Source organism: Haliotis asinina, chromosome 11, assembly GCF_037392515.1.
Source record: "Haliotis asinina isolate JCU_RB_2024 chromosome 11, JCU_Hal_asi_v2, whole genome shotgun sequence".
Classification (NCBI taxonomy): domain Eukaryota; kingdom Metazoa; phylum Mollusca; class Gastropoda; order Lepetellida; family Haliotidae; genus Haliotis; species Haliotis asinina.
Genome location: NC_090290.1, coordinates 51,024,387 through 51,076,069, shown reverse-complemented (window position 1 = coordinate 51,076,069; position 51,683 = coordinate 51,024,387). Strand labels below are relative to the sequence as shown.

The 51,683-nt window shown below is 37.5% G+C and overlaps 1 protein-coding gene across 9 annotated transcripts; it reads left to right on the top strand.

Annotated features, from left to right (window-relative positions):
• The first annotated feature begins 23,714 nt into the window (after positions 1-23,714).
• Positions 23,715-51,466, top strand: LOC137255222 (cAMP-responsive element modulator-like). Of its 9 annotated transcripts, none has more exons than XM_067792642.1 (7): positions 23,715-23,867; positions 29,764-29,942; positions 30,640-30,725; positions 34,491-34,636; positions 40,206-40,376; positions 42,532-42,691; positions 50,335-51,466. In XM_067792642.1, exons 2-7 carry the CDS (start codon positions 29,766-29,768, stop codon positions 50,477-50,479), a joined length of 885 nt encoding a protein of 294 aa, XP_067648743.1. In that variant the 5' UTR covers positions 23,715-23,867; positions 29,764-29,765; the 3' UTR covers positions 50,480-51,466. The 9 variants fall into 9 exon arrangements, with proteins under 9 accessions (XP_067648743.1, XP_067648750.1, XP_067648748.1 ...); XM_067792649.1 differs by having other exon boundaries at positions 23,745-23,867; positions 40,206-40,370; XM_067792647.1 differs by having other exon boundaries at positions 23,745-23,867; positions 50,586-51,466.
• The last annotated feature ends 217 nt before the right edge of the window (positions 51,467-51,683 follow it).

Below are 51,683 nucleotides of genomic sequence, written 5' to 3'. Positions count from 1 at the left end.
AACCAGTTTATTGTCGGAAACTATCGGCATCTCCCGGAGTAATACTCGGTAAATTGGAGTAGGCTCCCCTGAATGTTGTCACAACAAGCTGGTTACGCATCCTGTCGCCGAATGATGCATGTGTGGATTAATGAGAGGACTTGAGAATGTGTTTACACATTGCCTTGTTCAAAGACTCTCTGTTTATGTGACAATTTTGATACAGCGTTCGAAACGATCGCCAGCCCATAGGCCCAGCGTCGGCTGTTAATGTATCAGGCCAACAGTTTCAGTTATCTGCAGGCCCTTGTGGTCTTCTGTCAATTAGATCTCATTTCTTTTCAACTAGCATCTTGCCCATAATTTGTATTAATGTTCAGGAATTATCCCTGATCCTTCATGTTAGGATAACTTCCAGTTTCACTTCACAGTATTATATATTCAGTGTCGCATAGGAATGTCAGCAGTCTATAACTAATGTAAACTTCTCTGTGCTCCATACACGTCACTAATGGATTTTGTAGGGACTGTGAAACTCTCTAGAATGAAGACTATTTTGTTTTTATTGGTTTCATTTCAACAAAATGGGTATGCAGACTTTAAGGACTGCAAGTGGCAGCAAGCCCTGATGGCCAAATGGCAAACTAAAGAACTGCAAACACTGTTATTATATGTATTTGAAATGATCTGTTACACAATTAAAATGTATCATTATGTTTCAGTGGTTTTCTGTTTGTGTGGAATGCTTAGGCTGCATAAAAATATGTTTCTCAGGCACATTCTTTTCAAAAGTGACGAGTAAGACTTTGATTTTTAATTTTTGATAGAAAAAATGTGACGAGGGAGGAACACATTTTTATTTCTTTTTCCTTCAGGAATACAGTTTGGAAAGTTAAGCACATGTTAACGAGTTGTAGATTCAGTCACTCTCATTCTTACAGACACTCAGTCTATAATGGACAAATGGACGGTCGTGGCAAAGTCGAAATTATTTTTTTTAAGAGGGCAGTTAATGAAGATGACCAGATGTCTTCCTGCATGTGCGCAATTGCATTGATACTGACAGAATGTCAGCTGACACAGTCACTCCCACCTAAAAAAAACAACAGAAAGTTTAAAACCATCACAAAGCGTTAAAAAGTCCTTTGCAGTTTTGTCAAATATCAACAATAGTTTCAGAACTAAAACATTCAAGCATCAAAGGCATCCATGGCAGATTAGAACAGATCAGATATGTCATACCTCACACTTTCACCAGATAGAATATTCCCCTCAATACTTAGAGGTGTATTTGAAAGAAATGAATTTTAGGACGACTAAACACATTCAAACATTGGCTTGTAGTAATGAGTGATCAGATCAGATCAACGATATGTCATATTTTTCACACACATGAAATACTTGTGAATGTATACACCCTACCAATTATTTTTTTAATTCATAAAATCATCACTATTACTTCCAAACACCTCTCACCAGATGGAACGTTTCCCTAACAGAAATTAAAGGTGTGGGTGAAAGAAGTTTTTTGAGCAATAACTAGAAACACTCAAAATATGCTGTGTAGTATTTCAATGGCGGACCAGAACAGATCAGCGAGATGACACGTTTTTCACACACCTCAAATACATCCTAACGATATGTTTAGGTTATCAAATTATAAATATTACCTGCAAACACCTTTCGGGTCATAGTATATTCCCCTCATAAATATTTAAGGTGCATGTGAAAGAGGTTTTGGAGCAATAACTAGAAACACTTAAAGTTATACTATTTCAATGGCGGATCAGAACAGAACTGCGAGATGGCACATTTTTCAACACCTCAAAAACACCCTACCGATTTTTTTTAAATTATAAAATTAGATTATCCCCTCCCCTCTCAATTTTCCTTGATATTGAGATCATTGAACATTATCGGATTTGGGAGATTATGGGCTTGGTAAATTTCGTAATATCCGTCTAAGCAGGGAGCCTATATAGAGAGGGGAGGTGAGGTTAATACGTAAAGTGAATATAGCCAGTATGCTTATGCTAGAACCACGACGAAAGCAACTTCCAAATTTAATTTTGACCAAGTTGGCCGATAAACTAAAAGGGGTCGAGAGTATTCCAATGCATCACTTAATTCAGCAGCTAAGGGATATAGATACAACTGTTGATAACGGGGAGATGTTTTATTGGAAATACTTTCTGTTAATGGGGTCCATAATTGCCTTGATAACCATAATATCCATTGGATATGGAGAAAAATTGTAAAACCCTGGCTAGCCAAAAAAATAAAGAGGGTAACACACACCCAGGTTACTCCCGTATGTGAAATGGTGCCGATGGAGTCGGGAGGTGCGAGTAACGCCAACAGAGAGCGAGTAGCCTCTGCGCCACTCCTGCAGGGAGGAGAGACTGACGCCAGCGGTGCAGACACAGCACCGGTCATCATTCAACTCTACCCAGGACTGGATATGTTGCGACGAGATCCCTAAAGACCTTTTAACTGGATCCGACGCAGAATTGGGAGGAGAGTTGAGAACTCAAAGATGCAATTAGCAAAGACTGTGAATTGTACTGACTGCAGTATATATGAGTACTAACTTTCCATGTGCTTGGTGTCAAGAAGAGGCTATAATGTGCAGCCGACACCCTATGCTGTGGACAATTGTAATAAGACTTTTATATCAATCAGTGATCATATATAAACACAACGCAAGGACTGTACTATAAAACCTGGACGATCCTATGATGATCCTATAAATGAAACCCCGCCATCAAAAATGCTCATTTCGATCTTTAATTACCTTAATTCGACCTTTTTGTCAACAGTGCAAAATTCGCAGCCGCAAACGAAATTTCAACCAATCAGAGTGGCGCGTCTCCGTGACGTAATAGTGGGTATAGAAATGAGGGTCTGTGCAGTATTCATCTACATTTCAGGGGTTGAACTATTTCGTTTACAGGTTTGTACAAACCCTAAATCGCGAAAGCTGTTGAGAAAAATGAAAGCTATATGTTCTCACAATCTACTATCATTTAGTTTTGTCTTCTGCTTTGCCTAGTTTTCGAGTTACAAACCTTGTTTTCATAGACGATTCTGTCAAAATCACTTGGTGTCGCTAGGTTGATGTCCGTGTTAGGTGGTATAAACCTACACGTTATTTGTCATAATTCACTTGATGCTCAGTTAATGAATTTGTAACAGGTATAATTAGTGGCAACGTCACTTAGATTACCCGACAAAGGCCCCCATTTGGCATTTCTTTTGTCTGGATCGATCAAAGGATTAACCGATAACACGCTGATTGATTAATTAGTTTTATGGGGGTTTAACTAGGGGATTTGCCAAAAGGTAGTGTTTGTGTATGTACATTTACTGATTTATACTGAATACACTCTGTCGTGTCTGAGTCTATGTAAAACAACACCAATCTTTCAAAGGATTAACCACCGATACATTGATTGATTGATCATTATTGGCTAACTAAATAACTTTTCAGAAAGAATGACGCACATTATGCAATTAGTTGCCAGGTGTACTATCTTTGGTAACCATTGAAACTATAGAGCAATGTGAAAAACCTGAAACGATACATCACGTTTTCGTATATTAGACTGTTAAAAGACACATCACTTGGGAAATCTGCAGATGAATTATATATCACTTGTTTTTGTGGATATTGATGGATACATTCCTCGAAGAAGGAAATAGCCTGACATTGCTCCTATAACTTTAATTTTAATATTTGCATTTTTGTTTTTAATACGTTGTCGTAGCTTTCAACAGTATCATTGTTTTCGTCGTTAAGTGTAATGATGCAGATGACATACACTAGGGCGTGAAGAAATTAATCGCGCAGTATTTTCACTTCGACCCCGACCTCGCTTAGGTTATGTTGCAGGTTGTGTCATGCAGACTCCTTTTGGTAATGATTCAAATACATATTTATGCAGTTTTGATTTTCTAACAAACCATTGACCAAACCATACATAATCTCATTAATTCAAATGGATTTGACTTCACGATTTTCAAAAATGGCGGCGCCCGATCTTGAGATGAATGCGATTTCAGTTTGTTTTCACTGACTTACAAAAGGACAATTACTTTCTACTGGTAGTAAAATATGTATTTTATTTATGGACAATAGGATTTTGCATGACATTGCTTATAAGATAACAATTTCACTCTTGGAAGTGAGGTTGAGGTTAATATAACATTGCTTGCACTATAAATGACACTTCGACCCCCACCTTGCTTCCTTGGAAGAAGTCCTGATGTTAAAAGTTGTGTCATGCAAAATCCTTTTGGCCATGATTCAAATGCATATTTAACTACTAGTGAAAATTAGTTTTGATTTTCTAACTTGATGAAAACAGATCATAATCTCAATAACTCTAACGGACTTTAGCCCGTGACTTCACGTTTTTCAAAAATGGCGGCGCCCTGTCTGAGGATGAATGCTATTTACGTTTGTTTTCACCTACTTGCAAAATCAAAATTACTTTCTACTGGTAGTAAAATATGTATTTTCCTGATGGACATTAGGATTTTACATGACATTGCTTATAACATAACAATGTCAGTCTTGGAATCGGTCAATATAAAGGGTCAATATAATATTACGATAATATTGTAACTTCGACCACAACCTCGTTTCCAAGGAAGAAAGCGTTATATCCATGCAAAATCCTTTTGGTCAGCAATGTGTAGTAAGTAGTCTTGATTTTATAAACTCGATGAAACTTGAACTCCATTTTCTATCCCGGAAGCGTGGTAGGGGGCCAACCATCCGATTTAGTATATACTACAGGTTTCCACAAAGCTCACTTCGCACACACTAACAACCAATTTAAGCGCAAACTAGGGAGTCTGGTGGAAATCTGTGCATAGTGGCACCATCACCCGACCCCAAGGAACAATTGACGGCAACACAACAATTCGGCATGTCTTTGGTGACGTCGAGAAATCAGCAAAATGACGAGCTTCCTACACATTTTCTATACATTTAACTGGAAACCGTTCCATCTATGACGTCACTGTAGGGCTCTGGCGACTGAGTTACGCAACCTGTCTGTGGTTTCGTTTGCGGGCGAGAGAGAAGCAGACGGCTTTTTAGCAACTTTTAAGCGCTTGGTATTAATTAACCACAAGTTTTTTCAAAAAGAAAATGGTGTTTCGTTTATGACTAACCAAACGTCTTTCATATGCAGTGATAAAAAGAGTACCAAAACATTGAGTTTAGTGGTCCTTTAACAAATCCATTTTAACGAAACTGAGAGGGAAGAAGCTATGTCTAACCCGGAGAATCGGGGTTGATGTAGGGGCTATAGCCGGCGTGTAGGAACTCAGAACAATGACCAAATTGACAGTTTAGGGTAGCAGTAGGTAGAAAGTACCCACTCATACACAAACAATAGCATTCCATAGTCAAACACAATAACATTCCACAAATATGAATGATATTCCAGCATCAAACGAAGCAATTACTACAGGCACAGCCTGAAAAAATGTATGAATGGTTCAAGAATGACATTTTACATTCCTTCTATACAAAACTGAAGTCAAAAGACATTCCTACAGCTGCATACAGGTTCGCTAACTCACATTCATAGGTGTGACATTTAGTCAATACACGTTCCTTCTATACAGTATCAAATTCTTATAGTTTTTCTTTGTTTTATGTAAAATAAACTATTCAAGTTGTGTTACAATCCATTTTATCATGTTCACTTCAAAACAGTTTTACATGTAGATAAGAGACATGTAACTATGCCGTGAAAGGGTTAATCGCACTTATTCACCTCATGAGGCAAACTCTCCCGTGTACGCTCAAACACCATGTTTACATACCGATAAAACGTAGGTCGCCTCTTCTCGCTTCATTTCATACACAGTATAGTTATAATCTACCTCTCTAGTAGTGGGTAAAATTCAAATACGAACTATACTAGAACAGTGAGTCGAATTCAAGCCATGATGCAGGTAACACGTCACAATCTAATTCTGGACTCCAGAAACTCTCCGCACTCTGGCCACTCTCTCACAAGGGATTTGACCAAAATAAACATGCAGCTGTTATATATATGTGCTAAGGATAAAAAAATGAAAAATACATTTTTCGAAAACTCAAAATTTAAACTCGGCAGGCCCATGGGTGAGAATGTATCATTTCGTCCAGAATAAATGTTTTGGAGGTTGTACAATGAATGAAAAAATGCTAATAAGTATCATGACACAAATTTCAGCTCGTTGTGACTTGATTCCGTTAACTGACAGCGATTTTTTAAAAAATCTCGTCTATGGGTGAAAAACATATTGGCCCATGGACGAGAATATCTACTTTCACTGAAAATACATTTTTTTCCATGTTTCGCAGTTTTTAAATAATGAAAGTATATTTATTAGTGTCGTGACACGAAATTCGGCTTATTTTGACTTAATTCGGCTAATTTAGAGTGATTTTAAAACAATCTCGCCCATGGGCGAAAAACATTTGGCCCATGGGTGAGAATATTTACTTTTACTCAAGCTACATCTTTTTTCATGTTTTGGAGGTTGTAATAGGATAAAAAAATATGTTCATAAGTACTCATTTTGACTTAATTACGTTAATTTAGAGCGATTTAACAAAATCTCACACAGGGGCAAAAACATTTTGGCCCATGGGCGAGACTATTTCTTTTTACTTCATTTATCTCTTTTCACATGTTTGGTGAGGATGTAAATGAAAGCAAGTACATTCATGACAGAAATTTCAACTCATTTTGACTTAATTCCGCTATCTGGGAGCGATTTTAAAAAGTCTCGCCCAAAATATTTTGGCCCATGGGTGAGAAAATTTACTTTCACTCTAAATACTTTTTTTCGTGTTTTGCAGGTTGGAAATGAATGCAAGTATCTTTATGAGTGTCATGACACAAAATCCAACTCATTTTGAATTAATTCTGCTAATTTAGAGCGATTTTGAAACATTTGGTCCATCGGCGAGAATATTTCCTTTTACTTTACTTTCCTTTTACTGCCTTTATGAGTATCATGACACAAAAATCAACTCATTTTGACTTAATTTTGCGAATTCAGCGCGAATTTAAAAAAGATGCCAGAATAATTACTTTTACTTCAAAATACATCTTTTTGGGGGGTTGTAAATAAATGAAGATATATTTATAAGTATCATGGCACAAAATTCAACTCATTTTGACTTAATTCCGCTAATTTCTAACAAGTAAATGAATGAAAATGTGTTTATAAGTATCGTGACAAAAAAAATGAACTCATTCCGGTCTTAATTCGACTAATCTCGCTCGTGGACGAACATTTACATTTGCTTGTTTTCTTTCAAACATTTGCAAACATATGGTATACAAATAGATCAAATTATGATGACAAATAATTTCAGTTTAATTTAGTGAGTTTAGTTTTATGTCGCACTCAGCAATATTCCAGCAATATGGCGGTGGTTTATAGATAATCGAGTTTGGACCAGACAACAGCAGGAGCATCGATCTGCACAAAAGGGAACCGAGTCAACCAAGTGAGCGAGTCTGACGACCCGATCCCGTTAGTCGCCTCTTACGACAAGCATAGTCGCCATTTACTTCAAGCATGGGTTGCTGAAGCCCTGTTCTACTCCAGATCTTCACGGGTCCTGAACTCAGAGCTTTACTTCCAGCAACATATACAGAATTAGAATACTAAGCCTTGAGGTTTTTTTTTAATTTAGATATTCTATAAATATAACGAAATTCAAGCTACATCTATGAAGCTGAAGGTATTTGTGAAAGCCCTGGTCAAAAGTGACCAAACGTGAGTGACATAAAGACTATGCTAGGACACATTAATAAACAGTGTTGTGAGATCTTTCAGCTGTATCGTTTGGGTAATTAAGGAAAGAACTCAAAATATTTAAAATATTCACTATTCCTAAAATCATGCATGAGTCTGTTAAAGTTGATATAAAAATATTCATTATTCCTAAAATCATGTATGAGTCTGTTAAAGTTGATATAAAAATATTCACTATTCCTAAAATCATGCATGAGTCTGTTAAAGCTTGTGTGAAAGGTGAGGATGGTGTAACTTTTTCTTTCACATCTTCCTGTGACGTCAGACAGGGTTGTCTCTTGAGACCAGTATTATTCACTTCATTCATTAATGAACTTGTCGTGGAAATGTATGCAAATTGTAAGTGGCATTTTGTTTTCAGCACACTGAAGACATTCTCTCATTATTCTCTTGCGATGTTTCCATGCTAACCCGCTCTGAGCAGAAGGTGTCACAATGGCACAATGAGCTCATATGTTAAAACTGTAACCCATCACAGCTACTTTGGTGTTTTGTTTTCATCATCACTGATCAATGTATAGATTATTTCATCAGATTCATCAGTAGAATCTGATGAATATCAGATCAACGAACTTGTGAACCTATCTGCGAATAATGACACCAAAAAGTTTTGGACTAGGGTCAAAACGTTGACATATTCTCGTAGCCAGTCCCCTAATATAACCTGCGCACAGTGGACAAAATATTTTAAGGATGTATGTAATATTACTAATGTTATTGTGGACACTGAGATGATCAATGATGCTGAAACGTTGTTAGATAACATCGATGAATGTCTTGTCCATGATACTGATGTTGATAATGATGCGATGACATCAACCATGATGAGATTGAAGCTGCTGTAAAATGTCTAGAGCGTGGCAATGCTGCAGGACCAGACGGTATCAAGGCTGAGATGATTATTTGCTGCGATCGTCTTCTATGTCCGTATTTGTTACTTATCTTCAGTAGAGTACTTGCGTCTGGCACGTATCCACGGGAGTGGTGAAAGGGTATTATTGTACCTTTGCATAAGAAAAGTAGTGTTAATAATGTTCATAATTATCGGGGTATCTCGTTAATGGATGTTCTTGGTAAATTGTTTTGTATAGCAATAAATAACCGTCTTCAGCGATTCGCAGAAGTTTACGCTAAAGTTCCCGAGGCACAAGCTTTTCCGTAAAGGTTACTCCACCACAGATAATATATGTACATTGCAATGTCTCATTCAAAAGTATCTTTCTAAAGGTGGTGGTCGTTTTTATTGTTTGTTTGTAGACTTCCGAAAGGCTTTTGATTCCGTTAACAGGACACTACTTTGGTACTCACTTTTCAGGCAAGGGGTAAGAGGCAACTTAATCTAGTTCTAAGGGATATGTATTCCAAAATATTGGTGTCAGTTCGCCATTCCCATCTGTCAATTGGGAGATATAGTCTGGTTCATAATTATTGAGAATTTTTCTTCTTACTTTGAGCTATCCTAACACCTCAACTGATTCACTGATACTTAAAACTAAGTAATGGTATAAGGGAGGTAACTCATCTTCGCCTACTGAGTATAGTACAATTAGAGTTACCTCCCCTGAATTTGTAGCAGACGTCATTTTCCTCAGCACTGTCAACAATGTCTGCTGAAGATAAAAGAAGGTTGATTTTTGAGTTGTGTAATCAAGGAATTGATGATGTAAATACATTGGCACAGAGAACAGGAACTCCTCTTTCTACTGTGTATAGGATTAGGAAGAATTTTAAAGAGGGAAAGGATTTTGGGCACCAGAAAGGAGCAGGGAGACCCAGAAAATTGGACTTCTCAGATCGCGTCCGGCTGGGAATTTTAGCGTCTAAAAAGCAAAGGGCAAGCATCTCCAACATCAGGTATGAAATGATAGAAAGGGGATCAACAGTTGTATCAAAATCTACAGTTAGAAGAAATTTGATTGATCTTGGATGGGAGAAAAAGACTGGAATTCCTTCTCCTCTCATGAAACAAGAACATAAAGACAGGCGTGTTGAGTGGTGTTTGGCACATGAAAACTTTGACTTGGAAAATGTGATTTTTACTGATGAAAGCTCAATATGGGTATATCCCAATAATGTGAAAATATGGACAAAGTCTGCGTCAGCACCGTTGTATCGACGACCTAAATACAGCCCAAAGTTTCATGTATGGGGAGGGATATCCTTATTAGGAACGACCCCGCTGTGTGTGTTTGAGGGAAATCTGACAAGTCAACGCTACACTAACATATTAGATAATTTTCTCCTTCCAAGTGCACATGTGTTTTATGGAAATGATTGGATTTTGCAGCAAGATAATGATCCTAAACACACCGCAAAACATGCCAAGCAGTGGTTTCAGGAGAAAAATGTGACTGCATTACCATTTCCTGCATATAGTCCTGACTTAAATCCCATTGAGAACATTTGGGGGATGATGAAGGAATGTGTGAATCAAAAGGGGTTGACAAAAATTGAAGACATGAAGAGAGAAGTGGTCCGATACTGGGACAGCATAACTCACGAGACACTAACCTCTCTGATAGGAAGTATGCCTACCCGTCTTAGACTGTGCCGTGAAGCTCAAGGAGACTTGATAAAATATTAAATTGTTACCTACACAACATGAAAAGGTCAGTTCACTTTCGCAATACATTCAATTTCATCTGATTTGTTCTCGTTTAATAATATGAAACGCTTTAGCTATTCTCAATAATTTTGAACCATACTGTATTTCGAATCATTAAGTGGCGTACGTCAGGGTTGTATTTGAAGCCCGTTCCTCTTTGCGATGTTTGTAGCAGAATTTCAGGTCATGCTGCAGGATTCAGGTCTAAGGGGTATCTTTGTGGGATCCGATTATGTTGACTTACTTCTGCTGCTGTACGCCGACGATCTTAATTTATTTGATGATACTGTCATGGGATTGCAGAGAAAGGTAAATATTTTACATAGCTACTGTAGTTCTTGGGGTCTGGAGGTTAATATGGATAAGACAGAGGTTTTGGTATTTCGCAACTGTGGGTTCCTTCGTTCCTATGAAAAATGGTTTTACAATGATATTCCAATCAAAACATTAACATATTATAATTACCTTGGTGTTCTATTTTCTACTCGGTTGTCCTGGACAAAGTGCACACAAACTCTAGTAGGTAAGGCCAGTAAGGCACCTTTCTCTCTGAAGGTGTTTTTGAATAAATACCCTAACATGCCTGTAAAGTTAATGTTCAAATTGTTTGATAGCAAAGTTAAACCAGTGTTATTATACGGCTCCGAAATCTGGGGATTTGAGGAAAGGAAATCGATCGAAATGTTTCATACTAATTTCTGTTAATATGTTGTTGGCGTTGGAAAACATGTCTCCAGTAATGGTATTTTAACAGAATGTGGTAGATCAAATATCTATGTGGATTACTACCAAAGGTGTATCATGTATTGGTGTAAATTGTTAAGGATGTCTGAGGATCGTTACCCCAAACAGTGTTATTTACTTATGAAGACATTAGATTCACTGGTCGAGTGACTTGGGCGACATCTGTTAAATATCTTTTAAATGCTTATGGCTTCGGGTATGTATGGTATAGTCAGGATGTTGGTGATATTCCCCATTTCATTTCCCTTTTTAGGAAATGACTTCTTGACTGCGATATGCAACGTATTCTCGGCAATACCAGAGAATCTGTCCATTTAAGATATCTTAAAGAAGTTAAATCATTGTTAAATACTGAATATTCTGTCTCTTCCATCAATCAAATAGCTATCAGAAGATATGTATGTTTGCTCAGACTACATGCACTTCCTTTGAGATGTAATATTCGAGATAATAATTTTGATATGTAAAATGTGTGACTGTGGCTTGAAAGAAGATGAAATTCACTTCATGTTTGAATGCAAAGCATATGATTTTATTAGGGATAGGTATTTCTAGAATGGATAGCAAACAGACTAAATATTTTTGTTTCATAAGTAGTACTTTCACACACTTTATCCACACACTTTCTAACGGTTCTAAAGATATCAAAGAAGCCGTTACTTTTAGAAATTCCATTACATCCTCTGCTACAAGTTAACTCAATTCCGTCAATATAATGTGCTACTCTTTATGTTGTAAATTGTTTTTGCTTATTGTACATGGGCCAACGGCCTACAAAACCGAAATAAAGAAACTATAGATTATTTCGTAGGAGTAGGCATACTCTCTCTCTCTCTCTCTCTCTCTCTCTCTCACACACACACACACACACACACACACACACAGAGACACACACACACACACACACACACACACACACACACACACACACACGCAGGCACACAGACTCAAACAAAAAGTATAACATACAAAAGAAAACACACAGTAAAAACAAATGCTGGAAGCTCCTGGGTTCAGATATAATTTCTTCAACTGTAACCGGTTTCACACTGTCAATGTTATCAGGGGAATGACAAAACTAACGTGCTCCTGAGCATCCCCAACAGTCTTACTACCAGCAAGGTTACTAATCTCCGAGGAGTTACCTCCCTTATACCACTGCCTTGCTTCAGATCAGTCCATTTCCTTGTCCATACCATACACATGTTGTGTATGTTGTGTTGGACAACGGCATAGCTCAACAAAACACATCGACAATGCTGAACAGACGTAACCGTGCTGTACACATGTAGCTTGTACAGACATAGCTCTATAGAACAATGTAACCCTGCTGTACAGACGTAGCTCTACAGAATATGTAACTGTGCTGTACACATGTAGCTTGTACAGACATAGCTCTGTAGAACAATGTAACCCTGCTGTACAGACATAGCTCTACAGAACATGTAACCGAGCTGTACAGACATAGCTCTACAGAATATATAACCGTGCTGTACACACATACCGCTATAGAACATGTAACCATGCCATACAGATGTAGCTCTACAGAACATGTAACCATGCCATACAGACGTAGCTCTACAGGACATGTCAGTGCTGTACAGATGTAGCTCTACAGGACATGTCAGTGCTGTACAGACGTAGCTCTACAGGACATGTTAGTGCTGTACAGACGTACTCTACAGAACTTGTCAGTGCTGTACAGACGTAGCTCTACAGAACATGACAGTGCTATGTACAGACATAGCTCTATAGAACCTGTTAACAGTGCTGTACAGATGTAATTTTATAGAACATGTCGCAGTGCTGTACAGACGTAGCTACATTCAACATGTTAGCAGTGCTGTACAACTGTAATTCTATAGACCACGTCACAGTGCATGGTCTTCATGCACAATATGTTACTATAGAGTGAGTGTAGTTTCATGCCACACTCTGCAATATTCAGCTATATGGCAACGGTCTGTAAACAATCCACTCTGGACCAGACAGTCCACTGATCAACAGCATGAGCATCGATTTGCACAACTGGGAACCAATGACGTGTCAACCACCTAGCCTGACCACCCGATCCCATTAGTTGCCTCTTACAACAAGCATCATCGCCTTTTATAGCAAACATGGGTTGTTGAAGGCCTATTCTACCCCGGGACCTTCATGGGTCTAATGACTATAGACATGTCATGTTTCTTTTCATGTTTCATAACCTCCAGCTTTATAGAACCATGTTGGTACCTTTGCTTGGTTAAGTGAGATAGCAACACTCAGTGTTCTTACCTATGTCAAATACCTATGTCAAATCTAATTACTAAACCCATGCAACTAACTTCTGCTACAGTCACAATTCCATATGTTCGCAAGTGCATCAATGACAGCCCACAAGAAGACAACTTTCAAACACACAGACTGATATTAGCCACAAATACGGAATGTTACCAACTGATACATGTTAACAATGATTCTACCATATATAGCCTGATATTATGCAAACTTTTTCTTTTATAGAAAAGTTGGCTTCGGAACAAAATTTAGAAAATGGATCTCTGTTCTGTCAAGTAATGCCCTTGTTTCAAACAAAATGGCCACTTATCTTCACCATTCTAAAATAAACATGGCTGTAGACAAGGCGACCCAATACCCCCTATCTTTACCTTTTTGTGGCCGAAATTGTATGATTAGGCAGAAAAAAAAGACATTTAAAATATTGTTTTGAAAAGGCAAGAATATGTTTTAGGACAGTACACAGTAGATACTCAACTTTTTCTTGATGGATCCGAATCAATCCTAAAAACTGCTTTTGAAACATTACATTCCTTTCAAGAAATGTCTGGCTTCAAAATGAATAGCGAAAAACAAAAGTCATCTGAATAGACTCTGTGGCTAGCAAAGATATTAAGTTCTATGAGAACTTAGATGTGGATTGGCACACACTCAACATTGACATTGTTGGCATCATCCATTATGTAAATTTACAAGACCTCTGGGTCTCTGGTAAATACAATAAAGAGAATCAAAAACATAAAAAGAATCCTGACATCATCATCGGGAAGCATGTCAAAATAACAGTTATTAAGTCCTTAGCCTTGTCTACCTTAGTACACATATTTTTATCCCTGCCTACTCCCCATGAAGGTTTTGGTAAAGAATTAATCAATTTTCTTTTCATATTTGCATGGAATGGGAAACAGGACTAAGTAAAAAGGACTAATATGATCAGGAAATATGATGAAGGTAGTCTAAGAATGATTGATATCAATTATTTTATTCAAGTGTTGAAACTTTCTCATTTAAGAAAATGCTGCCAAATCACAACCATAAGAACCCAAGCCAATTGCCTTTATCCAAAATCTTTTTACTGGGAGTGGATATCAGTATCCAAAATAACTGCAAAAATCCTTATTGGAAAAGAGTTCTGGACAATTGGTCAAAACTAGGAATCAAGAGAAAAAAACTCACCTCTCCAAACTGGAAGAATATATTTCTCCAGTACAGGTGTTGTACAAAAGATGTAAAACTTTTAGAATTTAAATTTAAATTCTTACTATTAGGAGTGAAAGGTAATGGCCCGTGTAAACAGAATATATGGTCTCCTTGTAAAGCTGACTGGGAAAACCTAGCTCATATTTTCCTTCAATGTGAATATGTAAAACAATTTAGGGGGTAGTCTGGAACTATTTTTGAATACCTACATTAATATTCATGTAACTTTGGATGCCAATGCAATTCTGTTTGGCTATCCAGGCTAACATACACTGTTGAATAACTTAATCCAACTGAGCAAAATGCATGTTTTCCTTCAGACTATTAGGCAACACCTCATCAAATGATAATGTTATAAATAGCATCAGACAACTTTATGCCACTGAGCAAAATGCATGTTTTCCTTCAGACTATTAGGCAACACCTCATCAAATGATAATGTTATAAATAGCATCAGACAACTTTATGCCACTGAGCAAAATGCATGTTTTCCTTCAGACTATAGGGCAACACCTCATCAAATGATAATGTTATAAATAGCATCAGACAACTTTATGCCACTGAGAGGTTTATTGCTTGTAGGAACAACAAATATATTGCCATTGAAAAAATATGGTCTCCATTCACAGAGAGTATTTGACTCTGAGTAGATTAAATACATACAGAATTTATACAGTACTGACTTTCAACCACAGTCCCTTCTCACAGTAAACAATATGCAATCATTGAACTTTGTAGTTCAACTCACCAGTAGCATAATGAGATAAATTGTGTCAGCTTGTTGTATATTACTTCTTCTCTCTGACTGGCTTCTCTCTGAAAACAATGTACCACTCTTGAACCTTTGGACTAGAGCCCCTAGAATTTTATTCAGATATATCGCATCTGATGATTTTTATTATATTGGCTTATAACCATATACCTAACTTCCTTACTATACCATTCTTGAACCTTTGCAGGCCAAATATGTTCATAAATCTCTAGTCAAATAAATCACACCTTACATGGTAGTTTATTTGCTTATAACTTATAGCTCTACAAACCTTCTGCCACTCCTCAATCATTGTATTTTCAAACATGCTTGTAAATCTCTAATCCTTGTACATCTTACATCAGACAAATTACACCTGTGTATACCATTAGCCTTTTGCCTTCTGGTGTGCTATTTATTAGCCTACAGCCATGGAGTGACTTCCTTTTTACACAATACTGTGCCAGTCCTTAATTTTTGTATTTCAAATAGAATCAACCCTTATCAGACAAAGTACATCTGACTTTGTACACTATTGGCCTAAGAAGCCTTTTGCAAAGACCCTGTCTTTCCTGAGTTGCATCTCAAACAATCAGATTAAATATATCTGACTTTGTCTATCACTGACATACAACCATGAAGTCAACTTTCTTTAGCAAGAGTGTGCCATTCTTGAACCTGTTTGTGTAACTCCAATCAGATAAATTATATCTGATTCTATTTAGTATTTTTATACAGTAAAGGCTCATTGCCACAGCTACCTCCCTTTATAAACAGTGTGCCTGGAACATTATTTTTCGAGCAAACAGCCATAGTATTACTTCCCTGTGCTTTCTTTGTCCATCTTGCGAACCTTGCATTCAATTCTGTACACTGTGCTGATGAGTGTTCTAAAAATGCTAGGGAAAAAATGTACTTTTGAATCAAAATGAACTGACATTTTGATCAAATTAAAGTCTAAACTACAAACTGCAGCATAACGCTGAACAGAACATTTTTATTGAACACTCAGTTATGCAGCCATTATCATAGACAGTACTGCATAACTAGTCAGGTTTCATTCCTCCCCACAGAGGTTACTCCTGTCATATATTTCTACGTTCCGTAGGATGATGTGGCAGGAGTAACCTCTGTGGGGAGAGAATGATCAGATTTATGATCTGCAATAATTTTCTGCAGTATAAATCATGCTATGTATTGTGATGGTGATTTTTTTGTCAACAACTAATACATGAAATGTACAAATAACATGTGCCACAACTGGGGAAATCCCAGTGAGACACCATGTCTTTTCTTTTTAGTTTATTTCCATTTTTTGTTATATGTTTTATATATGATGTTTTCCATACAGTGGCATATTCCATTTCATGTTCAACATCTACACTTTGCCGAGCACAACATACAAATGTATGTATTTAAACCTCTTATCTCTGTTTTTTTACATTTTGTCAAAAGCACAAACAACAATTTCCACATCATGATAAACATTATCTCACATTGTTGACAGATATAGGCATCAGCTTCGATTTCATGTTTATAAAGTATTACATCTTTAGGAAATAAAGTCTGCCAAATTTAATACTTTCTAAGGATAATTTTAGTTAATCTAAGGCAGAAAAAAAACAACGGTGTAAGTGACATAAATTAAAAATCCTCACAGGGCTAACTGATGTGCTGTTCCTTTGATGTATCTGGCGCAGTATGACGAACGTTAGGAGACAAAACAGATGATAAGCTGTTTGATGACATTTACGTTCGGGTTAAATATCTTCTCCAAATTATCTTAATTACATCTGTGATTAATGTAAACCATATGAGGCAATATGAACATCGCATTTCTACTGCCAATGTAAGTTTAAGTCAGTACATACAGATGAAGCTGACTAGTCAAGCAACATTCCACGATTGCATGGTGGAAATATAAATACTCCAAACGTTACTGTCACAGCAAATCTGGGAGTAGAACTATGAGACACTTCATCCATTGGAAAAGATAAATGTAATGTTTCCTCCAGTGATGTTAGCTGAGTGACGCAATTGCAAACCAAGAAACGTGATGCACCAGAGTAGTGTACTCTAGGAGGCTTTACGAGGTGATGGCAACTGACATGCACTGTGACGTCAGTTTAGTTGTGATGTAAGCCAAATACAAAAGTGTTCGATTAAGAGGGGGGCACACTAGAATGGCACAGTGATGCCAAGCCATTGTGTTGCAATGCAAAAAGGAGCATATTATTGTCTGATAAAGTACTGTCAGTGCCTTTGATCTTTCACCAAAACATCTTAGAAACAAAATTCTACATATGTTGTCAAGGGGATAAATAGCAATGAATACTGATACTGACATATATGCCATAAATAAAGGCATTATATCTAATCATATCATCCAAAACTGTGTTCCACAGCACATATCGCTTGTGTGAGATCAGACCATTTCTCCTAGGAGATATTATTCTGACAGATGATTTTGTACAATGCCCTTACAATGCCATGATGTTATGAAGTTGATGATGTCACAATGCTATGACATCACTGCACTGCAAATCTAATGGCAGTACTGTGTTCGGAGATGTACATTTTTCATTGAAAAGTAATGGAGAATGATTTTGGATGAAAACCAGAACCTCACCCTCATGTCCACTGACATCAATTATATCAACACTCATTGACATAGGTTAAGATATCCTCAGATATTTGTTACTTCATCAACTGATGTTGATATATTTGATATCAGTAGGCATGTGGGTGAGGATCTCTACGTATTAACTCTGTCAATGATCAGATCTATACTCATCCTGTACTGAATAAATTCAGCAAATAGTACCCAGTTTGTATAACTTGTAACAATGAAAGGTAATTTTGACAATGATGCCACAATATAATTGTAACATTATTAACACAGACCTCAAAATATTATAACTAATTGGATTATTTGTGTCACTGTATACTAATACATATCTACTATAAAAAGGTGAACAGTTGTTTCCGGTTCTTTTTAACTAAAGGTTCACAAAGCAGTTTCTTTATTACCAATTCTATTTAAAAACATATTTACAGGTATGATATTATGCACAATTTTCATCTGTAGAGATTTCAGGTTACAACTTATATCTGTTTCCTATCATGTATATATTTTTCATCATTTCACTATCATATTTTCTGTCAAAAAGACTCTCCCACTTCTTGTGTACATATGATTTCTTGTCATTTGGTTCTAGGAGTGAGTTTTGTTTTATGCCACACTCAGCAATATTCCATTTGTATGACAGTGGTCTGTAAATAAGTAAGTCTGGACCATACAATACAGTGATCAACAACATGAGCATCGATCTGCGCAACTGGGAAGCAATGACATGTGTCAACCAAGTCAGCCAGCCTGACCATCCGATCCCGCAAGTCGACTCTCACGACAAGCATAATCACCTTCTATGGCAAGCATGGGTTGCTGAAGGCCTATTCTACCCCGCACCTTCACCGGTGTTTGGTTCTAGGAGGGACAGAAACAAGTATCTAGTACCCTTGTTGTTAATGATACGTTTAGACATATTGAAATGCATTATTAGAGTGGTAGGTAAGGAGTCCAAGTAAAAATTATGATGTTTCTTCATGCATGTTTTAATGGCTGATTTCATGCTTTGATATCTAAGGATATTAATCTTGATGTTAAAAACCTCCTGCAATTCATCATGTTTATAAAATTCACCTGTATTTGGGTTGATCAAATCATAAACAAGTGTATACCTGCTCTGTACTAATTTCTTAAATAAAACATTTTTCTTACCTACTTTAAATAAGGTGTTATATCAAAGTGATTGACTTTGAAAATCTGACGCGTTCAGTGTCTTGTATTGTTTGTTTAAATGTGAGTTATATTAGTGTATGAAACTCCTAAAAACATCATGCAATGAGCACACGGGATTTGAAGCTCTCTTTGTGAAAAGTAAACATGTACAACAGCACTGTAACAAATTCCACTTGGTCATGGGAAACATTATCTAGACCAATCACTTAGTTTTAGATATAAACGTAGGATGATCTGTATAAGTTATGGTTTGATTGATCATGAGCTATACACATGCAGACGTTGTTTAGGTACCACAAACGTAAATTAGTTTTGAAATATTTCCCCTAGTCAATGACATGGTCAAATGTATACCCTCAGAAAATGTATTGGTGCACAGGGCTGGCTGCAAAATAAAGTTTGAGCCTTCCATTTAACAAGCAGGCAACGGGCTGCTGGGCAGATGCTCTTTCATATACACTGGCTATATGCGACAGCTGCATCTTTCCAAACAGTATTTCTTATTTCAGGGACAGTATTATTTCTTATGTATTCAGGGTTAACAAGCCATAGTCTGTTCTGATGTAGTATGCAGTTATTAACTAGTGCCTTCCATTTACAATTGCTGGCATAAAAACCTTTAACCCATCAGATTTTCTGTGCATTAATAATATCATTCACAACTGGAGCACTTATTCCACCATATTCAGATGGTATAGATAATGATTCCCTCCTTATCTTATCCAATTTAGATTTCTACATAAAATAGAAGCACTTATTAAGGACTGACCTAATCATATCATGTAGGGCTGATGGAATAGATGAAAATAGATGATTAAGTTTCAAAAGTAGTAAGGATTTTGTCACTATATTTCTTCCTATTGGACAGAATGTTCAAACTGACCATAGAGTCATTTCATTTCCAATTTTCTTAAGCTTAATGTTATAATTTAATCATCTCATCAACAAATCCATAAAACTTTAAAATTGCTTTGTGTCCAATCTATGTTCCAGTCTTAAAATCTGCATCTTTTTTTTGAGCCTATTCAAAGTCAGCATTAACTTTCAAACAAGAGACAGGGTATTCAGCACATACACTACTATCATTGTTATCTAAAGGAAGAGTAGTATCGTCTAAAAATAGGGCTAAGATAAATCCTACATTTCCCTTTACTTTAAATTTGTATTATTGCTCATAAGTATACTTAGAATTTCAGCACATAAAATAAAAATATATGGCGAGTCCAGGTCTTCCTGCAACAGTTCCTGCTTATTGGGAAGACTGAACTAGCAAATCCATTTACAAGTATACATGAGTGAGTGAGTTTAGTTTTACGCTGCACTCAGCAACACTACAGCTCCATGGCAGCGGTCTGACCAGACAATCCAGTGATCAACAACGTGAGCATCGATCTGCGCAATTGGGAACAGATGACATGTGTCATCCAAGTCAGCAAGCCTGGCCACCCGATACCATTAGTCACCTCTTACGACAAGCATCGTCGCCTTTTCTGGCAAGCATGGGCTGCTGAAGGCCTATTCTATCCTGAGACCTTCACAGCCACTACTATATATGAAGGCATATCATTAAAGAAAGTCTGTATCCACTTTGAATACAGATGTGACAAGTGTAATATGCATCCTACATGATTGTGACATGGGTTTATTTACATATCATTCTGACATTTTTACAGAAAATGTAAAATGTCTGGTCTCATACATGATGACTTCCAAACGGACCACTTCACATGTTGTCATTCGACCAAGGTAGCTAACTCCACCTGTCTATTTGAATATAATCAGTTCTTGGTACTTGTAGGTAACATTTAGAATACAGGTTATTTTGTGTCACACCTTCATAAAAACAGAACATGTTAGGAGGTGGGACGTGTATGTATATAGCTTGTGGCCTTTTGCACTTGAACTTACGGTATCATTCACAATGTGTTCATCTCAGGAAACAGGAACATATTTAATGGTATTTGTAGGAACCATGACTCTTTGTTACCTAATCAGACTTTGATTATCTAACAGATTTGTAGATTATATGTATTTGTGAGAAATATGATGTAACTGCATTTGAGTACTTTACAAGTTAATGCTGTAAAAACTAAAGTGAAACATAACCTAATATTGCATAACATAAAATGACAGTCACTGAAAATTGTATTTAAATTAAACACAGTAAAATACTACTTGAAAAAAAAATGACCAAAGTCATGAAATAAGCCCAAGAAAAACTCATTTCATGGGATTTATTCACAAAATGTATGGCAATCAGATTAATAAACTTCTGTTCATCCAGTTTCACTAGTGATTATCACGTTTTCAACAAAACATTTGTTAAATAGAAGTCAAAATGAATAAAAGGGGCCTGGTTTTTGTCTCCAATAATCCTAATTTTAAACAAAAATAGTCATATTATATATATCGCCTCACTCGTGCCAGTGTGATGAGCATGCTGAAATAAATAAAGACAGTTATGCTAAAATGTTATGGGCCAAAAACATGTTCCGAGCACTTTTCGGTGGAATCGACCATATATTTATGAACTTTGACTTTCTACTTAAAATCCTTATGATTGAAGACGTGATCTCATCACTATATGGCTGAAATAATGGTGATCTCATGTAAAAGTTAACTCAGCTAAACTTCATGGAAATGTCAACAGTGCCACAGAGAGGTAGCATTATAGAGATACACAATGTCTAAACAGATGTAGCCTCTACAGATTGTAGCTTTATGAAGCATATCAACAGTGCCAAAGAGATGTAGAGTTAGAGGTACACAATGCCACTACAGTTGTAGGGAGTGAGTGTTCCACAGGAGATATCGCTTGTGTGAGATCAGATGAAGATATTGCTTTGACAGTAGATTTTGCAGCGTCAATGCCCTGACAATGTTATGACATCATTAACTTCATGACATCACAATGCTGTAATATCGCTGCACTGCAAATGAAGAATGAAGAATGCATACTGAAGAATGATTTTGGATGATCAATAGAATCTCACCCACTTGCCCAGTCATGTCAATTATATCAACACTCCGTGATGAAGGTAAAAATATCCTCGGCAAGCTTCAGACATTTTTTATTTTATCAACTAATGTTGATGTACATCATACCAGTAGACACTTGGGTGAGATTCTCTATATAACACACTCAGCAATACTCCAGCTATATGGTGACGGTCTGTAAATAATCGAGTCTGGTCCAGACAATCCTGTGATCAACAGCATGAGCATCATTCTGCGTATATGGGATGGGATAACGTGTGACCCAAGTCAGCAAGCCTGACTACCCGATCCCATTACTTGCCTCTTCTGGCAAGCATAGTTGCATTTTGTGGCATGCATGGTTTGCTGAAGACCTATTCTACACCAGATCCTCATCGATACTCTACATCTGTAGGTCTATGGAACATGTCAACAGTGCCGTACTGGTGCAGTATTATAATATTGAGGGAACTTACAATTACCCTCTAAATAAGCTTCTTTTTGCGTGCATATGAGAGAGAGAGAGAGAGAGAGAGAGAGAGAGAGAGAGAGAGAGAGAGAGAGAGAGAGAGAGAGAGAGAGAGAGAGAGAGAGAGAGAGAGAGAGAGAGAGAGAGAGAGAGAGAGAGAGAGAGAGAGAGAGAGAGAGAGAATTGTCTGTACTTAATATGAAGAGAGTCAGTGAATGCATTATTAATGTCAGTGCATAATTTGAAGATATGAAGTGAAAAGAGTGTCAGTGAATGTATTTAAGTCGGTGCTTAACATGAAATGAAGACATTTCATTCTGACCAACACGAGGTGATTCATATATTGCGGGCACACCTTTTTCCGGTTTCAAAGCAAGGTCGCTCTCAAGTTTCACGTATCGGGTACTGTAAACGCAATTCCAAATTAAGCAGGGTTTACCAGAAAGTTAAGCGTTTAATGGGGTGACTTCGATGATTTGATTACCGTTGTATATCACCTCGTGCAGTGCAAAACTTCTAAGATAGTCCAAACTTCTATTTTCATCCCAATGCAACCTCATTACTTTATTTCCTCAACGGAAAAGAGTCTCACGTAGAAGGTAGAATAGGTTGCCCAGGCCCACGACAGAGCGAAATTCCATGTGCATTAGCGAATTGTTATGATTAGTCGGGTATGTAGTATATCGTATTCAATTAGTATTTTGTTTTCATATCTGATTGGATATTTGTAAAGCTGCGTGGGGTCATATTTATTATGGGTTCACCCCCTCCAATGAAATGAACTCAGCTTTCTTCCGATGAACAAAGTACATTGTCTGTACATTCACGGAAATAAAGAGTACGGTGTTAAAATAAAGCTGACCTTCACACGGTTTCCAAAGAATCACTTTTGAGATTTTTCTTTTCTTAGCAGAAAAGTATTTCAATGACAAGAGCTATTTTTTCACTGAAAATATTCTCCCTGTCAATAAAGGTCATAAAACGACATTTTCCACGATAATCAGCACGCGTCATCGCCCAGACGAATGACGTCAACGCAAAAATATGGGCCAATCAAATGCTCCCAAACGTCACTCCCGCGTAGGAATACCTAAAATTGCTCAAGTGCTGAGGCTTGTTGTTGAAGCTTGTGACGCTGATCGTGTATTTTGACGTGGCCACTACGTATCCTGCAAATTTATCCACTCCGATTGCGGCAAAGTTGGTGACGAAAAGTACGTAACCGGTAAGTACTCACAACAATCAAACGTGTTGTCGTGCGGGAATCACGAAAATTTGGCACAGTTTGCTTCGACCATGACACAGAGAACAACATTCCAGAGGTTGTCAGCCACATTTAGTAGATCTGTTGAAGCCATGTCTGCATTTTAGTCAGCGACTCAAGACTTTTTCCGGGGTTTTCCCTTGTGTTGTCCCGTTTCTCTCCTTTGATGACGAAGTCACCACGGGGTTACCCCTTTGATCAGATGTTACCTCTAGTCTTCCCGACTTTATTCCGCCAGCCATGAGGAACTCCTTAAGCGCTAACCCGTTGGTAAATTGAAACATTTTCTCTCGGTAGCCATGCTGACAGACTTGAAATGAAAATCGAGGTCAGTCGTGGGTGATTGGATGTTGATTTGTTGTTGACCCCCATCGGCTTGTACACTTGTTGTTCTGTGTCCTTTGCTTGATTTGTTATCACTTGTGTTAAATTGTGTCGAAGAATCAGAACTAGTTATGAAAATATTTTTGTGATCTTCCGCCTATTAGCACTCTTGATCGGCCATTGAACATAAAATGATGGAAAGGCAGATACATTAGAAAATGAGCTGTGTGCGAATTCTTTCATTTAAATGCCAGGTCCTTTGTATGAATTCTTGATAAACCGCCGTTGAACTTTGAATTTTTGATGGAATTTAATTTTGTACTTTTTTGTACTTTTTTAAGGGATCATCTCCAGTTGTAACTTTCTTTTCAATAAGCTGTTTTAGTTTAGGTTATCAGATGTTCTTAAGTATACAACCCACTGGTGTATTTTGAGCGTTAATGTAAAAACCACCAAGTGTACAATTTGACACTTGATAGTTTTTACATTAATGCTCAGATTTATATACAAGGTTTCACTTGTCAAATACTTGACCTGCTAGACCTGTCTGCTATGAAACTGAAAAGTGGAGCTGTTACTGCTAATACAGTTTGAATGAAAATTTCATACCATTCTGTTTGGTCTTTTGGTAAGACTTCTGTACACGTCCCCACCCCCCACCTCTGTAGAGGAATCTTTAAACTGCTTTGTAAACCGAAAGTCGCTGTATTCTGTAATCTGATCGGTTAAAAAAACACAAATGGTATTTGATTCCCGGAAACTGCAAGAGTGTTTGCTGTGTATTGACCAGTAGAAACATCGCAAACAATTGTTTTGTTGTGTCATCAACAGTGGTGACGTCATTCAAGTTATATTGTGACGTAATGTTAGAATGACGTCACAAATGAGCAACTCCAGATGCTGCCATGGGAACCAGCTGAAACCTCCAGCTGACGACACTTCACTGCTTTACTCGTACTCGATGTAAACAAGTGTAGACAGTAAAACCCTCTGGTTTACGGTTTGTTTACAATGTCAATAAACATCATATGCTGGCCAATTTCCGGGTGTTATTGAGTATTTGAAGCACAAATGTCGTCGCTTCCAAATGTATTCCCGTGCTTCAAATACTCAATGACACCTGTAAATTGGCCAACACATAATGTAAATCTCCAAATTAGAACTGTTGGAATTTGTCAAATCTTCCATGGTCACTTTACATTTCACAGAGAAAATGCATTAGATGCAGACTTGAAACTTTCTAATCGTTAGTCTTGCAGTTTACCAAATGAGCTATGTAAAACAAATATCTGTTAGGACTAAAAGAAAGGACAACAATCTATGCTTGTTGTGTGATATGTCTATGCGGATTGGATGGTTGGTGATTTGATGGATGGCATGTCATTGGATACAAATGTTGTGTTGATTGATTCATGTGATGTCACTAGATAGGATGATCCAAGTTGGGTCAGTCTGCCATCTTATAGCTGGAATATTGATTGTTGTTGTGTTAAACACCAAAGAGACAATTATAAATATAATGCCAACTATGCAGACTTGCATACTCTCTCAGACTTGGTGGGTGCTTGTTCCAAAGTGTTCCTGCTGTTGTCAAAGGACTTGTTCCCAATACATTTAAGTTCTTGACTTTGGTAGGTAAGCAATGAAGCTGATTCGGATTGATGAGACCATGCTGGTTTGTATGGTTGTACAAGTTCTTGCAAATATGGTGGTGCTGTTTGTTTTATTGCCTTGAACGTGTATATTAGAATCTTGTATTGGTATTTGAGATGCACTGGCAACCAGGGCAAGAATTTTGGGGTTGGTAATGTGTGATCACGGTTTCTAGTGTAAGTTATTAATTGAGGAACCCAGTTTGGACTCTTTGTAGTTGACTCAGCAGAGATTGGGGGACTGCATAGAGAAAGGAATTGGCATAATCCTTTATGGATGTGACCAATGATTGAACCAAAGTCTTGCAGCATATGTTTGTGAAGTACTGCCGTATGTCACCATTGTGTCTGATCTGGTGGTAGCAGGACTTCAAAATAGCATTGGACTTATGTCTAGGCTACTCATATTTGCAGGGACTGGGAAAGAGATCTTTGACAATGGGACATTTTCAGGATTCTTAGTCATTTTCTGAATTTAGAATGGGCCACTGTCCTTGTATAAATCGTAAACTTCTAAATTTTAAGGGGCCATTTTTCATTCTAATGTGTAAAACAGCCCCTGCCTTTCCCAGTCCCTGTATTTGCAGGTTTTGGATCTGAAGAAAAACAGTTGTTTTATTTTCATTGAATTTCAGCATGTTTCTGCTAGTCCAGTCAGAGATATCCTCCACAAAAGTTTTCATCCTCACCATTGACTTGATATATCTGGGATGAATGACCTCCCTTTGCTGACTCCCAGTGTTCATGAATAGTGTCTGAGCCTCTGACAAATCTGGCAGATTTGCCAGTGGTCAGACAGAAATCACCAACCCGCCAGCCCCAGTGTCTGACTGAATATTTCACAATGTCTTTGTGTGAAGTTATTTGTGGCATGTGACACTTGTTTGCTGTTTATAAATCTTATGTTTGTTATTATATAATGTTGATAATTTCAATGCTAATTACAAGAAATGTTAAGTCTAAAATATTTGTTTAACTTAATTCTGTGGGTCCTGTGAATTTTCAGTGGGTCAGACGACATCTGAAACTAACAGGACCCCATGTCCTGTTACTTTGAAACACTATTGTGAACACTTGACTCCATATCCTCATAGTAGTCATTTGGCTACAGTGAGCTTGCCAGTGTCAACAAATATACCGGTTGCATCGGAGCCTAGATTTTGAGGAATTGTTCAGAAAAATTGACAGGTCTGAAACTTAAAAAATATATGCAAGAACTCCTCCTACCTCTTTGTGAGAGTGCCTCTATATGATTTGTATTGCCAAGTTGAATCATAATTTAAGATGTGAAAGTGAGTTGTGATCGGTATGCTCAACTTCCCTACATAGACTCCTGATCTGATAAAAAGCCAGCAAAGAGAGGTAATAAATTATTAGATGAATCCAGGATATAGTAGAGATATATCGAGGATTGGCTGAGTATGGCAATTAAGTTAAGACTGTACAAACACTGTATTTTCCCTTACCAAACAGTTAGTTCAGTAGTCAGGTTATACTCAAGGAGTCCATCATTAACTAAAATACAAGTGTATGTCGGTAAACTGAAAAAAATGTTTTCCTTTTTTCTGTACATCAAATAAAATATTTTAAGTTAAGAGCTGATTGATCATGTACAAACTCTACAAACATGCTTTCTGAAACTGAAAACACAGATTCACATTTCTTTTATGTGTCGTTCTAAATTTCAAACCTGTAATCATTCAAACCATTGTACCTAGGGACTTTTGTAATGTACTGAACAGCAAAAGACAGTTCAGCAAGACCATAATTTTAGCACATTCTTTGATTGCTCTGCCTGGAAAGCATGCTTTACACTCTGAGGTATCCTTTATAAAGGTATGTGTAATAAAAAAGTTTAATATTGACACAAGGAGGTGTATGTTCACGCGACACAAACAATACCTTCACTAGTGACCATTGGAAAGTTGTCCTGAGGTGGCTCTGCATCTGCTGTAGTTAAAGAACTGGGCTGTTGTCTTCCACCATTACATGTCTTGCTCATTATCTCCTGTGTTGAGTGAAAACTTAAACGCAAGATCGGTTCATCTGCGTCATTTATTTAAGGAACTAAACTCAAGCAAGAGTAACAGCAGCCAGTTACGCATCTGTCTTTGGGCTGCTATAGTCCACTACTTACGGCCATATGTGGGGCTATATCAGGCAAAACTGTGGTTGTCCTCTATTCAAAAACTTGACAAAAAGCCTACTTTGTGTTTCATTTGCTGCCAAGTATGTCTTGTCTTTGGAAACATTTTTTTAACTGTTTCTATGCAAGGGAAAACATTTAGAATTTTAATCTTGATAATGACAATCATCAATGTCATGTCTCACAAAGTCATATTAGTACAATGCTCAATATTTTCTATGCTCTCATGGCTGCATTTGAGGTATATACATAACTAGACAGCTTATTTCTACACACATTAAGATGGAAAGAGGAAGACTTGAAAATTATCCAGGACTGGGAAATCCTTCAACTGCTGCTACAAAAATGGTGTCTTGTCATATTCATGATGATTCATCAAATGTTCAGGTCATATCTTAGAATGCATCTGATGGGGGTAGTGCAAGCACTTCACCCATGACTCCTGATTGACAAAATCCAGTAAAAACTTTGTTTGAAACTGACTTTGTTCAGTCATTATAAACTATGATTATATGTGTAATTTCACCAACATCACAGACTAAGTAACAGTCAGGGCAATGGAAACATCCAGTGTCTATCCGATGAAGAAGGTCAAGCTTGTTCATCAGCTGTTTATAAAAGGATCCTTGTGGTGGACTATTTCCTCAACAATCAGGATGTCATATATAGAGGATATTATATAAGTGCCCATGTCATAGTCTTATACTATGCTTACGACACAAGTGCCTAATTTCCCAAGCGAGAACAGGTTCTTTGTCGATATTTAGGCATGAATGTTGTAAAATTTGTATGTCATGGACATGAATATAATATTCTGTTTATTACTGAAGTCGTCAAACTGGGGAAAGTAAACCCAAAATTCCCTTCAAACATGGGCTGGCTAGCTGCCATTGTTGCATGTCAAAGGCACCATCACAGAAGAACCATGAGAATTTGCTCCAAACTCCATGTTGTTGAGTTAGCTGAGAACATTTCAGGTCACCTTTCGTATAAGGTTCTGGTCTTGACATACAAGATATTGTACAATGATACACGACCACCAAGCACCAGTCAGTCAGTTTGACTCTTACTAGTCTTAGCTTCAAGCTTTTAACCCTGAGCCAACATGGCTTAAAATATGCCCCCATCACTTTTGTTTGTAGTGAACAGCAACAAAATTTGACCTGGATGTCAAGCTGAGTAATTTGTGCCATAATATGTTGTGTTATTACTGACAATGGCCTATTGCAGCAACTGTTATGATTATACCAAACACAGCTGTTTCAAACAAGACTAACTGCATTGCCTTTGCTTCTATAAGAAGAGTACTTTCTGTTTGGGGTATTTTTAATATTGAATATTTTTAAATGATGTTCTGCAGTATTCAAGTGGCTCTTCATTAATTCCACTTTTGCTAAAATGAAATAACATAACAAAACATTAGCATCCAAGTGTCAGAGAAAATGGTTTACATTAAGGCCAGGTTAGTTTACCTCATATTCAGCTGGTATATTTAGCAAGTGATCATACTGCACATTCCTCAGAAAGTTGATCAACGATAGTGTAATATGTTCTGGTGTGATAACTTGACACAGCTGGAACTGTTGCAAGGGTTGTTGTGGTATGAGTTAGCAATTAAGTTAAAGTAGAAATTGTTGAGGATTTGTTTTCCCATTGTTGTGCAAACATGTTTGTCTACACATTCTGAATTAACCCACCATCTTTTTGAGAGGGCTATTTTGTTGGTATGTTTCAGATATGTCTGAAGGCAATGCTCAAGGAGATCTAGAAAATGGTTCACAAGGTATATCAGTAGTTCATGTGACTATTCCCAACCAGCCTGTCCAAGTCCAGTCTGTGATACAGTCAAACCAACACTCCGTCATTCAGTCTGCTGGCAGTACTGGCAATGTCCAGACTATTCAAGTTGTCCGAGTAAGTGCACACTTCTTAACAATTTCCATTAAAGATATGATCCAATAATTTGATTAATCATATATTTCTTTTTGCACCTTTTGATGTTTTTATCTAGAAATGCAGACCCCCGAATTGAATTTTGGAACAAGTTGTGGTATACCAATATATATTGTATATTCGTTTCCAGGTAGCCAATGATAGGAGTATGGACAGTTTTGTGGTTATTCTCATCTACAAGGACTATTATTAGTTGCAGCATTACTGTCACTGTCAGCATTCCCAGAGAACGTCTATGTGAAGATATAAACATACTTTTTTGTGATATCAAGCAAAGAGGAACCATCCAGTTCTGTCTGAATTTTTTTAAGTTGATTCACTTCATGCAGAAAAATAATTTCCCCAAACAATATCCTTACACTGTTGCATAGAACTGCTTCAATTCCTCTTTTGACTCATTAAAAGGTTTACTTGTGCAATTTTCATAAAAAAAAAAACCTCTTGGATATTAGTGATTGAAAAACATTGGACTAAGTGTCAGTTGAAGCAACTGATAGTAAAGACTAATTTTATAATTAGATCAAAAAAGTTCCTTTATGGTGAACCTTAGCAATAGCTTCATGCTTCATTTTGGTAATAATGTTTAAGATATAGCTGAAATACTGCCAATGTAATTATAAGTGTCAATTGTCTCACTGTTTATTGTCTGTATGTGCAGGTTGCTGCTGTTGATGATGAACTATCTTCAGATGACTCAGATGCCAAAAAGAGGAGAGAGATCCTAGCAAGAAGGCCATCGTATAGGTATCAGACAGTTTAAAATTTGTTATTTTGTTAGCATCAATTTCATCCATGTGGAAGATGTCATGTTTTCTTTCCACGTTGATCACTTTGACGCAGTGCTATTTCTAGGTGTTATGGGACCCATCTTATTCATTCATGAAGATATTAATAAGCAGTACTATGAGTGAGTGAGTGTGTTTTGTTTATGCCACACTCAGCAGTATTCCAAATTGACAGCGGTCTGGAATTAATTGAGTTAGGACCAGACGGTCAAGTGATCAACAGTGATCACTATAAGTTTTGAAAGAAAAGTCAAAAGTATACTGCTTTTCAGTTGATGCATATTGTAATATCTTTTCTCAGTACCAGTATAGTGGATAAAGAAGTAATTTTTAAAACTTATCTTATCTCATGTATTGTACAATCTTTTATGTCAACTATGAAGTGGAAACATGGTGTTAAGCAAACTGGAACAAAGTTTTTGGCCTCCGTGAGTCACACGCCCTCATGTCCCTACAAGGATTTAAGATGTTTATAAAGAATATGAAAAATTTGAGATGACCCAAACTTGAAATGTTCACAGTACAATATATCTCCTAATCTAGACAAGGCCGGAGACTTTGTTGTACCCCACCTGCCTGCTTTGCCAATCGTTATGCTACCGTCGCATGCAGTTGATTAAAACTTCATCTAAACATAATCATGGGTGATATTCCCCTGGAATATCTTAAGAACCATTCAGTATATTCTTTTCGTATTTGGTACCTTGGTTCATCCTTGTAAAAGGCAGGTTTGGTGACCTTTACCTCCATTTGAAGGTCACAAGGGGACTTTAACCTTTTAGCGAGGTATGTCAAGAACAATTTCCAGAATTTTCTTCATAGTCAACACCAAGCTTATTCTTGCGAAGGTGCAGGGCCCAGTCGATTTTGGTGACCTTCACATAATTTTGAAGGTCATGGTGACACTTTGAAGATTTCAGCATGTTAAGCTGCATGTTGAGCTTGTCAGTGAGATACCTCAAGAACTGTTCTCTGAATTTTCTTCACATTTGACATAAAGCTTCATTTAGGGAAGGTACAGGGCACAGTAGATTTTGGTGGCCACGGCCACGGAGACACTTTCGTGATTTCAGCATGTTCTTCTGCATGTCAACAAGAAGAAGAACTGGCTACTGGATTTTTTTATTCATCGCCATGCTTCATCTTGGAAAGGCGCATTTAATCTTCATCTTCATCTTAAACCTCTGCCTTCGTGTTCATTACTTTTTAGGTTTAATTCGATAATTTCGGCGGGAGATAATGTCACCTTAGAGACAATGCTTGTTTTTTGGGCTGTCCCTATTGACTATAGTTAATTTTAGATTACCATTGGCCAGGACAAAGCTTCTAGAAAAACTTTTGCAGGCCTGGACTAAGATGACGTAAACGGTGACTTTACAGCTTATTGTAGGGTTGGTTCCTGGATAGAACATGTCTGTCTGTTCATCCCCAAGAAATGCTGGCACTACAGGCCATTTTAGAAGGTGCATAGACCATCATAGTCATCTGATCAAGATGATTTCCTGAACACTCAATTGGATTTTTATCCGTCAGAGAATTTATGGCGTCTATTTCATCCCTCAAACCCAACCTCAATTTTCACGGAAACTGGATCACCTCTACTACCCAGATAGCTGTCGTAAATAGTTCTGTAGGTGGAACGCTATCAACATTTTCCTCTTCATCTTCTTCTGACATTACAAGACAATCAGCCATTTCACCTTCTACCATTGTCATCTAAGATGCAGTGGACATTTCTCAAGTCATGATCCTATCGGGATTGGGGATTCTGTCTCCTACGACTTTTCCCAGATCGGGGATCCCATCTCATTGTTTGCCATGATGCAGAAAACCTGCATATTTGACACACAAATTATCTCAAGACAGTCTCATCAATCAGAACCAGTGCCTTCTCAGCTTTGCCAGATACCTCCATCACCATCACCTACCAACATTTGGCTGTCATCGATTCCATCGCCCTCCTACTCCAACAAGTTTACACTCCAGTTGGGAATGTGAAGCTACTTTATTCTTTGCTCTTAATGGCACTATTAGAGAGGTTGCATTTGAAGTCATAAAGAAATCCAGTTTCATGTTTCCATTAAGCTTGTCAAGCTACTTAAGTTCCAACAGAGAAGAATGTCTCACAACACCCCTGTTAACCCTGATCTAAGCAAGCCTTTTCAGGGCATTTCATCATTTTGGCAGTGACCCTGGAGAGGTCCCCACCCCCTTCCACAACAGCAGAGGTGGACACAAGCATATCAAGCAGTGACTTTCTGACGTCTTAGCATGTCTGGGATCTCCCAGCCTTCAATTGTCCTGATAGTCGACTCACCTGTAGGCGGAAGGCTGGGCACCTAGGCAAGGAAGTGGATCATCTTAGAGGAATTCCTCCTTGTGCATCATTGCAACATCATGGTTACCAACAACTTGACTCAGGGTAATTTGCAATCCACCATCTAAATATGGTGTAAGTACAATACGTGAGCTAGGATAAGTTTTAAAATTTTAATAATTTATCTACAGGGCTGTATGTTTCTAATACTAATTCTCTCATGTGATCAATGCCCGTCCAACCATCCCCACTGCTTAGATATGTACTCAGCACTACAGCCAGACTGTGTATCAGTAATTGCGGGGATCCCACAAATTGCTCATACCTTAGCACTTTATTTATGTACCCGGGTGCAAAATTGTCATCTGATACATGTTTTTGCACATCAGGCACGTAATTATCAACATATCCTTGTCTTTCTTATGACACACAGATGTAGAGATTTGACTTTAATCCCTTTGGAAAAAAAAACTATTTAATAAACAATGTGAGAAAAACAAATTACTTATGGTTGTTTTAGCTGTAAGTGTTTAGAATAACCATGAAGACAATGGTTGTCTGAATTTCTCTTAATGGCCCACATTTTAGCGCAGTTAGCCCCTTCCAAGGAAATCCTGGCTGCAGCACAGTGTACTATTACATTGCTGCAAAGTGAGAATGACAAGAAAAGGAAGTCACATTGGTCAACCGAAGGTTCAACCGAAGGTTCAACCGATGGTTGTACTGCATGCTTTTAGCAAGCCAGTAAAGTGTCCAAGAATGAAAATGGTGGGGAAGGTTCGAATGCGGGACTCACGCATTCCAGAAACTTTGTTAAAGTTTGCTTAACAGTATGTTTCCTCTTCATGATTGACTCGAGAGAATTTACAGCTTTGCTTAACAGCATATTTCTTCCTCATCCGAACTTTCCCCATCATTCCCATTCTTGGATAGGGAGGATAAGTATTATAAATATACCAAGTTCCAATTTTAAACTTTTCAGTAGGTAGTTTTGTGGTCCATTTTTCTTCTTTATGTACACTGATCACCCTCGTTCAATTTTCCACATGAATACAGGGTTTGAAGCCCATTTCTGGTGTGCCCTGTGGCGAAATTGCAGGAATATCACTAAAAGTGGCTTAAAACTAAATTTGCTCACTCACTTCTTTGTGCAGCTTTGAATATTAAATATATGTATGAACGATTCTTCAATTATGGAACAGTTATAAAGTGTCGCCTTCTACCAAGGAACAGGAGCTGACATTGTGGCTTTTCATACACCTTTTGTCTGTCTCTAGGTTAGCAGTAGTATTTTGATGCATTTTATCTTTTATGGAAAGTTACATAAATGAGCTTTCATCTGTAAGTGATCAAAAAAGAAGTTAATGTTCAGATACATTTTAAATAGAAAGGTTGGCTTTCTTGCAGAAAGATCTTGAATGACTTATCATCACCTGTGTCCAAGATGGATGATGAATCTAATGACAGTCAAAGCCAAGATGGTCAGGAAAGTAATGAAGCAGCCCAGAATCTCACCAGTTCAGCCAATGCTGTGCAGTACCAGCAAGCAACAGGTATGGAATGCATCAGTGTCAAAAAGTACTTAGGAGTCATTGATAAATTGCCAGTTTCAAACAAGATGTACACCTCACCTACATAAAATTGTTTACATAATTGATATTAATTACAGTGAATGAGGATGTCATTTACGGTTGGCCAAGGTTTTAAAGTTTCAAAAAGGGCTGATTGTCAACAGAGATTATACCAGCTAATAACTGTAAGTTTACGTCTTTTTGCCATAATTTTAGGGACGTTGTGCCTGAGTATTTCTGACTACAAAGAATAACATTCAGTATTGAGGCTATAAGCTCCGTTCATATGTGTCCACTGAACCTCAGGAACCAGGAGATAGTAGTACCTTGGAAATATTGATGAAAAATCAGTTGCCAACCATTACAAGGCTATTTGCCCCACATTACATAATCAACGCCTCGTCTGTCCATCCGACCGTCCATAATCATTTTGTTTCCGGAGCATAACTCAGAAACTGTTCAATATTTTTAGACCAAACTTGAAAGATATAATAATCTCAACCTATAGTTGTGCCTTTTGCTATTTACAGAGTTTTGTCATTTTTATTTTATTTATTTTTTTTTTCCATGGAACATTTTGGTGGGAGGGGATGGGCTTCGTTTCCGGAGCAGAACTCAAAAACCATTTAATATTTTTCTGCAAAAGATAGATATGTGTGGCAGACCCCAAAGTGGTGTTTTTTGTGATTTAGTATTTTCTCAATTTCCATGGAAATGTTTTGGACTTCATCTCAAAAAGGAGGGATGGGCTTCGTTTCTGGAGCAGAACTCGAAAACTACTCAAGACAGCAAAACGTGGCAGATATTTGAGGCAGACCACAAAGTGGTGCCTTTTTTCTGTTTACAATGTTTTGGCATTTTTATTTTTCCTGGTTGCCATTGAAACAATTCTGACTTGGTCCCAAAATGGAGGGACAGACCATTTGATATCTTTCAACAGATCCTGGTAGATATATGAGACATCTTGAAGTGGTGCCTTTTGCTGTTTACAGATATATGGCATTTATATTTTTTATGACTTAAATTGGAAATGATTCAAACTTAATCTAAGAAAACATAAAGTAACTCTCAGATGATTTGTCCTTTCAAGTATGTGGGGACCAGGCGGATATGTCATCTTCTGAGGACTCTTGTTTATAATTCAGTAAAATGTAGTCTTATGTAGGTATCAGTGGGGCCTACCTAATAAATGTTTTCGTTTTACTTTTTGTCATATCATGCGATACATCATTTGAACCTGATGGTACTGAAATTTTCCTTGTTTGTTCTCTGCAATTGCAGAAAATATATTTGAAAATGTTGTTCATTTCTTTTACTGATGACATTCTTTTGTTTCATTCTTGTGTTTTTTGGTGTTGGTTTCTTTCTTTGGTAAAATTAATTTTGTAATATTGTTAACCGAGCCGCAGCACATAGATCTGAAGTGTTTGAAGTAAACACTTTACAGAAATATAAGTTTTCTGAAGACATTGATATTGACTGAGAGCTTTGGTGAGCAGTTAAGAGTATACTTGAAATGTTACCTCCCACATATTACAGATGTTGACATCCATAGATTTTCACCCTTTGTGTAAATGGTTCTTCTATGATTATTATTAATATTGCTCTGAAATCTGTCCTTATGTATAGTTTTAGTTTTATTGAATACAAATAAGCACACATTTCAGATCTAACATTTCTTATAATTGGCAATCAAAGTATTTGCAAACAGAAGATTTATAAACAGGAACAAGTGTCATGTGTCATCTACAACAACTTCAGTCAAATTCATTGTGGAATATACAGGAAGACACTGGGACTGGTAGATTGTAGATGTCTATTGGACTGTTTGCAAATCTGACTGATTTGTTTGAGGGCCTGATGCTATTTGTGAACACTGGAGAGTTTAAACAGTCAGTGATGGTCACCTTAATGATCAACCAGAGGAGAGTGTTTGAGAAGAGAAATTGCCTAATGTAGACCCAGGCACATTGGATTAATGCAGTTGAAAACTTCCAACCACATTCATCCTTATCCTAAATTTTACAGTGAGCGGAAGAAAGAAAACTGGATGGTCTCTGACTGAACGTTCATTTCAGACATTTGCAGAATGATACTGTCAAATGCTTATCTCTGCATTTGCCCTTACTAGGAGTGTCACCACTGCAGTTGACAACTCTCCATGACAACATAGATACAAATATATGAGTGTTCGAAGTGTTAGGCCCAAGATCATCAATACTAGGCTGCAACTCAAAGTCTTCCTTTTCACCCAAGTTGGATTCAGAGAGAGAGCGCATCATCTTCAGCATGTATGCCTTCAATGGACACCTCAGTTCAGGATTGTCTCCATCACCCTTCTATGAATGTCTCACAGGTTATTTTGGAGGACAGTTGCTATCTCTGCGTTATTTTTCAAAGTCTGCACTACTGGTTGATGGTTTAGCTATGTGGCTTTTCCATGTCCCCATCATAGCTATTTACACAGAACTGTCACACAGTAACAGTATCGAAAAGAGGTTGTCTTTGAAGCATGGGTCAATAAATTATTAAACAACCCACATCCCTAACATTGCCTATCCACCCAGCTGGCCTTGACAAGTTCTTTCCTCAATCAGTTGGTATGGATGATATATATTAAGTTCACTGCACAAACCATAGCTGTGTGTCCTTCGACAAGATTCAGGAGGCAGAATCATCATGAAAGTGGCAGGTGATATTGGCCTTCACACATCAGCCCAGACTCTCTCAGCAGGATAAATGATAAATTTGATACAAGTGAGACCCATGAAGATTAAAATTGATCTTTAGTCACCGATGCCTGTCATAGGAGGCGACTAACAGGATCTGGTGGTCAGACCCGCTAACATGGTTGACACATGCTCATGCTATGTCACTGTACTGTTTGGTACTGACCTGATTATTTAAACAACTGCCCTATTGATGGAATATTGTTGAGTGTAGCATAAAATTAAACTTGGTCATTTATACAGGTGAAATGTTTGTTTATTTAACAGCATGATCATGGAATTGAACAGAAATTAGTAAATAAACGTACTGTGTTGGCAAAAGTAGATCAATGTTAGACAGAACTGATAGTCTCCAAACTATTTGGAACTGAACACGTAGTTTGTTTCAAGAAATTGGGGTCAGACGAATTATCTTGCAAGCATTGATCTTCAACTTCAAGATGTATTAACACATCCTCTGTCCTCAAGCATCCAGGAAATATTATGGTTTCCATGTATCAAGGCCAGCAGTACCAGTTGAAGGCATCCCTTATATTCCCCTTTGGAATATCTGTGGCCACTTCGATGTTTACATTGGCTCTACAGCCAAGAGAGAGATTCTATTCAAAGATTTATGAGAACATTTCTAGTCCTTCAGGATCTAAAAATTTGCCTTCCAATACGTCTGAAAAAGTACATACTTTCATCACTGTCAAGTCTGTGGGTTGACTTATGCAGAAGAGCCTGATTATGTGTACATAGACTCTTTACTTCAAGCTTGGGATCCTACTTCTATTTGAGAGACCCTCCTACAGTGCTTAATTCACACAAGGTCATGACTATAACATTTTGCGATAGTTAAATGGTAACTGTTCCATGACACCACTGCTATGGGTGTGGTTTAGTTTGACTTGAAGGGATTGCATCAGCTTCAACCTGAAACTTAATTTTGGTTACACTTTCAAAATATTAGTTGCTCCCCACACCAAATCTTAAATCTTACCTTAAAAACAATACTTTTAAATTCTGGATGTTTAATCTTATTTCAATCAACCTCTGAATGCTTCAGTGTTATCTTGCTAGATTTCAGTAATACGATTTCAAATGAAATAAATTTATTCCACTAAAAATTGAAATCTTATGAAGCTGTATTATCTACTTAAACCACAAAAGAAACAAAAACTTTGGCGACTTTTTAATCATCATCATATTGTTTGACATTATTTGAAGTCTAACGAAGCTTGTGTCTGCCATTGCTGTAAGAATCGCAAATGGTGAAAATCATACACATGACCTAAGACGGCCAATCATATTACAGCAATGGATACCGCCTTTCTGAACTAAAATAGATAGATTTAGGCAAAAGTTTTGGTTGAAATTGTTCTATTCTGAACATTTTAAGCAAGAAATCACTACCTATGTATAAAATTGGACCTTCAGGGAACTATCATCCTAGGTTGAGTCCTTTGATGAAAGTTTCTTGTGCATGAAAAAAATGTCATGCCCAAAGTGTGAAGATTGAGGTGACGAAAGCCCACATCATTACTGACGGATGGAAATAGTAACTTAGATGTACAGTTGACAACTTTTATGAGTACTTTTGTTGAGCTTAATCATTAGTTCATTCATTTTATATAATGATTTCCCAGGATATTTTATCCTTTTCCAGTTTGAACGTTTTCAAAAAGATTGCAAGAAACACTTTCTAATTTTAGTTCTTTTGATAATATATGGTCAATTGAAATGGAATAAGTGTTTAAGACACTGTTGAAAGTGACAGATATAATAAATGAACCATGTGTCAGGAAGGTTCTGAAAATTATATATATATTATTTTGATGTGACTATGTGACTGATAAACCAGTTTCCAGTGCCTGGGGACTCATGACATCTTGAATGGTTTTCTGGCCTGGGGAGTTTCAAAAGAAAAAACTCGGTGCCATTAGGTCACATCCGTGGGAAGAAAAATGTGCCTAGAATATTTAGAAGGTACATGCTTTTCCCAATCACTGTCAACTAAACGTCATCAACATGTGTACACAAGCATAATAATTCAGCACATTGATGTACAAACACAGAAATTTACACTTTATTCAGGAGGAAACGAGCGCACACGCTATTACTGTGATGGTTTATTATGTTTTGAAGCTATCAGGTTATGTGCACAGGGTGCAACCTGCTGGTAAATGTTACTGACCAATACAGTAGAATACGACATATGTCATATTTGGGACTTCACTTTCTTAGTAAAGTACAAATTCTAGTACTTTTTTCGGTTGAGTCCCATCCGGGATTCGAACCCGCACCCTCAGAGTCAGGCACCTAATCGCCAGCACACAAAGTCAGCCGCCTAGCCTGCTCAGCTCAGTCTAAGAAAGTGAAATCCCAAATATAACATATGTTGCATTTGACCACTTTCTAAATGGCATCGTGTAATCACAGTAGAATACATTTGTAAACCTAAGTGTATGCCATACATTTGTGGAAACATCCATTAACGATGAGAGTAGTTACTGTAAATGATATCGAATAAGCCTTCAACATATGAAATCCATTTGACATTTCTGGAAAAAAATACCCCCTCCTTTCCCCTTGGTCTCATTTAAATCCCACAACATTTTAGAATTGTGCTACACTGGCAATAACTCACAGAGGGTATGATGTACCATGTTGCTCACATGAAGTCATTCATCAGGTGAACAGTTCAACCATTCTGTGTATTAGAACCTTTTCCTGACATTATTGCATTCTTGTTCTGATTATCATTAACTTTAGCCATGATACAGTATTGATACGAAAGGATTGTTGCTAACACTTCATGAGTTGTTTTGTTTTTGTTATAGTTGTTCCTGCAGGGGCCATCCAGATTACGACTCATCCTGATGGTACACCTGTGTCACAAGGACTCCAGACATTGACAATGTCAAATGCCAGTCCCTCAACAGGGGCTCAGGGGGCTACGATTGTTCAGTATGCACAGGGACCTGATGGGCAGTTCTATATACCGGGTACTGGTGAGGTTTATTTGGTAGATAGCCATTTCTTTTTTTTCAAAATGTGTGTTTTGTTTTCACATTTTTAGCCCTGTGACGCTCACCTCTGTCTGCCTGTTTTTCTGTTAGTCTGTCCACAATCATTTTGTTTGTTAGAGCATAACAGTTCAATATGTTTCAACAACATACGGTCAAACAAACCCTGAAGTGTTGCCAGCACTCAAAGTCAGCCACCTTGCAAACTCAGCCACCAAGGCTTCCACAAAATGGAAGTGGGACAACTGGTGTATACACCACAGAGTTGGTTTTACCCTTCGGACAAGTGTAAATTGTCATGGCATGGGACACCTCCGAAAAAAAGTTCCTGTACCTTATTGAGATAACAATTAGAAAATTTGTAAGATTCCAAGGTAGTGCCTTTGTGATTTAAATATTTTGCCACAAGTTACACTAGGCTCTAATTGAGGTTGGTGTTGTTCCTCGAGTAGAACTATCACTTATCCAAACTAGGTGCATGTATTAGTCAGGGAGCTGACGTGTTGCTATTTGGTCATTCAGAATTTTTACACATTAAGTCTTCTTTAAGTTCTTTTGTAGTTAGGGATATTTGTATTTTTTTACATTTCCCTTACAACAATTTAGACTGATTACATGGCAGTCTAAGTAAACGTATCCTCAGTACTTTTCATGACACTCCACTATTGAGTCTAACAAAACCTTATGGCAGGTCGAGTCAGGTAACCTTTGAGATTGACCAATCAGAACACAGCTTACCAAATCGTGAAAGTGGACATTCACACATACCTTCTGAACCTTTTATCTTGAAAAGTTTAGTACCTGAACGATTTTGAATGCTATTTAGTGTACTCTCGTTTCTGGGTGATGCACACAGCATACTTACAACCATGACAACGGTGAGTAAACAGTCGCTGACAATGGTGTTTTTGGCAATATTCAAGGCTGTCACCTTGCGGAAAAATTTGCTAATGATAACCATGTCAACAGAAACCCCAAAGCGTACATACTGCAGGTCAAATAATCGTGTTATGTGCGGAGTTTTGTTTGTGGAGAGATTGGTGTCAGTAACCTGAATATTTTGAAAGTCCCTCCGATCCCTAAATAGTAGCCGTTGTGTGATTGGTAAATCTATTTAACCGTTTCGCGTTTGATTGGACGGTCATTGGTCGCTCAAGACGCGACCTTCTACTAGGTTTTGTTAGACTCAATGGTGGAATGTAATGAAATACACTGAGACTAAGTTTACTTAGACTGGATTACATGATATTGTTTGTGAATGCTTAACAACTACTCAAGCATTCAGAAAAGATTAAATTAGAAGGCGGCACAGTCAGAAGCCTTCTTTAAAAGTTTAGTTTCACCTTGACTTTTGATTTTATGTAAAGTGAATACCTACATAAACCTGTATGTATGAGAAACGCTGTAAATATGAAAAAAAAACTCAACAGGCATCCTCCTCACTGCAGACATATATAATCATTTTGAAAAAAAATATCCTTCACAGTTCCTTATGTTAACCTGCAAAATTTCTTTAAAAACTTCACAACTTCACTTCATAACTGAGTTGCACAGTGTTCCCCTTAGGCATAAACATTAAGGAGTCGTCATGACACCCTGGTACCATGACCAGGAGTCATGGGCATGTTTTTGAGAGTCAAGTCAACAGGTTTTCTACATCCATGCTGAAAAAAAATTTAGGAGTCGTTTTCTCCGTCATGGTGGAAACTGGTGGCAGTATATGAAGAGCAAATGCTCACACAGTGGATTGGGAGAATTGTGGGACAAGGCATTCATTCAGAACACATACTTGCATGTATGTGGATGCAATATGCATTGAGTAACCAGAAGTCAGTATGTACATGATGCCAGTCATAAATAATTTTACTACTGTTCATCGCAATTTCCAAAGCCACACGTGGGTGCTCCTTCCAGCTCTCTACTGACCTTTAATGAATCCCAGTTACAGAGAAGAAATTCCCTTCCCTACTGTAAGATTAATCCTTGCACAATAGAATTTCCTATCGCACACTTGGGCCCAAACTTTGCCCTCACTCCTACTTCAGTGTAAATACAGTAGTTTATGTTTTGAATGTAATAGACGTTCCTGCAACAAAAAAAACCCCAAGAACTTATGTGCTAATTCCTCTTTATGTTTTAGTGTCAGTTGGTGGAACAGGAGTTCAGGCATACCAAATTGCTACATCAGGTGCCCTTCCCCAGGGAGTGGTGATGGCTGCAGCCGGGAGTCCTATCACAAGTCCAGGAGGACATGGGGAGGAGGCGTCGCGCAAGAGAGAACTTAGGCTGCTTAAAAATAGGTATGTATGGTATTGTCTGATTGACATCATATTTAGCACAGGTATTATTCACCAATATTTTGTTGTGAATTTAATTCTGACTGCAGAATACAGTAGTGCTTCCCATTTTAATGTATGTTTTTTTTTTTATTATTTAAGGGTTGATTTTGCAAGAGTGATGCTTAGAAATAAAAGCTAAATGGTTGTTCTTACCTTCTTACGCGATACAGAATACCTATTACTTAATATTGTTAGATCAAACCCAAGTTAACTAGTCACCATTTGTTTGATGGTAACAACTTGTTTGCCAAATGAAAATTTTCACATAATTTCACACAAACCAGGTTCATGTCATGTGATTGAGTATCACAAATATTAACCTTATGATTAAGCATAGTAGTAGTAGTAGTAGTAGTAGTAGTAGTAGTAGTAGTAGTAGTAGTAGTAGTAGTAGTAGGGACATAGAGATAAGTGCACAAAACAATAGTAAGAGTACTGAAACACATGGACCTGATACCTCTGTACCCAACTTGTTCGGCGGAAATCTCACATTTTACAATGGATCACAGGATAGGTTGTTGAAGAAACTATCATGTAATATTGTTCATTATTTTTTCATAAGAGATCCTCCTTGGGGTACTTTAAAGCATTCTTATGTCCATTAAAAATTCCAACGGCAGTTGTAACTATATTTTGAATAAAATACTTACAAAACAAAAAACTATGTTTTTGCCTTGTTGGTCCACCCCTGTAGAGCCCAGAATGAACCCATCCACCAAGAATAGGTAACCCTAGGCACTCATACCTCACTTTCCATGCTGTCCTTCCACAGTAAAGACATGCTTCAGTACTTGCTTACACAAGTGAATTCCTGTGATGAGTACTTCTGACTCCAATAATATGTGTATGGTTACTTCTTTTTTATTGCACGACCGTAAAATCAGCATAGGCAAAGTTTCATTCATCATTTTGTGCTTCTGTCTGCCATGTGGGCTGCAAGATCATTGTATACATAGATTTTTGACTGTGTGTTTTGGGGTGGTTCTTTATTTGTTAAGGGTGCTGCCCATTTTTTTTTTTTTTTTTTTTTTTTTTTTTGTAGTAATGTGATTGTTATATATTTCATTATATGGCTGCATCATCAGGGACAGGAAAGACTGTCCACCAGTACCGTTAATTTAGAAGGTCAGGTTGCAGGTAGCTACCCAGCTCTTTGCACCCATTTGGTTGGCTCAGAGCTGGTGTGTGGTTGTCATGGGCCTTGTGGCAAAGCCTCATGTACTATTACCGTATTTGCCGGACTTCCTATGACAGAATGGAGCCCCGCCCCCAAATTCCAGGATTCAGTGGTTGGCCACTTTGTGGAATCTCTCTCTCACACGCACGCGCGCACACGCACACGCACACGCACGCACACACACACACACACACACACACACACACACACACACACAGAGAATTCCTGGTAGATGGGCAGGCGACATAGATGCTGTCGACTGACCACAAACTTACTTTAAGAAAGACATAGTTCTAGGTGGCTTGTCTCTTCCATTTGTATGAAATATATACATAAAACACAAAGAGATAACTCCTGCATAAAGGTTGAAAGCTCACTTGCTTAGAGCTGTTGCCACTTCTAGGGCATATGCAGCAGCTCTGCCTATTGATGAGATCTGCTCTGCAGCTATTTCAACCTGGCCGAGTATCTTGATTCACTATTATCAACTGGACTGGCACTCTCTGGAGTGTGCTTGGTTTGGTTAGACAGTTCTTAGCGTTAGACAAAGTCATCATTCTCTAGGTGATAGAGCTTTCTAATTTCTCTCCCTCTGCATTCCATATTTGGAGAGGGTTCATAGAACCTTGAAAAGGCCTGGAATTTGATCTCTTAGCTTCTTATAGCCTGGGAAAAGTCTTGTATTCCGAGTAAAGACTTGATGAAATGAAAATTGGGTCTGCTCAGTAACATCTAAAGTGTGGATGAGGAGGGTTTGTAATCTGGATTACAAACACGACTGTTTGTACAATGGGTTTTTTTGGGGGGGGTTTTTTCCATTTCTTTTTTTTTTTCTGCGGTATTGCATTGTGCTGTTTTAAGATTTCAGACTAGAACTAACAGTGTCTCAGAAGTATTTTATTGTGTTTACTTATATAATTGTTTGTCTTATTGGCCCTCAAAAAGCCTTAGATGTTGGTCTTGAAATTGTGTACGAACCTTGTTGGTGTTGGGCTCTTCCAATCTGCCGCCTTGGTAGTTATGGTAATTTTGGCAGTGCTTTTTTGAACCTTGCAGTGTCTTTTGCTATAGAGTATTTCAGCGCATCTGTCATACCTTTGTTCCATTGGAATCCTTTACTGTGACGATATTTGGTGTGTGTACCTATTGTCCTCCTCCAAATGGAGTTGGGGTGGTTAATTTTTCACTGAATTAGTTACGTAGTACTCATAAGCCTAGCCTTTGTCCGACCTATGTGCCCTTACCCATCAGCGGAAAATGGACATGCAACTGGGTAAGTGGGAATTTCATCTATTTTCATATTGAGGGTTTCCATTGGTTCTACGAATTTCTGATATGTAGGAGTCTGTCCTATGCTTTTAAGTACCCCAAGCAGGATCTCTTATGAAAAAGAATCAAGCAAATGATTTTTTGATGATTCTTTGAAGAGAGTCCATCTTGGGGTAGGACCACCTGTCTCCCCACATTCTGTCTGATCACATTCACCATGGTAAGAGGAGGATATCACCTTGAGTTACCTCTTCTTGGCGGATGGGGCGTTTCTGGGCTCGTTAGGGGTGGTCCAATAAGGCCAAAATATTGTTTTTGTGTTTGTATATATATATTCAAAATACAGTTGCAACTGTCTGTTCATGCGTCACTCCAAGGGGTGACAAAATGGTTGGCGGAACTGCACTGTTTCCTCACTAGTATGGGCCATTTCAATATATCATGGATCACATTCAGCCAGGTCATATAATCAGTCTTGTGATGAGAAATGCCTGTGATGTTGTTTACTGTCACCGCTAAGGGAGGAATGGTAGCCATCATGTAACTAGTATCCTGTTCTAAGTCGTCCTCCACTTTAGCCACACATCGCTTCCAGGTATCTAGGTTGTAGTTAGGTGTGCAATGTCACCTTTGACAGGCCCCATAACAATATGATTAAGACCACAGCGATGTAAAGGCTGGAGTCATAAGACAGCAGGATTTTTACTTCTAATGTAATTCACTAATTTTGCCCCTTTTATACTGGATCACATTTTGATGGTTTGATTATTTCATACACCTGTGGCTTTGTTGTCTTTTTGAGGATTGACACATTGTCTAGCCACATTGACATGTCACCTTTTCGGCTGATATAAGTTGGTGCTTCACTGGCTTGATCATGCACGCTGTGATATGGGGCATAGTCCATAACAATAAGTGCTTTTTTCAGGCAAATTTAGGCTACTAACTTATCTTTTGCCCACTCCAGAAAGACGTCCATTCATTGCTTGCATAATCCAGTGCAACCTGTTGGTAAATGTTACTTACACCAGCAAAGATCAACATGCAAAGGTACAACTCATTAACTGCTAAATCACATCCTGACAACAAACATGACCAAAAGGCACCAGATGTGCAAAAGTAGTCCTTTCTTTGAATCCCTTTGTTTCCATTTTTGCCAATGAGAAACTCTTAAAGTGTTTGTTGACAACGTAATTAAACCCAGTTAATCATGTATCATAGCAACATTATTAAGATAATGAACAGTTTAGAGACTGACTTGGCATATGCCACACCAATTCATATTCACATTACCCAATTCTGTATGACTTCATTTGTATCACAAGTAAAGTCAACACCACTGTTCAATAAGAATGAATTCAGGGTCTGTGGTAGCCTAGTGGTTGAAGTGTTCCCTTGTCATGCCAAGGACCCTGGTTTCATTTCCCACATGGGTACAGTCGTTGAAGCATATTTCCTGTGATCCCTGCTGTGATGTTCCTGGTATATTGCTAAAAACTGCGTAAAACTAAACTCTCTCACCATAACATAAAATTTGACACAAATTGATTTTTTTTCCTTTTCACCCAATGCATTCAGACAAACAATTTTGAAAAACTCTACTACTTGTACCAGATAAGCTTGTTACATCAGATAGGTCCTGACCTGTTTCTACAGTCCATTTGGGACTAACTTATCATTCACCCACTCAAGAAAGACAGTACCATTCCTTTCTGTGTGGTAGTCCCTATTGTGAGATGTTGTCAGAGCTATAGAATATTTTTTAAGGAAAAGATCGTCACTGCGAAAGAGCGTCATAAGCCATGCCCCCGGAGGCTTCCTGATTTCAGACGTAAACAACCTCCGGGGGCATGACTTACAACGCTCTTTTGCAGTGACGATCTTTTCTTTTAAAAAATTATATATAGCTTCGAAAACACCTCACACCTAAACACATTCAACAGGGGTGGTCAAAGATGGATAATTATAAAAATGAAAACAGTAGAAAGTAAAAACAAAACTCACCAAGCCGGGTGCTTCTTCGAGTGATGCCATGTTTCATGATGTGTGAACGGAGCCGAGAAATCTCGGAAGATTGCCAAGCTTGTTTCAAGTATTACCGACATTGTTTCCGATAGGGGCGTTGTGTTTGTTATTACCGCTAAATTACCGATATCGCTGCAATTGTTTTGCGAGTGGGCTGCGTTTGTTTACATTTGAGATGCAATTCCTTCAAATTTGCCGTAATTCCTTCCATTACTTAGGGGTCCTGGAATAAGTGATAATTGTGTTTTAATTATGTTTGATTTTTTGGTTGCATGTGGCCTTTAAACATTTACACAAGTGTTAGAAGATAACGCTTAGCCAAAAGTACAATTTATGCTAGGTACATTAGTTCCTATGATGTACAATATTCAATACTGAATAAACAGTTGCTGAAAATATTGTTTTTGGCAATATTCAAGTATGGTTAGGTTCACGGTGAACAAAGCATAACAAAAATATAGCGTCCTTATCCACAACAATTTTTCTCCAATTAATCTGATTTACATTGACCTTGTGTTAAGAAAAGCTGAGTTATGCTCCCTTATCTTTGTCATGACCTCTATGTAGTTGTTTGGTGTTGTACAGGAAAATCCATTTTTGACATTTGTTGTGAATCATTTTTAATGAATTTAGTTTTCTTCACTCAAAATTTCTGAAAAGATGCCAAATTATGAAAATCGCAACACAGTGCTTATATTGGTAGACGATAAAACGCACAGAAATTTCTTGTTTTGTAATGTAAACAGTTTTGGACAACATTTAGCACTGTTTTTTTGTTTTGTTTTTTTTTTTCCCCAACAACCGAGGTATTTGCACTCATACCATACCAGCATTCTACATTACTGTGTAATTTTATAGCAGTATGAAGAAACAAGACCATGCAGACACAAATCTCACACAATTTTCACTTTTCAAACCGTATGAAAATGTACAACTAAAAACAAAACTCAGCATCCAGGAGGTAAATTTTTTAACATAATCACTTGAAACCAAATTGACTGTAGTAATCAGTCAGGACACATCTGATGTAACAATCTTATTCTTGTGCAAGTAGTTCTGAGTTTGTATTATATGTTATTCTGAATGCATTGGGCTAAAGGAAAATTTGTCTCAAATGATATACTATTATGGTGAGTGAGGTTAGTATTACACCACTTTTAGCAGTATTAGAGCAGTATCACATTTGGGGACACCAAAAACTGGCTTCACATGTTATGCCCATCTGGTGAATCTATGAGCAATCACCTTAGCCACAAGGCTACCACACCACCCCATGTAATATCTTAAATAGGTAATTTTTAAAAATAGTTGAGGTTCTTTAGATCGTCAAGAGTATTTGAATTAATGGGCCAGCAAATATTTGTACCATTTCTTTAATTCATCCTTATTGAACGCTTATCTTGAGTTTAATCATACAGATAAAGTCATCCAGATTTGGGTAATGTAAATGTCAATTGATTTGGCATATGCCAAGTCAGTCTCTAAACTGTTCATCATCTATATAATGTTGCTATGATACATGATTGAATAAGTTTCATTACTCAGTCAACAAACACTTTAAGAGCTCCTTATAGGCAGAAAGAGAGACAAAGGGATTTGAATAAAGTTATTATTTCTGCTTATCTGTCATGTTTGTTGTCAGGATGTGATTTAGCCATTAAGAGTTGCACCTTTGCAAGTTGATCTCAGGAGCCTGATATCAGTGACATTGGTCTGAATTATATTTCTGTGCACATGTTGATGACATTTAGTTAACATTGATTGGGAAACGAAATTTTGGGCACATTTTTCTTCCCATATGAGTGCCCTAATGGCACAGAGGGGATTTCTTTTGAAAATAAACCCATTCAACACCACAGGCCAGAAAACCAAGTCCCCAGACACCAGAGACTGGTTTACTGGCCATGGCCAGGCAGTTGTTGGGTCAAGATTATGTATAAATTTAGTAACCTTCCTGACATACGGTTCATTTATAAATGTGTCACTTTTCACAATGTCTGGAAACACTTATTACATTTCAGTTGACCACAGATTATTAAAATTAGAAACTATTTCTCACAATATTATTGAAAAACATGTAAACTGGCAAAGAGCAAAATAGCGATATTTCCTGGGAAATCATTACATTAAATGAATGCACTATTGAATGAAATCAACAAAAGTACTCAAGGAAGTTGTCAATTGTACATCAAAGGTGCTATTTCCATCGGATTTATGCGATCATGCAACATGAGTCCCATGTCAGAAATGACGTGCTTTCGTAGTCTCAGTTTTCACGACTGGGCACAATTTTTACTGTAAAAATGTTTGCATCTGAAATGTTTTACATAAGACTCAACCTAGCATGATACTTTCAGCCATGAGTTATGAGCGGGCTCTTCAAAATAATTTTCTGATTCCGTAAAAATTAAAATATAAAGAAAAAATAAGTAATGGGATATAGCATCTTACAAGTGTGAAATTGTCAGGTGTATCTAGACATGGAATGAACTTATTTAAGTTGAAGTTGTATTATTGAAATCAACGTTGAAAGATAACATTGAAGCTTTAGGTGGTTGATTAAAATATGATCGAACACCCAGAATTTAAATGAATTATTTATTTTCCTTTTAAATTTAATTAAGATTGGGTAAGATATCTGTTTCCTTATGTTTATTTGTCAAGGCTTACTAAATCACACCATGAAGTTATGTGTTTGCATGATGTTTTGCTGTTGGTAAGTGCCACAGTCACATGCTGTACAAGACCTGTGACATGAAACTTTGATTCAGAGAAGTACTCAACATAATCACCATATATGTATGGTGCTGCTCAGGTGGAAGTATTGTGTCACTATTACTACTGCTACTATTTCTACTATCACTGCTATTACTGTGCTTCTCTCTGAGCAATCTTTAATTCAGTTGCATTGAGTTTGAATGACTGAACCACAATGTTATGTGACACTCTCAAGATGAGCCTGCCTCTGATTGTAGTGTTTATGTCCGCATATTGGATGCTGTTTGTGTTAACCAGTGTTGAAATTCATGTTCTGTTTCAAGGTAATTTTAAACCTGTTGGTTGTTCTTGTCATTAGTAAAGAAAATTTGGCATTTCATATTTTAAAATGAAAACATTTTCACTCAAATTACAGAGAGGCAGCACAAGAATGTCGCAGGAAAAAGAAGGAATATGTGAGGTGCCTCGAAAACAGAGTTGCCGTGTTGGAAAATCAGAACAAAACTTTGATAGAAGAGTTGAAAGCTTTGAAAGAATTATATTGTCAGCAGGATGGATAAGAGACTTGACACTGTTGAGTGGACATGAGTGTAAAGCCTTTGATCAGTGTGAAAATTGAAAGGATTTTCATGTTTCAATAAAGTTGTAATTGTATTCATCTTACAGAGAAGCTGCTCGAGAGTGTCGAAGAAAAAAGAAGGAATATGTCAAGTGCCTCGAAAACAGAGTGGCAGTGTTAGAAAATCAGAACAAAACTTTAATTGAAGAGTTGAAAGCTTTAAAAGAGTTATATTGTCAGAAGGATACATAGAATGGCAGATGTGTGTCTTGAGTGGACAAGATACGTTGCATTAGTCCCATGAGGGGCAGGAGATACCTCAGGGTTTGAATGAGAGGAAGGAAGAGAGAAGAAACTCCAGTCTCAATATTCATAATATCTGGATGTGAGGAATGGGTGTACACACTCAATGTGTTGTGTTCCTAGGCACACTGGTGTATTCTATTCATAATACCTATGTTAGAAGACACTACCTGTACAGTCAGGCCCAGGTGAAATGGATGGCCAACCAAGATTATCACTCCATGGTGGCAAGTGAAGAAAGTGTTTAGTGGAAGTGCAGTGTTTGGTGCAGACCTAGTATGGTGACCAGTGCTGGTCCTTTCCACTCTGTTGTTTGTACAACAGATAGATGGTGCTAGCTGATGACAGAGTGGAATTTCATTTATCTGTTTCTAAATGAGCAACAACATGTTCTCAATGGAAGGATTTGTTCCCATGTCTCATACTTATTTAAATCTCACCATTTTGTTTGTATATATTGTGAATCTGTTTTGTTGGTCAGTCAAATTTTATGTCTGCTGTCAGACGTACTTGTGTAACTGTGGGGGTGTTTTACCCCTTGTGCCAAGTGTCTATCTACATATAGTTACCTGGATTTGTTATTTGTAAGATTGTATATGTAGCACACTGTATATGCTTGTTGTTAAAGTTTCCGAAACAAAGGAATTGTAATGTTTTACATGTAAATACAGATACTTACATTTCAGTGTGTGACAAGGTTTTGTTGTTTTTATGAGAATCATGCAGATCTTTGGAAGCTGGGGAATTAGTTTTGACACACACCATGATGCCACAAAGCTCTCTACAGTGTGTTCGGCTGAACTTGAGCACCTTTTTAATGGTATGTTGATGATGAAGTAGGACAAGAACTGATTATCAAAAGGCCTTTGAAATTCTGAAAGTCATAACATATTTCAGCAATA

Bases quoted from the DNA above. Each gene is read 5' to 3' on its own strand.
- LOC137255222 (XM_067792642.1), top strand. From the start codon at position 29,766: ATGTCTGAAGGCAATGCTCAAGGAGATCTAGAAAATGGTTCACAAGGT. The intron at 40,377-42,531 runs GTGAGGTTTATT...TTTATGTTTTAG, and splicing joins GTTCTATATACCGGGTACTG to TGTCAGTTGGTGGAACAGGA. The intron at 42,692-50,334 runs GTATGTATGGTA...CTCAAATTACAG, and splicing joins CTTAGGCTGCTTAAAAATAG to AGAGGCAGCACAAGAATGTC.